The sequence below is a fragment of the Ictalurus furcatus genome, chromosome 8 (genome assembly GCF_023375685.1).
Source record: "Ictalurus furcatus strain D&B chromosome 8, Billie_1.0, whole genome shotgun sequence".
Classification (NCBI taxonomy): domain Eukaryota; kingdom Metazoa; phylum Chordata; class Actinopteri; order Siluriformes; family Ictaluridae; genus Ictalurus; species Ictalurus furcatus.
In genome coordinates, this window is record NC_071262.1 from 14,688,696 (window position 1) to 14,749,643 (window position 60,948).

The window sequence follows — 60,948 nt, forward strand, 5'->3', positions numbered from 1 at the left end:
TTTCTGTAAAGCTGCTTTGAGACAATGTCTATTGTAAAAAGCACTATACAAATAAAATCGAATTGAATTGAATTGTAGTTATTAATCCCAAGAGTAACCAAATCTGTCTAATATTTTAATAGTGCAACTATTAGACGATGATTAACAGACTTAAGTAAAAGGCTCAAAGAGGGCATTATAAGCTGGTAACAATTGTCAGTGAAGAGAAACAATGTGGTATAATTTAGAACCTGTGCAGAGATGTTGTCTTTTTTTTCCCGGCTGTTGTTAATTAATTTTCCCCTAAACAGCATTGTCTTATTCAAATGAGGCAGTTTCTTCATTAGCACACCTGTGCGCTGCTGTCTCATTAAAATTGGAATCCTGTAAATTTTTACATCCGCAGACAGTGGCTCTGTAACCAAATATTGAGCAAGGTAGCACTCTGTTAATTAATGTTATAACAAGTCTGGGACTCAAGGAGGGCTGATTTGCATAACCTGTGCAAAAAAAAAAAACACACACACACAAAACAGAGATGAATGTTCATCGTCTCCTCAAGGCAGGTCTCTCCATAGTGAGGGCTGTGTGGTGTTGCTTTCCCCCCTCTAGTGCTACAGAATTAATGGCATCCAGCGGAGGAACTTTCAGAATACTTGAAACAATGGCTGATTAAAATTCAATGTACTGTACCTGCTGTCTGCAATCAAATTTACATCTTGAAGGGTTTTAAAGAAGTTTAGATTTATTATATTTTGCTGCCATTTTGCATGCTATTCAGCAAGACCTACTGACTACTGTTAGATTAAAATTAATCTGATAATGTGTTTCATGCACTAAAGCAATAATGTAGATTACTAGCAGACTTGAGCAAAGCCATGATGGAGCATTGAGCATGGAGACTACACCAAAACATTCACCTTATTTCACTTAAATACTGACAGAGTGCCAACAGTAACATTAGTATTTAGTAAACTGTAAGGCGCCTCAGGAGAGATATCATAATTAAGCTTGATAACAACAAACACTAATGTTGACGCCACCATGATGGTAGAGAGTCTCCAAAACCTCCCATTAACTCCCATCCATCAACCCGACGGAGTGTGGTATGACATATTAATTTATCAAACACAGATGATGTCCTTTTTGTTAAGTACTATAATAAGCTTAACACTAATCACTTTGTGGTGAATACTTTCTAAATTGGCTATTTGGACATGGGTTATTTAGATGCTATTTGTTTAAAATGGATTGTGGGCATAGGCCAGGTTTCTTCCTTCCCCTAAATTGACTCTTGTGCAAAAACTCCTGGGTCTCATCTGCACTCATGCATGTTAAGTAGGAGGTGGGTCCCACATCCTGCAAATTAGCAGGCCAATTTCCATCCAAAAGTTTATACAGCAGCAGGCTGAGCGGAACACAGAGGCCTAAAGTGGATGGCCATACCTGCTGTGGCTGCGCCAGAAGCTCCTCTCCCAATTCAAAACAGCCAACTGAGTTATTATAGCCAGGGATTACCCAAATCTTTTTACCATGCTCTGTTAAGTTTGGCCCATTGCACTTCAGCAAGGGCTGGGCTCTGAGCACACTTGTTTATTTAATGCACACATTTGGCTGGTTGTAACTTCAAGATTGTTTTCACACTGCAAACTGGAGCATGACAGGTGAGTATTTCACTAGCAAAGTAATCAAATGCCCAGTGTATTTCTGATGGTGTTTGATTAGGGAAGAAAAAATGAACAGACATCATCTCAGTCATGGGGATTTAGAGTTCAAAAGATTTATTGGGTTAATCACGAATGACTCATTAAATGTTTTTTCTCTAATGAGAAAAAATAAGTCTGCGAGGCTCTTTGCCCAATAGGTTGCATTTCAGAGAACCTTGGCATGAAACTGCCAGCATGTGAGAGAGAGTTAAATAAATGTATTTAAAGTTGTAAGCATAAGCATATGCACCACAGTCTGTTGTGTTATTTTGAAGCACACTAATCATCAAGAAAAGCAAATTTAGTTGTCCTGCCTGTTAAAATTCTGGAAAGACTTCACAGTTAATAATTCATAAGCACTTGCTAATCTCACTGTAGGAGTCTAATTAACGCATCATTAAAAGCATAATTCTGATAATTATAATTTCTCACGTTTTAAATGGGAGTGCCACAGAGCTGTGCAGAGAGAGGAAGGGTGTCTGTGCAGCCAATTTACCGACTGAAACAGATTTGACAAACAGGAATTGGGAGCTGTATGAAAGATCATTGGTAAAAACAGCTAAGCTTGAGAGTAACACCCTTTGAAATGCATTTATTTCATTTAGTGATAACAGATTCAATTCAGTCATTGATTTGTGGAGGTCTACAGGCTAAACCATAATTTGTAACTTGATCATTTAATGTTAATAAGGATTAGTAAAACACTGTGAGATAGACTTGCCACATCAAATGATAATCAAATCCCAGCTGTGCCATGTGCTGCTCACGGATGGAAGTCTATTGGGAATGGGATTGGCTATGTGCCCACCAGTGTTGGATAAGTTACTCAAAAAAAGTAATCCACTACAGATTATTAATTGCTACTTTAAAATTGTAATCTGATTACATTACTGATTACTGCATGTAAAAATTTATCAGATTACGAATTACTTTACTTTCAAGATACTTTCAAAACCTATCAAACCTACAACAATACACTTCAAAATGAAACTCATAGTTTTTTCAGTAATTTTAGCACGTGTCAATGTATGACAAATCGCTCCCAGTGGAGAATTATTCAGGGCTAAAGACAAAATCTTCGGGGATATAGTACTGAAATCCAAGGCCAGGTTAGGCCCCTGGCAGCTGCACAAAACGGGATTAAAAAAAAATACATTTTACTTAATATTGTTTTCTTAACAATAAATTTGTAATGCAAGTAACATAATTTTATTGACATCATAACTGTAATCAAACTATATAAATTTAAAATGTAATGCGTTACATTACTGTGTTATCAGAAAATGTAATTAGAATGTAGTAACGTGTAATACTCAACTCAAATTGTCTTTTGGACTGGTGACACTGCCATGCAGTAAAGAAGAGAGAGAGAGAGAGAGAGAGAGAGTGAGAGAGAGAGTGTGCACGATAGTGAGAGAGTAAGAGAGAGAGAGAGTGTCCACGAGAGTGAAAGAGAGAGTGAGAGAGAGAAAGGGAGAGAGAGAGTGAGAGAGAGAGAGAGAGAGAGAGAGAGTATGTTTTAAGCAACATTGGACTTCTCATATACATTCATAAATATGTATATAACATATAAATAACAACACATTTATTCGAGTCATTTCCATTTATAGTGACAGTGGTGATGAAAAACTCCCTGAGATGACATGAGGAAGGGATTAAGCTTGAATGGAAAACTCTCAATGGAAAAGGATTCAAAACAGAACCCATCCTCTTCTGGGTGAAACCTGAGTGAGATTATAAATCAATTCTTTTCTACAACTTTATACTATAAAAGGATGTCTGGTATGAGCAAGAGTGCTGGAATGAGCACAAGACAGCCTTTATGATTATATAGCGACAGGTCTTAGGTACAAATCTGCAGTATCATGGTGAGATTGTCCACTGGGATAAGTGTGAAATAGATATAATCAGATGTAATCTTATCATTCAAAAGTCTAAACATGATAAGCAGACTACAATCATCTGTTCCTAATTTGTGGAAAGTAGATGTATTTACAGGGTAATTCGCATATAATTGACAGCCTCTCAGTGTCTCCATTCACTTATTTCATCACAAGGTGAGCTGGTGAGCACAGATGTTCCCATCATGGCAGCCATCCAAATCAATTATTCCACTCTCAGCACAAATTCAATTCTCCTGCTCTAATCAGAGGTGTGAATAGGTAAACATCACTCGCTTCTGCTTTTCCCTCAAGATGGAGCACTGCATAAAATGACACACAAAAGTGGTGAGTGAGATGAGAGTGTCTGATTGGGATTGTGGTGTTGCTGCCCTCCCAAAAGGCAAAATGGGGTTAAATACAGTGCAGATTTCCCTGGTGGAGTGACAAGTGCTCACAAACACATCACAGATGCGTACCCTTGTTGACTCTTTCTGAAAGTGAACAGTTATGTTGTTTGTGCTGCTGTTTGATGGATTAGTTTAGGTAGAAATAGAAGGACCTGTTTTGATGTGAAGTTGATCTGATGTTTGTTGAACCTGGGCACCTGGGGTGGGGTTCAGTACTGACAGGGCCTCATGTAATGCGGACCTAGAAGACTGTTTTGGAATAAAGACCTATTGTTTTTGGTTTCACACCTGGTTGTGTTCAGGAGGTGAGAGCTTTTTCACCTCAGGTGTGGAGGGGATGTCGCCTTACTTTCGTATGTGTGCATTTGTGTGTGCGTGCGTGCGTGAGTGTGTGTGTGCATGTGCGAGAGAGAGAGAGAGAGAGAGAGAGAGAGAGAGAGAGAGAGAGAGAGACTTTCTTTCCTCTTTTGCGTTGACTCTAGCCACAAAAGACAAAGTTCAAAAGACAAACAAAGCTACTGACTTCTATTCAAAATAAGATTAAATCTCACTGCACAGTTTTGCTACACAACTTTCAAATATTTAACTAATGCCTTGGGTATTCCTGATCTTCACCAATCATAAACTCTCAGACATTTTTTAAAATTAATTAATTAAAGAAAATATATGTTTAATAAAATGTTATTTATTTATTTGCTTGTTAGGTTGTTTGTATATTTGTTTATTTATTTACTGTATCTTAACATAGATTTTCTTCTTATTATTATTACTTTTATTTATTTATTTATTTATGTGATTACTTGTGACAATGAAAAATACTGAATGTCTTTCTAAATGTATTTATTTGTTATGTTGTCATGTCTTGGTTGTCTTCTTTTTGTCCTAAGGTTATATATACTTTTGCACCTAACTGTAAATAACAATACTTTCAAAACTGGCACTTCTCTTAGCCATCATTAACTAGCTAACAATCCCTTTCCCAGTTTAACTATAGGAGTAATGATCAATCATTTGCCCATAAAAGATCCTGATTTAACTGTCCTCAGCAGCTGACCCCACTTCCTCCACTACCACCCACAACACTCTGTCCACCGAGCATGAAGAGGACATTTAACACTGGCTAAAAGGATGCTTTCAGTGCCAGAGCAGTCTGAAGCAGTAAGGCTGAGTACCAGGGCTGCTGCTGACGCAGTGTGGGCTGGCTAAGGGCTCATCGCTGGCCGCCGCTACAGATGGCAGGCATTCACTCAGCCCTGGATCCACAGTACAAGATGGCTGGATTGGCTCACATCTCCCAACCACCGTCTGCACACATTAAAGATAGCCAGCCACTCAGGACATCTCGGCATGCACAAAAAACAAACTGTACCATCTTAAAGACTCTAGATTACATATTTAACACATTTATCAACACGGATTAAATCCAGTCTTCAGTTAAATTGCACTTTTGATGGACAGTCCCCATTGAAAATAATTTCAGGACAAGGTTTAAACTGTGTCTGGAAAATCTTGTCTTCGCAACAGAACTTAATTTATTATTGTACGTGATCCTCTTTCTTCTACGTTATGAAGATGGTTATCTTTTGTCAGTCATGGTTGAACTCTTAATATCAGTGGCCCAGATTCTGTGAGTGACAGGCAGAGCTGATGTCAGTGTGGGAGAGAGACTCTGACCTGAACAGAAGGAGGCTGGGGCTCGCAGCACTCCCAGCTGAGGTGCCTGCTGGTGCAGATGGACCAGGGCTGGGACTTGGGCTCCGTGTGGGAGAGAGATGAGCTGGGATCTGCACTGAGCTGGAGGGCCACTTCAATCCTCCCTCGCCTCTTCAGTTTCTTCTGAGGCTCTGAGTGCAGCACCAACCACCTACAATTAAAAAAAAAAAAGAAGAAGAAGGAAAAATATTGAAACATAAAGAATATGAAGGCAGAAGAATATGAAATATGAAGGTGGGTGATTTTAGAAGTAAGATAAAAAGAGCTTATATACTGTAGGCATATCTCACATTGCTGAAACAGCCCTTAGAGAATCTGTCTTTATAAGTCATACAAAACCGTATAGTAGTGTGGAATACAATCCATAGAAAGTGCAATATAAAGATTCTATACCAGCAGAGGGAGCACAAATGCACACCACAGACACACTATAGACTCATCTTTAATATAAGAGGCCCACAAAAATTTTACACATATATTTGTATACTTGCTTTGCTCACTTGAGGCTTAAAATCATTATTGCTTTTTGATATTAATATTGAACTCATATTGCACCATGATAATGTTTTAATATGAATATAGATGCCTTCACATAACATCATCTTGTCCAAAAACTCACTTTTTCATACCGCTGTTCATATGGACATCCTCCAGCAGGACATCTATGGGCCCTGGAACTTGATGAACAGATTCTGGCCTGTGTGTTTGTGCATAACAATCAGGGTCATAACCATATGGCTGGCCCGTGACTTGGTGATGTCCAGGGCAGTGAGAAGTTCACCACTGCAGTGAAAGTGTGTCGTGCATGACTGGGGTATAATAAACAAAATAGCTCAGCCCAATATTGGTGAGCTTTGTTAGATGGTAAATTTAGTTGGTTAATGCTAGAGATATTTGTCATACTATATCAACTGTCAGTTTGGGTGGCATACTGTGTTTATTTACTAATTTATTTATTATTTACAGATATCCATGTGTGACTGATATTTTGACTTAAATTTTAGCCTTTAAAAGATCTACTCCATGACTCAAAACTTGGAAAGGAATATAAACTCAACAAAAAAAGAAACGTCCTCTCACATTCAACTGCTTTTATTTCCAGCAAATTTCTTAACATGTGTAAATATTTGTGGTGTGGCCAGCAGCTGCTTTAAGTACTAAAATGAATCTCATCCTCATGGACTGCACCAGATTTGTCAGTTCTTGCTGTGAGATGTTATCCCACTCTTCCACCAAAGCATTTGCAAGTTCTCGATCACATCTGGGGGACTCACATGGTCACATGTAATTTTCCACTGCAAGGATGATCAGCCATCTTTTCTGTCTCCTCTCTCCTGTCTCAGGTGTCTTACATTACGGACATTGCAGTTTATTGCTCTGGCCACATCTGCAGTCTTCATGCCTCCCTGCAGCAGACCTATGGCATGTTCATGCAGGTGAGCAGGAACCCTAGGCATCTTTCTTCCGGTGTTTTTCAGAGTCAGTAGAAAGGTCTCTTTAGTGTCCCAAGTTATTGTAACTGTGACCTTAATTGCCTACTGCCTGTAAACTGTTAGTGTCTTAAGGACTGTTCCACAGGTGCATGTGCAATAATTGTGCAATAATTGTTCATGGTACATTTAACAAGCATGAAAAACATTGTTTAAACCCTTTCCAAGAAAGATCTGTAAAGCTTATTTGGATTTTACAAAATTATCTTTAAAATACAGTCCCCTGAAAAAGGGAAGTTTCTTTTTTTGCTGAGGTTAGATCAGCTATATGATATGAATTAGAAGGAAACGGTTGTTTACTACTAAAGGTCAATTCGCACAGGATTAGTTTAACCTGCAGTTATTTTTACAGGCTATTTTATAGATGGTAAAAGACTCTATAAACTTCACTGGCATGGGAACACGCAGTCCAGAAAAGGTCTGGAAAAACAACAGACATTACCAGTTTGCACAGGATTAAAATCACAGAAGCTCTGGTAATTATTACATTACCCAGCCTCCCCATATAAAACTAGTCCTGTCCAAATAGCTCTTAAGTTAAAATGACAATGAAATAAGTTTTGTTCCCAAGTGGATGAATTATTGTATGTGGATAATAAGTGGATGATTAATTGTGATAAATAATTGTAATTCTATTACTGTGAAAAAAACTTATTTTACCCATTATCATGATTGGGAAGACTTTTTTGCTTGATAATTCTGTGATATATCAGTGATTATTGATAATTCTATGACATCCATCCATCCATTTTCCATACCTCTTATCGTACACAGGGTCGCTGGAAGCCTGGAGCCAGGGAACTTGGGGCACAAGGTGGGGGACCCCCTGGATGGGGTGCCAACCCATCACAGGGCACAATCGCACACACATTCACAGACAATTTGGAAATGCCAACTGGGGAATTAAACCGGAGTACCAAGAGGAAACCCCCAAAGCATGGGGAGAACATGCAAGCTCCACACACACAGAGCGGAGGCGGGATTCGAACTCCCAACCCTGGATGTGGGCGGCAAATGTGCTAACCACTAAGTCACCATGCTTATTTTGATATTTCTATGTTCCAAAGTCCTGAAGCCTGTTGTGATATCTCATTGAGCTTTGAGCATAATTAGAATTAACTAACAGGACTAGGAATTTTTTAGTGCCCTGTGATGGATTGGCACCCCATCCAGGATGTCCCCCACTTTGCGTCCCAAGTTCCCTGTTATGTATATCAAATGAGCTCTTTAAAATCCCTTTAATCTGTTGAGGTTTTAATAATACAATATATGTTTTTAGCTTGACATAAGCTAAAGTTAAAACCTCAACAGAGTAAAGGGATTTAAAAGAGCTCATTGGACATTATCTATATGTACAAATATTTGTTTTTAATGTGGTAATATTACTCCTTTAGCTTATGTCAAGCTAAAAACATATCTTGTATTATTAAAACCTCAACAAATTAAAGGGATTTAAAAGAGCTCATTTGATATACACAAGTTATTCAAGTAAACTAAACAGTGAAAAGACATTTAACAATGAAATCCATGTGTAACTTGAAAGTGGTTACCCCTCTATGACATCACATTGTTTATGTCATCATCAAAAATGATCATTTTGTTCCACAATAATGTTTCATAATTCTGTGATGCTATACAATAATATTTTGATATTTCTATGTGCCACAGTCCTGAGCCTTGATGTCGCCTTGAGCTTTGAGCATAATTAGAATTAACTAACAGGACTAGAAATGTCCAGGTAACCAGAACATGCAAAAAGAGAACACTATCTCTAATAACTACTTTCAAGTTACGCATGGATTTCATTGAAAAAATGCCTTTTCACTGTATAGTTTACTTGGATAACTCAATCAATATATATATCAGTATATCAAATCAGCTCTTTTAAATCCCTTTACTCTGTTTTAATAGTAGAAGATATGTTTTTAGCTTGACATAAGCTAAAGGAGTCATATTACCACATTAAAAACAAATATTTGCACATGCAGATAATGCCCATAGACTATATCCCATCATAACAGATTAGTTAATACTTGTGCTTTTCAGAAGACTAGCTTTAAATGGTTACACAATCAAGTATTTTTCATGTATTTATGTAAGCGGCTCATGTATTTATTTTCATGTCACATTGATAAATGCTGCATGTTCTCTCCCTGACTGTGAGCTATATTGGCCTGCTGGACCCCTCTGCGGCCCTTCCATCTTGGAGAAAAGTCCTGACATGAGAACAACGTTGTTGTGGTGGATGATGCACAAATTTCAGACAGAAAGAAAAGCAAAATGAGCGTTTAGCTGCGAGTGTGAATTGCCTTTCGCACCAGACAGATTTTCTGATCCCATTATGGCTCCAGCTAGCGTTTTAGTGCAAATTTCTCAGCGCTTGTGTAGATTGCACATGCTCCCGGTGCCTAATGAGGGAGCATTAGCCAAGGGAGAAGCAGTAATTAGACCAAGCGTCAGAGAGGAGGACAGATGGCATGCAAAGACAAGTCTTTTTCCTTCAGACTTATTGTCCCACTCCTTCAAGGGATGTCAAGACATACAGCTTTTATTCCAGCTCATCATACTTTTTATACACTAATTACAAAACAGTTTACTTTGTGAAGCTAAATGGGTTTGAAGTATTGCCTTAAATACAATTTGTCTGATATTAGGGAGTGACTAATGTATCATTAGATTGTTTCTGATCTCAGGCTGGGGGAGATCAGCTACACACACACACACACACACACACACACACACACACACCTCAAAAGTGCAATTAAATTAAAACTGGGCTCTTTGCTTTGACAGGATTCCTGTAAGATCTTGGTTAGAGCTAGATTTGTTGTAACCAGCAATCTGAATATAGTCCCTTCACTTAAAACAATATAGCCACTGAGATGTTTCCAAACATAGCTAATCTTCCTAATTTATAGTTCTCAGCTGAAAGATATTGGTGAGAGGCTCCTGATTATGAAAAATAATTCATGCCTCTGTACAGTATTCACACAAAATGTGATAGTTAAGTTTTGACTGTACATAATTAGCTTGGGACTATGTCATAATGTAATGTGTTTTATTAGTGTATTGTTTATGGTAATTTATTGTTCATGTAGTCAAATATTGCAATGTGTTCTGCATTTGTCGATGGCACATTTGAGTCTCTAATTAGGCTGTACAGAGTCGCGACGAAAATTATGGGAACTCGATGACAGACCCATCAACATCTCGCTGTGGTTTCAGGCTAAGTCACAGCATGTAAATGAGCCTCATATGACAAACACTAAAATGATGTGCCCTATGTGTGTGTGTTTAGGGATTAGGAACATGCACGCACACACAACTTAATTACATGCAAGTGCAATACACGCACCTAGAAATATCCGAAGATGTGAAAATGCAACTGCTGAGAGATTTCAGTTGGTGTCATGCTTGAAAGACCCATATCTTTTAACTGACACCCAACATCATGTTTCTCACAGCTGCACACCAGGTCCTGATGGAGACTCTCTCTCTCTCTCTCTCTCGCTCTCTCTCTCTGTCTCTTGTATTGCTGTCAGCTCAAATTTGGAATGAAATGGTGTTGCATGGGCTCAGCAAAAACGAGGCACATTAAAGACGGAGGCCCAGCCGTGCACTGGATTTGGGGCTTTGGGGGATTCTCCCTGATTTTCACATAGCTTCACAACACACCTCCTTCATCTCTCACTCTGGCTAAATTGCCTGAATCAGCACAATGGGTGCTTAAAGGGTCCTTGTTTCTCAAAGCAGGACGGACAGCCTTAGCTTTTGTGATGTTTTAATGTCACATTCCTTCCTAGCATTTTGTTTATTTTTTCTTTCTTTATGTTGGTGCAGCCCCAGCTCTGTCTGCCTCTCTCACACACACCTGCAGTGCCCGAGGGGGAAGGCCATGGCCCAGACCTTGCACCCCCACGTTCTGCTTCTCCCGACACAGAGGAAATGAGGAACACTTAGACTTGAATGGCTTAGCTGAAAGTCACCAAGTGTTGAGTTATTAGTGAACCAAAACAAAACTCTGTCACCTGGAGAAGGTGCATCCACCTCCATCCAGGAAGGATTTGTGCAAAGAGATTTTCCAGTCCAGCCTACACTCAAGAATAAAAAGAAAGGAACATGGTTTTGACTCTCTGCCATAAAGTTTTTGCTTCACACGTTATGTTTCTAGATAAACAATATTGCAGCTTAAGCAGCCCATCCCACAAACACACCTCACTGTCTACAATAACAAGAAGCTACACAATGTACTATAACCACAAGCATGTTTTTGTGTGGATGAGGTGTTTTATGTGAAAGTGTGACTCTCTGTGTACATGGGTGATCAGTAGCACCTGGGACAGCAGGGACCGTGGGGCGAGTACCAGCTTCCAGAGTGCTGTGTGGCAGCGCCCGCCTGGCTTTGGCACCTCAGCTGTCAGCCCATGCTGCTGATGACGCCGAGGTGTGGGGCGAGAGAGCTGATAATGAAGGTACCCATCTTGTTTTCACGACAGATTGTTTGCTCTGGGCCTTCCGCGGTGGTGGTGAGCTCCATGCAACTCCACGCCCCCTTCTGCCTTAGGGCTTGGCACCTTTGCCAGGAAGAGGAAGGTATTTTTACCCTGCACGTATCCATCAAGGCTGCTGTCGAGATCCACCATGTTGAGTGCAAATGATAATATTTTGCCTGACGACTGACTCTATTTGGTGTGTTTGTGCGGTTGTGTTTTTTTTTGTCTTCCTCTTCACTTTCAATCATAAACAGTAAACAAGATGCATCAAACAACAAGCAGGTTAACTTTCACCTGCTCTTTAGTTCCCTACTTCTGGGAAAAAAAAAACTTTTTGTATGCAAAACATTCAAGGACATTTGAAAGGACACAAGTTTTTATTTCTAGATTTTGAATTTTAGAAGTCATTATGCAATTCAGAAAAATAGAACTCCATAGTGTTTCTCGATCCTTCTCAAGAGCGGCAGAACTTGAGAGCATGAATAGCAGGGGACTGGGTCTCAGTAAGCCAAGACTACAAAAGGTTGCTTTGTGAAATCTGTCACAGACTGGCCCCTAATGAGTGTTCGGCAGCGATGAGAGACACCCACTTCCCGCTCACTAATTGCTTTATTAATGGCCTGCCTGTTTTTGATATCGCCATCCGCTTAAGCACTAGTTGTCCTCCACTCTATCTGGCTCTCCAAATCAAAGATACCTGACCCTATAGCCCCATACCACAGGCTGGGAGCCTCGTAGGAGGCTGGGATGAAGGCAAGCAATGAGAGAGAGAGAGGGAAAAAAACTTTTAAGGCTTTCAACCCACTGATGAAGAGGATCATTTGAAGAAAACCATATGCACAGGCATCTGCTTCTCCTGACTCTTAGCTTACTGACAACTATCTCTAGAGTCTCTCGAAGCACACCAAACACTGTTTTTAAAAGGAAGGGCCATCTGTCTTCCACTCTTCCCTTGCGAGGGCTTTTCTTGGCATGCTGAGATGCCTTACCTCTTCCGCCGACACTCTGAAAGAAGTGTGTCTCCCTAGATAAGTCAGTGGCGAGCGTTCATCCAACTCCCAAAAGAAGAGAGCGAGATGGGCTGTGTAATCATCGGAGGTTCTTATGTGTGTGAATCTGTTACAAGTGCTAAGAAGAGAAGAGCGGCTCTCACACTAAATGTCACACAAAGTGAACTGCCAACATATGACATAAAGTAAATATTTTCTTAGCCATAATTCCTGCGACCAATTAACTTCCAATCTGTTTTAACTTTGAAGCAGAAGTTCCAATGCAACCTTTTTTTTTTAAAAAAAAAAAAGATTTATACTTCCTCATTCCCCAACCTGTTATGAAACTGAGTAGCTGTATGATGTGCTTAATATTTTGTGATCAAATAATCAAAGGTAATTCAAGGTAATATTTAGTGGCTACAATTCAGGGTAACTGTAACAAATACATAAACATAATAGTTATATTATGATGTTTATATCATTTATAAAAAGCTTTGTGTAATCATATAGGACTACATTTGATAGGAAATGTACTGTATATAAGATATGTTGGTGCTGGCCTGTTCTATTAGGCTAAATGTAACTGTATTCCAGCTCTACATTATTATAGATGCCTTTCAGGCTACTGTATTCCTTAAGCGTGATGGCCAACTGAAAGAAAAATGGCATTGATTCTGGAATGCATACACAGAGTAAAGAGGAAGTCATCAGCATGTGCTGGACTAATTACTGCTACTAATACAGTGAGGCCCAGCACTGCCGTTCATAATGAGGCAGTTGTTTTGGGAACCTGGTCAGACAGAGATGCCTGCAGGTGTCTATTGTGCTCACTCCACATGAGGGGTTCAGGAGTGGGAGGAGTGGTGGCTAGTTTGAAAACGGCTGCTCGAAAAGGACCGGGCCTGGATTAGCATGTTCCCAGCAGTATGGGGCTATTCTGAGGGTAACGTCATTAGATGGCATTAAAGCGATTCACTTTTTCCCCATTCTTCTGGAGATGTTCCACAGTGAGCACAGGATTAGGGGTAAAAAGCAGCTTTAATTGACAGGACTACATCATCTTTGATTCCTCGCTTTAAAAATAATGTCCTACCTTACTTTGAAATTGGATTGATCCAGATTAGTAATACCTCATATTGTTGTGTGGGATCTAACTGTTAATACATTTTCAAAGGAAGCAGAGCAAAACTTTTATGTGTTCCAGTTTGTTATAGTTTCACTGTTTAAATCAATATCAAATCTCTCAAATCTCCAAGTGTGCTCAGCAAATAAGTATGTTTGAATAACCAGACCAACGTCATTGTGCAATTTTAAAGCATTATTTTTGAAGAAAAAAAAAACTAAACTAAACTATAGACTCTGGTACCTAATTGTGCATAATTACAAGTATATTGCCAGCCTGAACATTAAGCTCCTTAAATTAAGACCTTAAAATTAGGCCTATTTTTTTTGTCTCAGCTCTTGCTTGCTAGTTCCCTCCCTCATTTAACTTCTGCTGTTCTGTGTGTAGCAGGAACCAGGAGCCCCAGCACTAACGCAGCCTTCCATCCCTCTAGATCCGTGGTGTAATTAAAGCATGATTAAGAGGCAGGGCCTGATGAATGTGTTTCTAAATGCCCCATGCTGTGCTGTTGTTGAGCCCAGCATGGTGGTTTTAATTGATTCGGGCTAATCAGTGAGTGGAATTAAAACAGTCACAGTTGTTTGGGAGAACAAGAGTGCAGGACTGGGCATCAGGACGGGACCAGGCAGCATAAGGCCTGAGCCTTGCTGGATCAGTTATCAGCCTTGCATAATTTGCAGCATGAAGACTCACCATGTGTCCAGTAGGTTGGTAAGACAAACGTTAGCTGCTATTTTTTTTTTTACAATACTGGAAGAAATTCTATGTTAAAATTGGTTTTTGGTTTCTGTTACTGCTATTTTGTATTCCTTTTGCAATAAGCAGTGTGCACTTGCACCTGCTTACTGAGCTGCAAATATGAGTAATGAAGCAGAAACATCATGAAAGTAAATGATACAGTTGAGTGCCAGTCTATGGCTTTGAATCACACTTTGTGTAATAAGTAGGAAGATTTCTGTTTTGGTTGCATATCTTCAAGCAGAAAGTTTTGTATCTATAGCTCAAATCTGACTTGTCTCTAGAGAGTTGTTTGTTGGTCTTACCCTCCTGTTGAGGCTCCGAGGGGAAGGCAGGGGGTCCTGCTGCTTAGGCCCCCGAGCAAAGGAAGTAAGTGACAGCAGTCCTCAGGAGCTGGACAGAAGCCAGCTAAACAATGGGATGGGCAAACGACATCAAAGTGCAACAGCCCACATAAGCTGTGGTTACTTAATGTAGGTGTGGTCATGCAGGGATGCTGTTGTTGGAAAGCCTCTGTTTGTTGCAGTACCAAACATGTATTCGGTAGTTTCTGGTTGGGACGTTAGGACTTTTTTTTCCTGGAGGTTGATGGAATATAAGGATGGATGTTCATTCCATGTAAGACCATAAATAGGTATATAAATAGCCAAGAAGGGACATCTTGGCTGAAAGCAAAAACATTCAGCAATATTTCCATTCCACCTGTTGCTGTTGAAATCCCTTGATAAAAAACTATTAAGAGATTTATCCATTTGCTAAAAGAAAAAAAAAAAAAAAACACGTTATAACCCCCCTTGATGTAGACTGCATTAAGGTACATACATAAAGACAGATGTTTTGGCTATGGACATTCTCATCTGTCATAGATAATAGCAGCCTAATGAGGAAAATCAAGCTGGCTGTGCAGATGGTAGTCATGAGGCAGCTGTAACATACAGTTGGACAGATGACATCTGCCTTTATGCTCTCCATTAGTATAATCACACAATTAAGCACCAGCAAACCGTTGTGGAGAAGCCCTGTGGTATTTGTACGTCAACAGATGAGTTAATGCATGTAGTAACATAATCAGTACATCTAACTGATGTGCTGAGCATAAACTGTAGAAATAACTGCTTGTTTGTTATGTTTAATTAAACCAGCTTTTGACAAAATGCTAAATATTTTTACATCATTAAACATGTTTAGCCATCTATGCACACGCGCAAAGGTATGTTGAATTTCTTGGAAAACCCAGAGGAAGAGGGCCTCTAATTTAATCATATTAAACAGGTACTCACCTATAAAAGGCTTCTTCAAAAGAAGATATTGTCATAATTTTTTATTTTAACTTGACAACTTGATGTATCAGGATAGTTGTGGTTGAGAATTACAAATTGCATTCATGTTAAAAAATTTACTTTGTTTAAGTTTTTCTTGAGCCAGTGATTAATTGTACACAAGTGTCCCTTGACAGACAGACAGACAGACAGACGGACACAGACACAGACACATAGACACACACACACATACACGCACCCTCCACCTCTCCAGTAGGTCTGTTGTGCACTGTAACAGGCACACCTGGAGATGCTCGAGCGTTCCTTGTGTGAAGCCGGTATTATGCTAATTGTGACCCACGGGCACTGTGCGAAGGCTTGGTATAATTATCCGTGTAATTGTCTCGTATTTTGTAAAGTGCCAGATCGTTTAATTCCGGATTAACATTTCTCACCTCCAACAGCCGAAGGCTTTGCATTAGCTCACCCCTGCTCCCCTGTGGGGAACTTGACATTATTCATATGCCACATTCTCTCTCTCTCTCTCCCTCTCACTTTCTCTCACCTCATCAATTTTTTGTTCTCTAAGAAAGGGGGAGAAACTCAGACCTTCCAGCAGTCCTGCAGTTCACAGTCCTGTCCACATTCCCTGCCATTACACACCACAGTGTGTAACTATCATGGTTTTACTGTGTTTGTAGAGGGGGATGACAGAACGGCTTTCATTTATGTCAGTGTCAGTTTTCACATGCTTGATGCCTTAATCCCTTCTCTGTTTGCCCAGGACTGCTTGGGATGATTTCCTCAGCGTGCACTGAATGGGCCTGCTGTCTGCGGCACGTCCAGCTCTGTAACCACAAATTAAGGCTTTATGAAGCCTCCCTAATCATCACAGCTAACTGTCTGTTACTAAGGTCAGGCAAGGCTCCTACTAGCTCTGGCAGATAACTAAAGCATGCTGCGAGCTTGTAACCTGCATATTCAACAGACTTAAAAATAGATCTAGCATCTGTAGATTACAAACATTTCTCACTTGTTTCATGCCCTGAATAGTACTGTATGTCTATGTATTAGACATTAATTAGTCATGTTTATTATACAACTCTTATTACAGTGACAAGTATTAACTTCAAGTTGCTTGCCAACAGTATAGAGGCCCTAAAGGGCAACACTTCCTAAGCTTGTTTCCATTAATGTCATCCAATCGGTCTGCAGTGTGTAGTGCCAAAATGATATAGAACACCCATAATGTACAAATGCCATTGGACATGACATGTAGCCTGTGCTACACATATGGAAACAAAACATCAGACCCATCTATGGCCAGAGGCATATCTCCGTGCAGTTCTTGCCTGGTTTCCCAGTTAAGCTAAGCAGGGTTGAGCCTGGATGGGAGACCTCCTCGGGAAAACTAAGGTTGCTGCTGGAAGTAGTATTAGGGAGGCCAGCAGAGGGTGCCCACCCAGTGGTCTGTGTGGGTCCTACTGCCCCACTATAGTGACGGGGACAATACACTGTAAAAACAGCACTGTCTTTCGGATGAGACGTTAAACTGAGGCCCTGACTCTCTGTGGTCATTAAAAATCCCAGGACACTTATTGTAAAAGAGTAGTGTTCTGGTGAAATTCCCCCATTGGTCCTTCTCTATTTTGGCCCCCTAATAATCCCCATCTCTGAATTGGCTACATCACTCTCTCCTCTCCACTACGTGTGTGGTGGGCATTCTGGCGCACTATGGCTGCTGTCGCATCATCCACACATCATGCTACACACTAGTGGTTCTTTAGGAGATCAACACGACCCCCCCATACTATGAAAAGCGCTTTGACTGTCTAGAAAAGAAATAAATGTAACTGTAACTATCTATTTTTTACAATCAAGTCAATATGTGTTTGTTAACCATTAGTATGAGCAATATGTTTCTTTGAAAACATGTTGCACTGGTTTGAAGCGTTGTATTTACTGTACAATATCGCATGTGTGCAACCTGTGTAGTCTTTAGGTACATTGACAATTTTTAAATGGTTTACAAACTCCTAATTTAACACATTTCATTTAATCAAGCCTTCTGGAACATTTGAATGTGTAAATCTGGTGTATATAAATAGAGTTGCAATACTATGTTCAGTTTCTTCATTAAGAAGCAAAAACATTTCTAGTTCAATCCTTTTATTCTATAATAACAAACCTTTACTCTCTGCCAAAGTTATATTATACATCATAGTCAGGGTCATTATGGTGATTGGATAACACAATTAATTAAGGTACATAGCTAGCCTTTCTGTATTTTTCTGAATGTATACAGTATGTAATAAGGGAATCTCATTGTGATTGACGTCACTTTCTGACATGGCTGGAGAAAGATCTTTTAATATTTACTATCTACTTTATTTATTACATAAAGATTTTAATAACCCACACAACCTTGTATATTTACCTTCAGCAGGGATAAAATCTTAATTGGGAGATCAGACCCCTATAAACTGTACTCTGCTCCTATTACATCCGGACAACAAAACATTTCATGTTCAAAAAGGGCATATACATGTACAACAAAGTGTTGCTTCAAAATATTTAGTCTGTAGTGTTTGTGGTGTATAGATTACTTTGGGCTAATGCCAAGATTGTGAGATCATGTCTATGTGATGGAATGTGAACATACCTTTGCAGAATGATGACAAATATGTGTAGTAAGAAATTACAACTCACGCAAATTCATTTATATTACAGCATTACTAGGGGATATTGAGTAGGGTGTGATTTTGAACACAGCTGTGTATAATAATTTAGCAAAGAAATCACCTTCCTTCTTTTACTTTTGTACTCAAACTTATACAAAGAAACAAACACAATCTCAAAAGTAGCACAATAGCCAATAGCCAAAGCTAGAGAATAATAATAATTAATATAATCCTAATGTTTGTGAAAATCATTTTTGGCTACAGTTCACACGTTGAAATGGGACCTCATTGAGCCCAAATCCTCCATGCCACATTATTATGTGAACTTAACTTAAACAAGCAGAGCAGTGCAGGGAAACAGCGATTAGGCTATCAGCAAGACAAATGGAGACAGAGGTGTTTCAGGTGACGCTAATCTTAGAGATGCTAAACCTCCTGTCATTGAAGTGCTTTTTTATTTCATTTCAACACATCCCAGTAAATAGTCTATGCATTGCTGATGCGAGGGTAAATAATACAAGTCTAAACGTGGTTTGAATGTTTGCCATGCCACCTGAGGCGTTTGCAGTACAACTGTATTTACATTGCTCTTTCAGTGAGTCAGCTCCCCCTGGCACATGGATAGCTTCATGCTTCCCAGAAATCCATTGCAGCATTTCTGTATCAGTCATCTGGAGCTGCAATTTAGAGATTTAAGATCTTAACTGACATTTGATCTAGTCATTTCCGGGCCTGACAAACAGAAATGCTGTCTGTCCTTCAAATATTTGACATGATGACAAGCCCTGGTTGCCAAATAACAGACAGTAATTTTTTTAATTTATTTATTCAGAATGACTAATGGACAAATATCTAAAGTAAACTGACATCAAAACTTGACAGGGAGACTGAGTTAATTTGAAACGTAACATAACTAAAATACCATCTTTAAGAGTTGTTTGTACATTGGCACAAAGTTTGCATTAATGCGCTATTGTAATTAGAGTAATTACAAGCACAAAGGAACAGCCTGTCACAGAGTCATACCACACGACAAACTCAGATCATTAAATGATTCTTGAGTTGTGACATGTCAGAAACGCAAATGACAATAAAGCAACAACTGATTGCAGTCAACAGCAAAATGTGCTACATTAAGCAATGAGCAATTACTCCTTGAGAATTGTATCTGCTTCATTTGCATGTATAAAAATCAATGTGTTATTAATGTGTTACATTTAAGTAATTACCTTATTATTTATCATAATTATGTGAATATCATTTTAACATGCTCTTCAGTGTAAGCTAGCTCACAGACTACTTTTGTGTTAGTGTAAAAATAGTTGATTGCTTAGGTAATATTAAACACAACATCTGCCTTTGCTATTTATACAGTAGTTTATTTTTATTAACTTCAGATGAACACACATCATGTCACAGTTATAAACTTCTGCGGGTAGGAAAGAAGGAAATGTGTGAGGAGCACTTAAAGGCACCATCATTCCATGTCAGATGGATTGATTCAGTAATTACTTTAGTTTACATTGGAAGGAAGCCAACACCAAAACTGCCAAATCAGCTATTATCATTACATGGACTGTTTTTGTTTCTAACGTGCAGATAACTCACTGACATACAAGGTGTTATCATCAACTATACTTGGTTTTCAAAGCAGAAGTGTTACAGGCCTTGTCAACCTAGACACAATAAAAGTTGTGACGACGCATTACACAAATGTTGCAAAACCAGTAGCCCAAACACCTGTTTCTCACCAGACTAAAAGCTCATTGAGCACTTGCTCAATCACAGTGTTTGAAGTCATTATCTAGGCTAAATGTCAGTGATCATGATGAGGAAATTTCACCCTGTATTTTAAGTGTGACTAATAGAACAATTAAGGCCATGTCGAGACTAGACATGGTTAGTTAGTGATAGCTGAACACTTTTGTTGTGTTTATCTACCTAATAGCTATCTAACTTCAAGGGTCCTATCATCACACTGAGGGACCATTAAGGACCCCTATAAATTATTGTTCCATCTTAGCATTTGACTAGCTTTTAACTTACTTTTATTTTTTACTGGAAGGTTACTTTGCATTACCTTTTCCATTGCTTTGATATTATTTTAGTTATTGTACTTTTACTCTCTTAAACACACTTTTAAATTATGTAATTCCTATATTTTATATTATTTTTATTATATTGTTTTTTTTTTTCTTCTCAGTGTTTTACTTCACACTGTAGAGCACTTTGAGCTGCATTGTACATATGAAAGATCAAAGGTGCTATATCAATTTTATATATTCAACTGTGGGTGGCACAGTGGTTGGGGGTTTGATTAACACCTCCGTGTGCACAGAGTTTGCATGTTCTCCCTGTGCATCAGGGGTTTCCTCCCCGAGTTGAAAGACATGCATTGTAGGCTGATACGCATCTTTAAATTGTCTGTAGTGTGTGAATGGGTGTATGTTTGAGTGTGTGTGCAATTGTGCACTGTGATGGCTTTGGCACCCCGTCCTTGTGCCCTGGATAGACTCCATGCTCCACACGACCCTCTGTATGATAAACGGTACAGAAAATGGATGGATATTCAACTGTTCAATTTTTGGTAAGACTGTGCTCACTGTAGCCTCAAATTTGTGTTCTTGGTTGACAGGCATGCAACCCAATGTGGTCTTCTGTTGTTCTAGCCCATCTGCCCCAGGGTTTGAAGTGCTGTGTATGCTGAGATGTGTTTCACAGATGTAAAAATTGGTTATTTGAGTCAACCTCTTGTCAGCTAAAATCAGTCTGGCCATCCTCCTCTGAGCTCTCACATCAACAAGGCATGTTTTTTGTTACAGGATGTTTTTTGTGTTTTGCACCATACGGTGTAAACTGTAGAGTGTTGCATGTAAAAATCACAGGAGATCAGCAGATTCTGAAAAACCTCAAATATCTGGCACCAACAACCATGCCACAGTCAGTGTCATCACATTTCTCTCTATTCTAATGTTTGATATGAATGAAAATGTATTTTACAATTTCTTCCTTTAGGGTATATCAGTGCTGTACAGGTCTGAAGCCAAGGTGGGCAAACATCAGACACACCTTATCTGATCCAGACCAACTTAGGAAGACACTTGTGGAATTCAGAATGATAAACTGCCACTTAAGACTCATAAAAAAAGAAGATTTATCACCATACCATGGCAACCGTGACAACTGGAAGCATCACTGCTGGTTCCTTGCACTAATAAAATACGAGTTACAATGTAATGAGGGTCACTCTTTAACTGTTTTCTACAACAAAACTTGTCAGGTGGGTAGTAAGTTACAGTAAAACAGATCAACAGTTGAAAATACTCAATGGATTTTGTTCGATCCCCTAGTGAGCCCAACAGGTATACTCATTCACACAGATTTGAGGGAATGGATGACACAAGTTGCTAATTGTCATGGTGAGGCAGGGACATAAAGCTGTGTTGTCAAGTGCAGGATTTCAGTTACCTGCTGGTCCAGGTTGAAAGCCAGCTTACTTGACACCTAATGTGTTGACAGGTGTCAAGGCAGGGTGCCTCTTCTTTTGTCTAGAGGAGAGGAGCTGGAAGGAGGGGAGGCTGCCCAGCCCCTGGGGTCTTCCTGTGGTAGCGTATGTTTCCAGTGCAGTCCCTCAAGGTGAGGAGCCCTTAAATAGATGCTTTAACTAGCCCAAACGACTCCCTCGTGTGCACAATTAAGTGTCTTAAACACCTTTGTGCACCTCTGTGTTTGTTTTCCTCTTTTGATAGTGACACGTTGTTTGTTTTTGGTCATGCATCCAATTTGATGCTCATGCCTTGTGTCAGCAGAATTAACAAAATGAACCAAAAACTGTTGTTGTTTTTTTCTTTCAAATTACAATAAATTGCACACAGGTTTTTAACAACTTTAAGTAAAAGTACAACAGAATATTTTCCACTTTTAAGCAAATGTGTGATCAAATCCAAATAGTATCTGAATCATACGTTAATCAGAATTTAATTAACATATTTGTACAAACATGCAAATACACATTTGGAGACTTTAACTGCTGAAATAAATCCCTGAGCTCGGCTGGAAGATGAGTAATAGAAAGCGCTAACAGTTTGATGGATCTTGGCAGGAAGCTTTTGCTAAGGGTTCTTCCAGGGGAGGGGGATGGGGGATCATGCACAATCTTTATCGATGGCTGACTTCTAATTTGTTTTATTTCAGGGAGATGACATGAGCGGACAGGCTGAGAGAAACTGGCGAGTGGAAAGGAGAGAGAGAGAACTGGGCTGTGAGTGGAACTTGCTAATGTTTGGCACAATGGTTGAGTTGCAGCTCAACTCATTAACTGTCTTTTCTCACAAGGCCGCAACATCATGAGCCACTCCATGCCCAGTCCATGTGTGCCAAATTCACAGTAACGTTCAGGATTAGAAAGCAGACTTGTGTACACATACTGTACATATGAATGTCAACATGAAGCTACTAGATCTTCTCTGTACAGTTAATTCCTCAGTAAATTTTGGATATCTTCACTTTTCTACTGTAAGCCTCTTTGTTGTCATTTCTGGTCACTTCAAATGCTGCAACCTGGTGTGTTCAGTGTTAGACTCTGTATAGAGCTTAGAATGAAGATCCCAGGTGGCAGTTTTATAAGTCACACAGAGTTCCTGATCCATGTAATTAGTTTGCCTGTGGAGGATTTCAGCACAGTATGCATAGACTCACTCACTGGGGAAGGGATTTTAAATCATCTCAGTGCCCTCATACCCAGAAGGCTAAAACAGCAATCTGAAGCTTTTAATATGACATGAATACAAGTTGTTTAGTGAGCACAAGCAAGTTTATAATTGAAGATACATGTAAACAAAACAAGTACAATGACCTTCAGCCTAACATAAAATTCAGCTTTTGTTAGAGCTTGCCAAAAGAGTTTCTGGTAGACTTTTCTAATAAGAATGCATGTTACTGAAGGACAAAATCCTGCAGGCATTATACCATTAACTAATGTCTTTCCTCCACATGTTTTCACCTGTATGGAAACTATGCAAAAAATGTCATAGCTCACCATATCCCTCAGGCAACCGGAGACATATCAAGCATATGGAGGAGTGTGAGGAGAGCTTACAGCACCTCCATCAAATGGAGTGAAATGACTCATTCACTAACAAATGTACCATGCCATTCCATCATAGCCATATTTATGGCATCAACTGACAATTTCATCACTGCTGACAAACAAATGACAGACATGTTGACACATCGACAGGCAAAAATTTCCCACCGCAGCTGCAATGTATTCCTTTGAAAGATTGGATATGACAATAGTTTGCAGCCTATAGGAAAATAGAGATTCATAACTTTATTCACCAGATTTGCTACAGCAGCGTCACAGCATGTTCCAGGCTCTTGATTTATTGAATGGAGGGTTGAGCACTGCTATTATTCCTGACAAATTTGACTGCGTGGCTCTTCCATAGAAGTTTAGAGTGTTATCTGTTTGAAAGCAACCACAGGAACCGGTCCAACTGCTAACATATGTTCAACTGTAACAGAGAGACCTCTTGTGGTTTCTTATGGCAGTTCCTGAAAATGGCATATGATCCTTGGATATATGACTACGGTAGAGAGATATGATATAGCTGTTGCAGTTTTCAAGCATATAGTTTTTCACTATTCACACAATATTAGCAATTAGTGAAGAAGCATCCAGCTGGCTTGTATATGGGTTGGAGTTAGTGTATGTGTGAGGCAGGCCATCTGTAGGCCTATACAGAGTGTTGCTGTTATCGGGCTGGTTTACGCCTACATTTGGTTATAGCCTATATGTTCAGGTACTTTAAATAAAATAAAATAAAAAAGCAAACAGTAGCCTAAATAATATCTAAACATTTGGCTAGTTTTAGTCTAATCCGTGAGTCAAATTAACCATTTTAGAACAGGCTAAAATGGACTATATATAAAAATCAAAAGTTGATCTTACTTACTCACTCTATCTGTGAATGGGTTTTGGTAGAGTATGTTAAAAAATCTTGCAGATAAAAAGGGAGGACCATGCTGTTGAAATGAAATTAAGATCAGACTTACACGGAGCACAACATGGCGGGTAAATAAGGGGTTGAGGGGTGCGGTGGGGGAGGGGGTAGTTAACCACACCTTTTAATCAAAGCTGTTTTCCCCAGGGTGCAATTTTCACCTTTTTTGTTCTAAGCCTAAGTGGCATGAAACACCTCACAAGTCTCAAATAGCACATGGAAATAGGTTGGGTTTCTGAATAGATTCGTTAAAAAAATCCCTGAACATTGATTTGACAATGAAATGGAATTTGAAATAAATAAGAAGCGCATTTCACACATAACCCGGCCGGGCTGGGAGCATATGTAATGGCAACACGTTATTTTCCAGCGCCTTTAATGAACATGCCTTCCATTACAGAGCAGTGCACTGATAGAGGACTGGAGCGTCCTAATAATGCACTGAGGGACTGAGAGAAATTCAGGTGAGTAGAGAAAACCCCGCTCATTCCCGCCATCTGAATATTTGCCTCCAAACCAACACTGTAAATCCATTAGCAGATGTTATGAAGCGTTTGTGACCCATTAGGAGGATCCTAATTCACAAGACTGCTTATTTATTTATTGTAAAGTCACAATACTTATTTATTCGTTGCTTTTATTATTGTGTATTTCTAGATGTTTCCTAAAGGGGCTATTAGGCTCATGATCTAAAATCATGTTGTTTTGTAAATATACTAGGAAACAGTCCACATTTAATTGTCAGCCGACCAAATAAACCGTCCTAAATTCAACAACAAAGCATACAGTTTCAGATTTTGTTAAGCTGTATGCACAAAAAAAAAAGAAAAGAAAATGAAGACAACGTTTTCATTCAGTTGATAGTCCAACTGTAAGGCCTTTACAAACCTGCTGAATCGTGTTTTCCTAGTTGGATAAACAAACGCCCATGTATACAAAATAATACGTAGCCTATACACAGATTAATTGACGAACGATCATTCAAACAAGATGAGCACATCATTTGGAAAAAACGATGCACAACTAGGTCACCTGATCACTGTTACAATTTTCCACTTTAAAAAATTTAACAAAGCGATTTTATGTATGCAAAGGCAAGTTCAGGTAAAAAAAAATACGTTTGCGTTAGATGAAAGTTGATTTATTATAACATGCAACACATTCTTGCACACATTTCTAACTGTACTCCCCTCAAACTAAAAACATTAGTTATGACAAAAACCTAGGCCTGCTCTCTCATGTGTCTATCTGTAGTTCTGTCTGTCTGATAGTTCTGTCGGACTGGAAAGGCGACTAGACTGCGTGAATTATTATTATTATTATTATTATTATTATTATTAATGATAATATCACCCCATCAGTATTAGTATTAGCATTATAGTGATTATTATTGTTCTGGCTCTCTATCATTTTCCTCACTGCAATAGGTGTTCTCCTTTCACTTGTTAGATGTTGGATGGGGAAGTCTGTTTAAAAAATAATAATGAACATAACTTTCAACTTTTTTTGTCTAAATATTTAGTTATAAATAAATATTTAGTTATAAATATTTACTTAATAGTTATCAAGTTATTTAATAGTTAAAAAAATACATCAGCAACACTGCCAATCAGCAATGTCGCACCGTATTACTATTTTTTTTAACCGAGAGCATAATTGTTATTTTTATCAGTTATTTTTTTATTTAAAATGTGCTGTTTTGCTACTTAATTTAACTGTAGCCCATTTTTATGAACGACACGCTCACCAACGCGCATCTCTCTCTCTCTCTCTCTCTCTCTCGCACACACACAAAGTGTGTGTGTCTGTGTGTGTGTATTTTTCTGTTAAGTTTGAAAATGAGGTTGATGTTATCTAACGATATCTTAGGGTTATCCCCAGTATCACGTTCATATTTAATTTCTAATAATCTTTACAGATTTTTTTTTCAGAATGACAAAATGATTAAAAAGTGAAAAAAATGGTTAATTAAGGCTATAACAAGTTCCAGAAATAAGGCTGTTTTAGTAAATAAAGGAATAGCAGTTTATTATAAAACACAACCCTGCTATGCAAGTTAAAAGATTATACATTTTTAAAAAAAACGAAAAAAACCCCCCCCACACAACCACGTAATTGCTTGAAAAGCTCAGAGAATCCAAGACCTCCTGGAAAGATTTCAAAGAAGCTGGGACACTTAATTCATCCACCTTTTCTTGTTGGAAGACTATTGGCATGAACTGTTAAGTGCAGGTGGGTCAGCACCTCTATTTGCAGGAAAGGGGCTGTAACAGGACTCTGTGTTGACTACAGGTCTGCAAGCGTGTTGTGCTGCTTTCGTATCCCTTTCAAATGCTTCCTCTCGGGCCACGGAGATCCTCCCAGGTGGCTGCTAAATGCTCTGGGAACCGTGTGACATCACTGCAGGGGACTGACCTGCACTTATCCCAGTGCCTGGCCAGGTATTGTCCCAACATGTCAAACAGCCATAGAGCAAGTGATCCTCTTACATCCGCTCAGCCGTTCCACAAGGCCGCAGATTGAGGGAAGAGACAGCGTGTTCCCCAACCCAAAGTGAGCAGAGAGGCTGAGGAGGAAAAAAAGGGGCCACAACAGGACACACATCACCAATCAGGATGTCAATCACGTAGCCTCTCTCTGCTGCTCTTATTTGGCAAGAACAGAGCCGCACTAATCATTCTCTCTGCATGGGCCACAGTGAAAGTGCACGTCTGGGTAACTTGACTCAGCGCTAAAAGGGTCACTTGTTAACCATCAACATGAGCTCATGGGACCTCTAGGGTGAGAGACCATGTAGCCAAAATAAAGACTTTAATCCCCCTGGGATTCAGTATAGTATTCTTATATAAATACAGGTACACTTCAGAAGAACGGAAATATTACGATCTGCCTATGCACTTGGTGTCTGATTCTAATCAGTCTAAAACGTGGCATAAACACACGTTATCATTGACGAGCTCATCTGATAGGCTAATCATATATTTTTGTAACGCTAAAACGCTATTATGTGCCATTTCACACAATCCACAAGTAGAGAAAATGAATCTTCACCTTTTGTTATGTGCGTCAGTTTCATCGTCACTGCTCTGCCCCCTACTGGTCACATAGCATTATCGTGGCGCTGTAGTTCCCGACACGCAAATCTACTCAGGTCCTTTTCAATAGACTTAAGTTCGATCGACACGAGTTCTTTCCATCAGCTCTGGAAGAACAAAAACACAGTCCACTCCAATGCACCTGTTTATGTGTACCACTGTGCACTAATAATCCAAAACATTTAACAAATAACTCGGATGCAGCTTTTATTGAGCCGTTCTTTGTGAAGCCCTAGCAAAAAAGGCACTTGTTCAGAGGTAAACATACAACAGAACATGAAAATGGGCCACAAAGAAGAAAACGAGTGAACAATATACACACCTTCATTCTGAGCAAGATCTAAATGCGAATCTAAAAGGCAGTGGTCCTGTAGCATCTGCCCAACACCGCTCTGCACATGTTGTAAAGTTAGATTTTCTCCTAGCTGACAGTCTAATCGCTAAAAGACTCAAAACAACAGTGACTTGCTAGTTCAATTAATAAAAGATCAATGCGCTCAGAATTTACAGTAATGAACTTCCAAGTCTAAGCATGCAAACAAACTGGTCTTATATGTGCCAACAACTTATAAAAAAGCCCACAGTTGTCCTTAAACAAATACATACATATACATGAATACTGTTGCAAAAGTGCCAGTGCATCTAAAAAGCAGAAAAAAATCCTATTGCTTTAAAATACACTTACAAGTGCTTTGGCTTTTGTAAGGCATAAAAGAACCACTGGGGGAGAAAAAAACCCCCAGAAAACATCATCTGATGTCAGTTTCCTGGAATAACCGGTACATTATGCTAAGTATAACCATAACACTGTGGTATATATTTTCCAGTAACATATCAACAAAGCATAGGTTCTCACTCCAGTGCCTCATAATCCTCTGCCTTGCTCAATGGAGTTTTTACTACCAACACACCTCATCCAACTAATCATTACCAAACCCTTCATGGGTTGAATCAGGTGTGTTGGGGAAAATGGAATATTTGAAATTTCCTCAGAAAACTGCAGATGTACAATAACAACACATATGCAGTATAAATGTAGATTGATCCACTGTTATTCCAAAATGAAACATATTACTGGTACTAAGATAAAAAATATATATATATATAAAACAAACTAAAATACAAAGAAAAATCTGTCAGACTGATTTCAACTGTAACATGTTGGTTGAGTATATGCAAAACTCACGTAATAAGTCACTTTCAGTATGGCATAAAAACCACAGTTTCCTTAAAACAGTTATTTGGAAAGAAACCAGCAGCAAGCTAAAACTGAGAGGCACGGGTTGCTTAACTCTGGAGTTTAAACACAGAAGGCTGTGGTGAGTGGAGTCCAGTGTGTGAGATGGCGGAGCTGAGACCAGGTCAGCTTGGGGAAACTTCAGCAGGCACTACGGCAGGTATGTGAAAAGATGAACAGGAGTCCCGTCTATGGAGGAGTTTAAAGAGCAACTCCTCTTTCTCCTGAACAAGTTTTTGCCTCTGCAATGTTTGCTTCTCCAGCGCCTCCTGCAGCTCATTCTGCTCCGTTGAAAGTTGGCTGAAAAAAGGGAAAATACAAGAGTTAAGAAGAATAAGAAAGGTGAAAAGGTTATGGGGAAGTACAAGATCATTTTCTAGCATTCTCCATGTTAACAAAATGAGTGTCCCATCACATCTTAAAAAGTACCAATTTCTATGAAAATAAAGAAATGTATTACATAAAAGTTACAACACAATAATTTCTCTTTCACTTTCTCTAGCAGTGTCATAGTAATAGTCGTAAAAACTCATTTTACATCATGACATTTGGCTACCTGTATATTTAGAGAAGTTATGCATCTTACAGCATTTGTTGGAAGTGTTTAAATAATTGGAATATTAGAATGAGGGTAAAAGAGTACACTGGAGCATGATTTTCTTCATTATTTTACACAAATGGCTGATGGGAGTTTGAGAGGCTTAAAACTGCTTACTGTATTAGTGTTTGATAGTTGTCTATCCGAACTCTGAGATCCTCATTCTGCTGTAGAACCTGAAGGACCTGGTCTTCCAATGCCAGATTCTTTTCAACCTGAGAAAACAACATAGGCATGATCAAGGAGTATTTGTTGAACAAACAACTTGACAGAGATAGAGATGTAGATTTAAAACCCCAAACTAGATGATGAATGTCCAATCATCATGGAGTTTCTTCCCACAAACAGGTGGATGTCACTCTAAATTGCACCTAAAGTACGTGTGTGTGTGTATAATGTGCAATGAACTCAGTTGTCCTAGGTTAGGGTCCACTGTAAGCCTGACCATGATAAAGCAGTTAATAAATGAATGAATGATCATTCTAGAGTAGGGATGCCCAATTTCACATCTGGAATACCTTGAAACTGTACTGGGCTGTGCGAGTCTGCAAGCCTATTATTAAGAAACACAGTTCAGGAGTATTACTTTGTCCAACCCATCACAATACAGATTTGGTGAATTATACATTATAAAACCCCCCAAAACAAGGCCATTTATTGATGCTAAATGTACTGGCATACTAAAGTATTAATTCGATCACCTCTTTAACCTGGTCAGGGTTGCAATGAGCATACAGAGAATATTCCAGGAATACTTGGCATGAGGAGGGAAAACATCCTGAATGGGCGTCCCAGTCAATCACAGATCAGCATACTAAACATAATGGCATTTTTATCTGCTCCATCTTGAGACCACTGTAAATGTTGAAGATACATAATTACTAGTCAGTCTGTTTAGAGCTTTGCTCACTTGGTCAGTCACCTTCCACCTCATCGATTAATGGAAAAGGACAACCACAGGGCCACTGACTATCATATATATCGTTTAGGTAGAAGACCATTCTCAGCACAGCAGTAACACTGACATGACAGTGGCATGGTATTTCATGTGTGAAATTGAAACTGTCCACTGGTTGTCAGTGGTCCAATGGCAGTCCCTTTTCACAGATGAATAAGGTAGAGGGTAGGAAACAGGACAATAGAAAAGCTACAGTCAGTAATTCAAAATAACTAAAAAGGGCACCTATATGGTTTGGGTATCTGACAAAATGGCCAGAGTGTAGAGACAAGGTAGATGTGCCTAATAAACTGATCAGAGTCCATATCCATTTTCTGTACCATTTATTCTACACAGGGTCACGGGGAGCCTATCCCAGGGGACTCGGAGCACAAGGCGGGGATGCCAACCCATCAGAGGGCACACACACATTCATAGTTTACAGACAATTTGTAAATGCCAATCAGCCTATAACACACGTCTTTGGACTGGGGGAGGAAACTGGAGTACCCAGAAGAACCCCTTGAAGCACAGGAAGAACATGCAAACTCCGCACACACACGGTGGCGGCAGGAGTCGAACCCCCATCCCAGGAGGTGTGAGGCAAACATGCCCCCCCCCCCCACTGAGTCCATATAAGTAATATAATATAATATTATAAAATAATGCAATGTTTCTACGGTTGTAATATTTTTTATCAAAACTCCCCAAAATACTGTTCTCTCATTTCTTTGCATTTGCAAGTCTAGCGTTTGAAGAGTTAAACATAAAAGAAGCTTAATTTAGCCTAAACAGGGAGCTTCAGCGCTGTTGTTTTGAAACTGCATTTTGGTGAACTGGAACTTTAAATCCAGTCTGAGTGTGTAAGAGGAAGAGGTCATCTGTTTCCATTCTGACCAAAAATGGTGAGTGGGAGTTTATACCAGGGCCTCCATCTGCCGCAGCTTGTTTCCCTGCTCCTGTAAACGCTCGCTCTTCATCTCTATGACAATTAGCAGACTCTCCTGTTCCTGCTCCCAGAATTCACCCGGGCTGCCATGAGTCTAACACAGAAAGGGCAAGATACAAAGCAAAATGTTGCATTCTTACTGAATACATTGTACAATCATATGAAATTTATTGGGAAAAACAAAATTTCTGTCCCATTTATAAATCATGAAATTTACTTGTATGTTTCTTTGAAGGTCTCTTTTCAGCATGGACTCTTTTACTCGCTGCTTTATCTCTGTGAACAGCTTCAGGTCTGTGGTCAGTTGCTCAATCTGCTCCTGTTCAGAGTTCACACAGAGTGCAGACCAAAACAGCACTCAAACATCACACTGGTATGTGCAACACTTCATACTAAGACACAGTTTCTAAATTACTTTCCATGTACAATTCATAAAGAGCAAACAGAAACAACCAGGAGCACAGTGTTTTATTTTACAACTGAGGTACCTTTAGAGCACTTTCAACTGTTATGTGTGTTTCCTGCAAAGCATTCTTCTCTTCACTGTGGAGGTTTTTCATCTCTGTGGGGGAAAAAACCATGTACCTTATTTTATACTGGGTACATAAGTAGAAAAGTGCATGCTTGCTGATTAGTTACCTTCCACTTCTCTCTGGTGCTGTTCTGTAGAACTCTTCATCTGGTTCTCATGAACAGCACCGAGTTCAGCAGCTGTCTCAGACTTCACCTGTTGGCATGATAATGTGTAAACCATATGGTAAAAAATACACAATGCTTTCAAGCCTCACATATGTCAAGCAGAGACGTTTACTTCAGTTTTTGTTTTTTTTAGAAGCTGGAAAACAAATATGGCTTTCAGCTCATGTCTCACTGCTCTTGGGGAAGATGTGGCTTTGACCAGTGATAAATGAACTCAGCTGCACCGAAAGAAAAGCCTTCAAACCACTGGCCCACTACATATTACAGAAAGATACATAAACTATGCATCTTAAATGTATTTTTTTAAATGACAGTGCTCCCTGGATTTCTTATTATAATGAATAATTGAACACACCTCATGCATTTCTGTACACTTCTTGTAAAACACCAGAAGGTTTCCTGCTCTACATAAATCAAGATTGTATCTGACAAAACATGCAACGGATTAGACACTGAATCCAGCTCTGCGGACAAAACATACAGTAAATGTCAAGGTTATGTAACAGATATTTACATTTAGTCATTCAGCAGACACTCTTATCCAGTTTGTACAAGTGCTAGAGTGGTCTAGTTGGTGGTAAAAAAAACAACAACTTCAAACCGAAGTGCACAGACATTACAAAGACAGTCACTAAAAGAACAAGAAATAATAAAAAAAAAATAATAATAATATAAAAAGACATTTATGCAATGCATTTGCAGAAAAAAAATGAAGTGTTCTGCATGCTGTTTTAAGGGGAAGATATTTACACCTTCACAGAAAGGAATAAAAACACTGTTCTGAATAAAAAGGCTGTTCAGACTTGAGGGTGAAGCCACTGAGGAGGCCAGGGCATTGAAGAAATGGGATCTTATAGTACAAGCGTACATGACAGAAACGGACATACCAAGCGTATGCCTGCAGTTGAAGACTTGCGCTGATGTCCAGGCGCATAATTCTGAACCAGGGTGTGTATACAATGCCGTACAGAAGCCTTCGATTTTTAAAAAAAAATAGACTCTCTTAAAAACTTTTTGCTCAATCATTGCAGAGGTATGGCATATGAAGCGGCGGCAGCAAGAAAAGAGCTGCAGGAGTCTAGAAGGCATGCACAAGAAGTTGAACAGAATCTGTAGTTAGAAGACGACATCTGCAGGATTTGCAGGGGCTTATGTTAATGTGATCAGCGGAGTTAATTACATCAGCGGTGACTGGTCATAAGGATGACTGATAGCTCCAGCAGAGAGGAGGTCTTGTAAGTATAGTTTTGCCAGTAAGTATATAATATTGCCAGTAAGTACAATAGTTCAGTTCTGTCAAGATTTCAGATAATGGGTCTTTATCCAGGAAGAGGATGTCAGAAAGGCAGCCATCCTCTGAGCAACATGGGAGGTGGATGAAGGAAAAGATAAGTTGTGCCTTATTTATGCAGTGATCAGAAAAACTCAGACACGCACACTCAACCCAGAGATTAATTATAAAGGAAGAAGACTGGACCACTGATGGTCTCCAGTATTAAACATGTGAAGTGATGAAGCTTCAGTGACTGAAGATGAATGCTGGCATCCAGGAGGTGATTTTGTAGAAGACATGATGATAGCTGGCAGAGAACTGCACAAAGAACAAATGAACTTGATTCATGCATTGGTAATTAGTAATTTGTATATGCAAGCACTTTTCTCCAGAGTATGAGCAAGCAGACAGCCAGCTTTGCAAGACCACAGAGGCTCAATGAACAGGTCTGGCTTTGTTGGTCAGAAGATAGACAGATGTGGCAAAGCTCCCTGCCCCAAACAGGATGGAGTGGTAACAAATACACAGAAAATGGGAACTATTCCCAATTACTTTTTACCCCTCTCTGTGTAATGGAAAGGGCATGTCTTGCTTCATAATATATAACTGGCTGACATCTCCTGTCCTGTTTGTTCTTTTCTGTGTCTGAATTGCTTGCAACTTGAAGCAACTTGTCTGTGAAAGATCGGGTTTATATTCAGGGGCAAGCAGTAACTTTGTACTACAATACCCTAAACCCTGAGCATAAATAACCACTATTTATATAAAACTTTAATCGTATTATGTTGTCAAGAGCAAAGCATGTCCTTTCAAAGCCAAATAATATGATAAAGACTAGCAATCATAATGGCTGGTTAAATTATTAGTCATTGCAATGTTTCTGTTCTTCTGCTGACAGCAACTCATAAGTCACACTTGGACAAAAACGGCCTTGATTAACACCATGTTTGTGTCACTGGCAGGTTTTGAGCAAAATGGCACATGCAGCCATGACTCACATGACATTCATTTATTTCATATATTTAGTCATCACTTATTTAGTAATTGGGAATTCAGTGTATAATATTAAACATTTGTTTAGGATAAAACTGTTCTTCACTACAGGTGGGTGCATGGGGCATTTAAAAATTATCTTACAGCTTAGCTGCCCTACACTGTTTCTCCCTTTTTTGTGCAGCCCTCGTCTATACCAACAATCAGTTTATCACTTGAGACATTTCATACACACACATTCCTTCTGAAACACTGCTTGTACAGAGCTATACATAATTTCTGCAGTGCACAAAATCTTAAAAAATGATTAATGATTTTTTTTTCAAACTAATGTTATTTTCATTTTCTTCACTTTTGCTTGACAGTTTTCACATGGGTTATGTTAACTGTTTCCAAATACGTCTAGAAAAACAATTCAGCATTAGACTTATTCATTTGCATGAGTTCTTCCCTCCATATATAAAGAAGACATTCAGGGTTCTCTGCAGACTGCGACCAGAGACAACAGCAGGGATCCTAAACGGCTTTTCCACTCAACCAATAAATTCAATGTAGGCACATGTATATAAACTAGAAGACTAAACATTTCAAAGCGCTTTACCATCTCAGTGATCGTGTGCACTAGCACACAGAGGTCCCCGTGCTGATGAGCCTTCAGAAGTTGGTCTCGCTCTTCGCTTCCTGAAGCTGCTAGGACCTCATCCAAGATTTTCAGCTGCCACTCATACTTTTCCAGCTGTGACTCTGGACCAGAGTCCTTCTCCTCAGATGGGGATTTTCCTGGTAAGCAACAAGAGTGTAGTGACCTACAGCAGGTCTTAACAATCTGCACCACAAAAGAATAAACTGGTCTCTGCATTACTCAATTCTGTTTTTAGAACATTGTAGTGCAGAGTTTCACATGTTTCATTAGTCCCATGAAGAACTACATAATATACAGAGAGTTACTTTGAGGTATTAAGGAAGAGTTGGAGTTGCTCCAGAACACAAAGGAGACATCTATACACAGAGGCAACAGGTTTTTCTTTTTTCTATCCAGGGTTGTTTCTTAACTGTGTAAAGCACTTAATGGTGAAAGGGACCTCGTGCCCTGCAGAGTTTCCTATTTATATTCTTCTGTCTTTAGTCATGTGCAGATGCTCAGAAGTCTCAGTCTCTCCTCTCTCTGATGGATCGGGTGTGTTGCGAGTTTGAACCTCTGTAGGGCAGTGATTCCCCAGGAGTTGGTGAAACCATGATCTAGTTTGCTTTTTGTCCTGTTAAATGTTGTGCTGTACTTTAAATCCTTACCATGACCACATGTCTTTACTACAATCCTTACACTAATCCCTATGTCAGGCAGTCTCATGTACAAGTCATAATGTTAAAACTTTGAAACTCACTTCAGACCACTGAGGGTCTGATCACGTCAGAGCTTCGACTGCCAAGTCCTTATAGATTTAAAATGTTAGTTTGGCACCAAGCTACTGGTAGTGTAACCTACCCTCCTTCATGCCCAAAACCCCCACATCTATATGACATATCCTTGGTTATGGTAAACAATCTAAACTAACTTTATAAGAAGCGTAACTTTGTGCTAATTTGCCATTATGGTATCACTATTTTTCCAGCAGCATCCCTAAAGGACTGAAAATTTTGTTAACACTAATACAACAAGTATAGCATCTACATGCTTAAAGGGTGAAAACATGTTTTTGTCCTCAATCAATCAAAGGACCATTAGCATGCTAATATGATGTGAGTTCAGGGACAGGAAACCACTCACCACTTCCATCATGTGCGCTGCTGATTTCCTTCAGAGGGGTTTCATTCTTTGCTTGTTTTTTCTTGAGTGAGGAGACAAAGAAAAGACTGACTTTACAACAATGAAGCTTGCTTACAGTGATAGTAATTTAATGGAGGGGTGCAATGAACATTTGACAAATTATATAGTAAAAAGATGTGCCTTGTGTCATTAGAAAGGTTTTTCTATTCACTGCTCAGTTTATTATACATAGCAAGCTCGCTATAGATATGGAATCAAATATTGAGGGACAGCAGGACCACATACAAAACTTAGACATTAGGAAGTGCCCTAAAGTAAATTCACCAACATAAATGTTAATTTCTTGTGTTAAGTGTCTGTTTTAGAATACTCATTTGAGGCATCAATATTGGTCTTTGGTCATCTATTGGCCCCTTGTGCATCTAAACATGTTACCTACAGCTCGTAACTGCCTGAACTTGACCTAGTTGTCCAGATCAGTAGGAAACTTATTCAGCTGGTACCCGACTTCAAAATCGATACTACAGACTTTAACCATTCCAAAAAATGTAAAGGTGTTTGACAGAATTGAACAATATTCAGAAATTATTTAAGCAAATACCTGAAAACGAAAGTTGAATAATTAGCCATACAGTAGTTACATCCAACACACAGCAAACCTAATTTGATTAGTTTACTTTGCATGTATTCAAGACCGCACATGAACACCTTCGTCCACTAATTCTTTGAAGACCTGAAAATACCATCTGGTTACCTAACCACCCTCCCAGCTTACTGCAGTATAAACACTATGACCGCCTATCTGCAAATAAGTGTCTTTATATGAAAAATACAAGGCTTAGCCTGTAGCACTCATCAATTAATTGATTTTTTTTTAGTTTCATTTTTAATTAAGCTTCAAGTGCAGTTAATTATTTGTCATGCTATACGTGCAAATAGATGACTGCTTGAAGCGTCCGAAACCGCGTACTTACCTATTATATAGCAGCCGACATACATGCATTTTGCCTGCTATATGGTAGGTAAGTATGCCGTTTTGGACGCAGCCGTGCCCTCTCGATTGCCGTTAAACAGTTGAGCACTGCCGTGTGTGTATATGTCCTGTCTGAAAAAAATGCAATGAAAACTCCCACATGATGTTAACAGTGTGATTAAGGTATGTACATGTCTATAACGTACTTCGATAATGCGACTAAACTAGGAATACTCCACATGTCTTAATTCGATTTGTGTTTACTTCGAGAATGACTTTCGCCAGATTAAGGTAATCAATAATCGCTGTTTACATGGTAATTTCTTCGAGTATTGTCTTAATTGGGTTAATATCAGATTATCCATGTAAACCTAGTGAATATAGACATATGATTGCAAGTATTACTGCTTGTGCATCAGTCAAAAATTGGTCAGGCATACAGTTATAATGCATGCAATTTCTGTGTTACATCATTTATTGAAGACGTAAAGCATCAAAAATGTGCTTGCAGCTGTGCAAGTAACCCTAATCCTAGAGATTTTAGGCTGGGTGTTACAATGCACGGTTAAAATTTACGGTGGCTTAAAAACCAGTGTTTCACAAATACACAGAAATACTTATAAGCGAGAGTTATCAAGTCGTAACAAGAATTGCAATCCAGGTGGAGACCAATCATTAATTTATTAACCAACTCACAGCAAGTCCTTAGTCAGTGTTTCGGCTATTAACTGTAATATCTGCCACTTCTTCATTTGCTCTTGATATATTTAAATAGGTGGTGACTGTTGTGCTAGTGGGAAATTTATAGTTTTGCATTGCACTTTATTTAACCTGGTTTGGTCAGTGCTTCCACACCCCTTGTTTTCCTGATTTGCCTACCATCTATGCAAACTAAAAAAATCTGTCTAATAAAAACAGTTCCTACCACCAGCCAGACTAAGACAATGAATGTAGTGCAGCAGACAACCGGCTTCAAAATTAGTAGTGCACACTAGTCCGCACGTGTCACACCAACGCAAAGCACATTATAAAGAGACGCAGCTACTGGTTTGTTTTTGGAATAGCAAAGCTTAAGGTTTTTTCTGTCTCTGGTTGTTGGATAAGAGAACAAAAATGCTGGTGACCACTTTCTCAGCAGCCTACTGAACCTATTCGTCTGCTAGGCTGCTATAAATAAAAACCTAATAGCCCTGATAAATAACCTGCTTGTCGCAGACAGGCTGCACTGTTCATTTGTCTACCATGCAATTGTTAACTCCACCCTTGAGCTTAACCTAAGAAGCCAGCTATTTTGAAACTCAAATTCTAAGCAAATACAGCTTCTCATTTCAGTTCTCCCTACAAAACCAAGCCCTAACATGCAAGTATGCTGTCTGAGTGCAAGGGTAAGGGGTAGAGCGTCATATATTCAAATACATATCCCAGGTTGTTAGGAAACAGGGGTCAGACCCAGAGTTTCCCCATACATAGGTGATACTCTGGCGTTGCACTTACTGATGGATACTTAAGGTTTGTGGACACGTGATAATCATACCAATGTGTGCTTGTTGAGCATCCCATTCCAGATGTAGTAATGCTCTTTAATCTCATGTTACAGGTATGGTCTCCTAACATTCATATATTCTCATTTTCTGTACACTTTATTGGTGATGGTTTGATATCATGTGCTCCCCTACTGCCACAAAGAGGAAAGTCTGCTGGAACAAAGTCATGTTGCTTATAAAACAGGAACATGGACTGAACTACTGATGAGTTAAACAAAATAGTTGCTGACTATTTTCCCCCAAACTAGTTTGCATTTATTGAGGGAAAATATGTAATGCTCCCCGACTCGATCACTTGGAGTAATCATGTAGTCAGGCAACACATTTTTAAAATCGATTTTTTTTTTCAAATAATGCGTCGATACTTTGAACACTTTTTCAGACGTCTCACACATGCAACTCATTCTCCTTTTAATGGGAAAATGAAATAAAACTGCAAATATCAGTACATTTCTACACATATCAGCAGCTGTCACTCTTGCTTGAGAGCCATGATTTCTTAAAGTAACATCTCAATAGTTAACATTTCATCTAGACTCAGACTGGATCACAGTGGAGGCCTATATATTTTCTTCTCGCCCCCATAATCTAGATGCACAGTTCTGTATTTGCAGTCAATAGACTAAATCAAAAAGCTTTCTAAAAATACTATGAGGGAATATGTATTTGATGCAGATCTTTGATTACAGTATTCTGCAGTCCATACAGGATTTCAATGAGTTTTTTGTGATTACTGCGGCCAAAAATGCTTGACTTTGCTGCAGGTTTAAAAAATAAATAAGATAATTGTAAAGATTTTTTGTGCCTTTTTTTGAGGAACGGTCTTTGTTTTGCATGGTCTTTCGCAGTGATGTTTGTTGGTAAATGAGACCATTTAGCTGTACTTATGTTCGATGCATGAGAATCGAAGAGGGGTTTGGCTGAATGCGTGTTGTGATGACGTTACATGACGTGTCTTGGCCCAAATCTGCGGAAAATCTGGGGTACTTTTGAAAAATCCTGGAGGGACGGATTCTGGATTAGTCATGCGCAACAAAATTTTGAAGCTTTAATAAAGCTAAAACATCTTGAAGTAACAAATATTTCACAAAAAAAGCTACACAAATGACTTGATAAGGAAGCAAATGTAGAAATAACTCCAATACAAATTTTATGTTAAATTACTGCAAAGATTCAACTTCAGGAATCCAACACACAGGGGAGTTAGAAAGAGCCGAGAGGCCTGAGATATTTCTAATATACCTCATATCTATTGGTTGTTAATATTTATATAACTATTTTCCGGCTACTAGGACATGACGGCCTCTGGAATGAGGACTTGAACTCACTGCATTCCTGATCAAAATCTTAATCACTGCACTGCCACTGACCCTGTCTGTACTGACAGGGAATATCACTGAAAGGAAAGGTATATCAAGACTTGAAACGATAATAGATGAGTCAGCAATTAGGTAATAATAATAATAATAATAATAATAATAATAATAATAATAATAAGCCCTCTTTTTCCTTGCACATAAGATTTTGCTGGAAATCACACCATGTCTCACAGGCCCTTCATAACACTTTAATGTTAAAATGTCTATCAATAGACATAAATCCATAGCACAGACATATGAACTGGCCCTAAACTATAATCTTGTTCAAATCATGGGCATGTTTCCTTTAAACAAGCGCATAAATTAAGCAACCTATGAGAATTCTTAATATGAGGATTAACTTGTCATGCGCATGATAAAACTGCTTTTTCGAAATGCGCAATTCATTCTTGTTTAAGTTGAATAAGCCTGCTCCTGAGCCTGTCTGAGCTGACAGATCTCTATCTTGGTAACCAGTCCGACAACAACCCAGTCCAGCTAATGCAATAATCTGTGTATGAAGAATGGGACTCAGAGTATTTCCTCCAAGTAGATAAGTTATTGACAGTTTCTAGAAGGTGAGGGGAGTTTTTAAATCAAATATTCAAAAAGTGATGCGACATAAAAGTGGATTTTTTCATGGGAAGAGACTTCTACAAGAGTCTTGCTTTCTTAGATCTACTCAAAATGGGCATGAACAGATGGGACAAAATGGAACTTACAATATAATACAATGGTTTTCAGTGCAGAATTCTTAAAATATGATTACCACAACATATAGATACTATATGTTATAGTACTCTACTGGACAGATCTGACACAAAAAGGTCTTCATTTTACTACCATGCAATATTTTAAATATTTTTTTCAAATGTATTATACTTTACACACTGAAATACAGCGGCTCTTTTATAACACTCCCACAGTCATCTGCGAGAATGTGTGGTCCAACTGTGAATGTTTAAGACTTCTCAAGGCCATTGCTGTGCGTAAGTGATTTAAGGTTTTGAAGATTTTGTGGCAATGCTTTAAAAAAAAAAAAGATATGCATGGATAAGATCCAAAATGTTCTTGCACCATGCAAGATGTCTCACATACAGAAAACTTTGCACAGTTCGGTGAGGAAAACTTGAGCTCCCATTTCTCAGTTTTTACACTGTACAGCTTTTAAACGTACACTTGGACTCACATTACTTTCTATACCAGAATTCCTGCTTACAGACTAGTTCATGTGGAATTCAAACTCTGATGCGGAGCATTCATTAAGCAATCGTTTAATGAAGTAAACCCACAGAGGAACCCTTGATAAGGCTGTCAGCAGATTCAAGTGTTCCATGAAGCCATCTGTCAGAAACAAGTCAAGCATGTAAAAGCTAAAACCACAACCTAGATTATGTCATTACATCCAGAAAACTTCAACTGCATTGCTTACTACATTAAACATAGTTTGCAGAATATACCAAAAGGACCTTATGCGTGGGATTTTTACTGCTTGAACCAGTTCAAAACAACAGACCATGCCACATTTGTTGACCGGCTGGAGTGACAAACCCTTGGTGTGGCTTTATTACTTCTTGTTTTTGGGGTGTTCTGAACGAAGCTGCCAGAGGGCTTCTCTAATGCTTCCTTGCTTGGGCTATGGAGACTTTCACACTTCTCCAGTTGGCCATGTCAACCACATACACCCGCCTTGTAAATATTTCAAAGCATGGCCTGTTTGGTGAGTTTGTCTTTAAGTTTGGATTTCTGGACAGATTAAACCTCATCCATGACGTGTTATGCTTCATGGGCAAGTGCTATTTGTCTTAATCAAGTCAGCGCTTAAATACTAGGAGGAATCTTTACATCAACCACACACACCACAATACACAGAGCTGGTTTTCTGGGCTTAGATTAAAACTAGCCCAATTTGTGTCAGACAAATGAATAAACCCTTAAAGGACAGAGAGAATGAAGACTCTGTAACGCACACAAACATGATGAACTCTTCAGGTTGGTTTGTTTGCAGATCACGTTAGAACTTGTACAGATTTGGAAACAGAGAGCAGATCTTACACAAATCCCAGATCAATCTTGGATATCATCATCAATCAAGCCCTTCCTGAACCTTTGATGAAGGATGGCAGGGATGAGTAAATGCAACATAACGCTTAAGAACATTCACCTCTGGTTTTCATTAAGAAAGTTTGTGCAGGATGTAGATTGTAAGAGCACCAACATGATTTCTGCTCAAAAGAAAACACAAAAGGGCAAGTGTGGAAAAACTGGGGTTAGTATTTCTGGGCCAGCACTTGTAGTTGTGCTGTTACAATTTTTTTTTATAAACTGCAAGATGTTTAAATAGCCTCGTAAATGGTGCACCAAGCAAAAGTATATTGTTATGCAGCTTTGAGCGGAAATTATTTAGCCCAGCATCAAAACCTAATTTCTGTGCTTAAGCACAAAGCCGATTATTAGACACCAGACAAAAACATTCCGTCGTCTAACTCCGAGTCTGTACCCACAGCATGTGTTTCTAATTATAAAAGATCCACAATTCGAGGTCGCTTGAAAATTTGAAACCGGAAATTTCCACACAAACTGTCAAACCCGACATCTTTTCTTTTGAGAGAGGAAGCAAATCAGCAGCTTGAGGAGTAACAAGAAGTCATTTCCAGGTTCGCGTGCTCTTCTCTGTGAGCGCGCACTCAACTCAGATCTTCATTCAAACTTTTACTCTGAAACCAAACTGAAAACGTTGGAAAGGTTATCTTTTTGAAACGTACCTTTTTACGGCGGACGTGGACACACACTTTGCTATTGTGACAGCCCATGCCTTTCTTGCCGCCTCTGTGCTTTGAGTGAGGCGAGAGAGAGAGACAGAAAGCCGCCCGACTGATTAACCTCGCGATCAAAATAATGCAACAGCACGAGCTCACCTCCTCACTCAGCAGTGCACGCGCGGGGCGGCGACGCGTCACGCTTTAAACACCAGCATTAGTCTAATAAAGCAGCAACACAACCGGAAGTAGCCTAACAAACTACCGTATGGCTATTGGAACAAAACAACCAACCTAGTAAGATACAGAAACTTTATTTCAAAAAGTTATTTGAAAACGCCGAAAGCGCTTGTGAGATTTGAATTTTACCGTAATTACCGTTATAGTTGGTCATAACAAAAATTTAACATGAAGCTGTATCAGGGTTGGTTCACTTTAAGTTGAACGTTATTTACTAATGTTTCCGCACACAAGCATACTTACTTGATATTACCTTAGAATACTAAAACTAAGAACTTACAAAAGCACAGATTTCTGAATATAAATCAATTAAAATATTAGCCACGTATAATCACGTATAAACCACAATACATATAATAATATGTATCATATATATATATATATATATATATATATATATATATATATATATATATATATATATATATATATAATTTCGGTTTATTTCCACACAGAAATGTATCATATAAACGTTATATAATTTCATTAAAATTGCAGTTTGGTTCACGTTGAATTTAATTGTAAGTGGGAATGTGAATCCTTCTATAAAAATATACTTTAACAAAATAAATAAAGCATGGACCGCACTTTGAAATCCATTGGCGGTGCATATACACATTTATTGAAGAATTTACAAACATAGGGTTTTCATTTATTAAATGTGATCAATACATTAAACTGCATAAATGGCCATCTTTTTTTATGAGTTTTAACTCTACCATATGAGAATGATCACACTATGCTGGAATAAGTTACAGTATGATAGGTCACAGTACTTCTGCCTGATCATACCATGATCTATTTCTGGCCTCTTGGCCTGCTTATTTGGTTTATATTAAGGATCAGTGTGATAGCCTACCTCTGCTCGGGGCCATCTAGGGAATCTGAAGCACTTTCATTTTTGTCAAAACGCAGTCTATTTATAGTGGACAGCTCTAATCTGACATAAAAACGCAGTTGTTGCTGTGTGTGAGCAGAGGAACTTTCCAAGGCCTAGCAGCTGTAGAGTCTCATTTAGCAGCAGACCCTGCATCCATTGGAAGAAATAACAAAGTGACAAGCCATCAGATAGATCATGTTTTACACTGCTGTGTGCAGGAATAACCCCATTGCAATGACATAAAGCAGTTTGTTTTCACACTCTGATAAGCCAGAGATACAAGCTAATTACATATGAGGTCAGTGACTGTTGACATGAGAAGCTCAAACGTATTTTTTACGCTTATCAGGGCACACATCATTCATGTTAGGACCAATGCGGTGTAGAAGCAAAAACAGAGACATTATGACCTATCAAATGGAATCAGGCACAAGGAGATTAAATAGTACAAGTTATAATTGTAGATTTCATTGAGTGAAGTAATTAAACAACATTCATCATATATAACCATCCAATGATGCAATACAATATTAATGGCAACATAATATTATTCATTTATCAATAGTTAGGCAAGCATATAGTGTATACAGACTGCTGTGAAATTGAAGGAGAAGATGTTGGCTCTGTTATGTGGTAGGATTTTGCTAGAATGGATAGGGTCCACTTGAGGGAAGTGTCACTGCAAATGAATAATGCAGAACTCATTCTGATAGATCACTTCTATCCCATAATGAAAACTCTCTGTCCTAATGGGAGTGGTGTCTTTCAGGACGACAATGTCACAGGGTATGAGGGCTCACTGAATGGTTTGATGAGTATTAAAATGACATAAATCTTATGTCATGGCCTTCACAATCAAAAGATCTCAACACAACCTTTCTGGAATCCAGAGATTTTGCACTGATGTGTTAGACAGCATTCTCCACCACCATCATCAACACACCACTTGAGAGAATACAGTGCCCTCCACTAATATCGGCACCCTTGGTAAATATGAGCAAAGAAGGCTGTGAAAAATTGTCTTTATTGTTTAACTTTTTGATCTTTTGTTTAAAAAATTCATAAAAAATACTCTGATCTCATGGATAGCAAATAACTGCAAACAAAACACAGGTTTTTTAAAAAAATGTTTGTTAAATATACATGTGCAACAATTATTGGCACCCTTGTAGTCAATACTTTGTGCTACCTCCCTTTGCCAAGATAAGAGCTCTGAGTCTTCTCTTATAATGCCTGATGAGATTGGAGAATACATGTCAAAGGGATCAGAGACCATTTCTCCATATAGACTCTCTCCAGATCTTTCCAATTTCGAGGTCCACACTGGTGGACCCTCCTCCTCTTCAGTTCACCCCACAGGTTTGCTATGGGGTTTCAAGTCTGTGATGGGGATTCTGATGGCCATGGCAGGACCCTGATGTTGTGCTCAGTAAACCATTTTTGTATTGACTTTGATGTATGTTTTGGATCATTGTCCTGCTGTAAGATCCAACCACGGCCCATTTTAAGCTTTCTGGCAGAGGCAGTCAGGTTTTCATTTAATATCTGTTGATATTTGATAGAGTCCATGATGCCATGTATTCTAACAAAACATCCAGGTCCTCTGGCAGAAAAATAGCCCCCAAAGATTAAAGAGACACCACATTATTTAACCGTGAGCATGAGATACTTTTCCATATGGCTACCTCTCTGTGTGCGTCAAAACCACCTCTGGTGTTTAATGCCAAAAAGCTCTATTTTGGTTTCATCTGATCATAGATCCCATTTGAAGTTCCAGTAGTGTCTGGCAAACTGAAGATGCTTGAGTTTGTTTTTGGATGAGAGTAGAGGCTTTTTCTTGAAGCCCTTCCAAAAAACTTGTGGTGATGTAGTTGACTTCGGACTGTAGTTTGGGAGAATGTCTGACCCCAAGATGCAACTAACTTCTGCAATTCTCCTGCTGTGATCCTGCAAGATTCTTTGGCCACTCGAACCATTCTTTTCACAGTGCGTTGAGACAATATAGGCACACGTCCAATTCCAGGTTGATTCATAACATTTCCAGTTGACTGGAACTTCTTAATTATTGCCCTGATGGTGGAAATGGGCATTTTCAATGCTTGTGCTATTTTCTTAACAACTTTTTGCCGCACATCACAGATATATTCCTTGGTCTTACCCATTGTTATGAATGACTAAGGGAATTTGGCCTATGTATTACCTCATATTTATACCCCTGTGAAACAGGAAGTCATGGTTGAACAATGTCCTGTTCCTAGTCACCCAGGTGTACTAAAAATAATGTAAAATATAAATGGGAATATACTTCAAGTATATTTTTCTCATATGAATTCAAAGGGGTGCCAATAATAGTTCACACCCATATTTAATAAAGATTTTTTTTTGGATAAACCTGTGTTTTGTTTGCAATTGTTTGATATCCATGAGAGCAGAGTATTTTTGTGAATTTTTTAAACAAAAGATCAAAAGGTTAAACTATAAAGACAATTTTTCAAAGCCTTCTTTGATCATATTTACCAAGGGTTAGGGTTAGCAAGCATTTACCAAAAATGGTATTTATCCCCCTGTAGAGTTCCAGAGACTTGTAAAATCTATGCCATGGCCCATTGAAACTCTTCTGCCAGCTTGAGATAACATTCTTTCCACTGCCTCCCAGTCCAAGGCCATGTGTGAGCTTGCTCTCTTTCTCTCTCTCTCATGCATATATACGGTAGGTATCGTCTATAAGTGGTTTCAGCAACATGAACTTGAATGAATGTCTACCACTTAGTATAACTGTAGGTGTCAAAATAATGAAATTGATTCATTTAAAAATTAATTAATATACTATATCAGTTTACAATTTTATTATAGTTTACATACATATTCTAGTAATCAAAATTGCGATGTGTAACTGCTGACAAATATCCATGAGAACTGGCAATCCATGATCACTCTGTGTAGTTTTGATTCCAGTCATCTTTTGGTTCTGGATTGAGCATAGACTTCTCTACCTGGACTGCATTGAATGACATTTTTTGGCAGTATTCAGAATCCTGCATGAAAAATCCCACCATGTATTTTGTTTTGCTCCAAGAAAATATCTGGAATCTGGCTGGTATCTGAAACACACTCTCCTTGAAACTGACTGGTGTGATCTAATCTATGTGAATATCTAATCTATATTCGGTTCACTTGGGCCTCTGCTTCTTGCAGACTGGCAGAAATCATGAGACAGAAATACTGAAATGAAGTGACAGCATTATAATTTAGAATATGTAGGGAGTGCATTATGTCTTAGTCAACTAATAAGCACACATACCAAACACCAATCATTGTAGATGCTGATAATTTAGTACAAGATTCAATATTATCTAATATTTCTATTCAGTTCAAATGGAGAAGATAACTGGATGATATGTAGTGATAGAAAAGAATAAAATGTGTGTTTTTTGTTGATGGGGAGGACTTCTGTGGGCAGAGATCCACTTGGCCATCTGGAATAATGCTGGTGATGAATGACTTGGTATGTTTTTTGCAGAATCAGGAATGTCAGGAATGATTATAACAAGTGAAGAGGCCAGGCTCAGGTTTTACGATGTAGCCTCCTGCACACTGCACTATAGAGACTTCAGCCCTCAGTACATTATTATTACAGCTGTATGGCTGTTTCACTAAAAAAAAACCCAAAAAACCCCAACTTTTTCACAACTCTGTAAAAGGTGTTCTACAAATAATAATTTACCTCAGGCAATGCTTTAAAGGAATGGTTCAGCTACACAGAAAATTACAGTTTCTCCTTTACCCCTCTGTAGTCAATCAGCCAGTATATGTTCGGTGTCTTAAATTTCCTTCAGTTTTGCACTGTAGCTACAAGGATAACAAGTAAGGAAAGCTTATAGCCAGCAGTTTAGTAGGATGCAAATTGCATGCCCAAATCATTGCACATTTTCCTCAAACCTATTTATTTTTACTTGCTGCTTGCTTGTTTTCAGACAGTGCATGTCACACTGTATGTTACAAAAACTATAGTATTACCCATCTTTAAGCTGGAATCACTTTCTTCAGAGAAGATTTTGGTAAACGCACACTTAGGGAGAAGAAGCCCACATTATGACAGCGGAAGTGTAAGAAATGATTTTGATGATGATATAGTTTCAGTTAGATTTTTTATATTAATTAAAATGCAGTTTTCACAATGTTGGTAGCTACACTGATCAGCCATAACATTAAATCCATCTGCCTAATATCGTGTAGGTCCCCCTTGTGCCACCAAAACCGCTCTGACCTGTCGAAGCATGGACTCCACAAGACCTCTGAAGGTGTGCTGTGGTATCTGGCACCAAGACGTTAGCAGCAGATCTTTTACGTCCTGTGGGTCCTCAATGGATCGGACATATTTGTCCAGCACATCCCATAGATGCTCAATTGGATTGAGATCTGGGGAATTTGGAGGCCAAGTCAACACCTTGAATTATTTGTCATGTTCCTCAAACCATTCCTGAACAATTTGCAGTGTGGCAGGGAGCATTATCCTGCTGAAAATGGTCACTGCCACGGAATACCGAGGCCACGAAGGGATGTACTTGGTCTGCAACAATGTTTAGGTAGGTGGTACGTGTCAAAGTAACATCCATATGAATGACAGGACCCAAGGATTCCCAGCAGAACATCACCCAGAGCATCACACAGCCTCTGCCAGCTTCCCTTCTTCCCACGATTAAATCCCCAGTTCCAGCTGAAGAAAAACAGCCCCAAAGTATGATGCTGCCACCACCATGCTTCCCCATAGGGATGATGTTCTTTTGTGGTGATTTTTTTTGTGCCAAACAGCTCTTTTAGTATTATGGCCAAAAAGTTCAACTTTGGTCTCATCAGACTATAACACATTATTCCACATGGTTCGGGAAGATTGGATGTATTTATTTATTTATTTATTTGGTTAAAAAAGGCTACCGTCCTGCCACCATACTCCATAGCTCAGAGATATGAAGAATTATGGAGATTTTTGTCACATGTAGGGAGCAACCAGTACTTACTAGAAATTGGTGCAATCAGTTGCTGTAGGTCCCTCTTGGCAGCCTCCCTGACCAGATTTCTCCTGATCTTTTCATCAATTTTAGAGGGACCGCCTAGTAATGTGACTGTCATGCCATATTTTCTCCACTTCTTGATTATTGTCTTTACAGTGTTCCTTGGTATATCCTGCTTTGTAAGCTCTTTGGGGCCCATGGCTTTTCCAGTTGGATGTTACCAACAAGATGTCAGGAAAATCCTATAGAAACAGCTGTACTTTATTTGTGGGTAATCAGACACTTTAATTGATGGCAGGTGTATATTAATTCGTATTTAACATGGGTTTGAATGTGATTGGTTGATTCTGAACACTGCCACATTCCCAGTTATAAAAGGGTGTGCACAGTTATGCAAGCTAGCTGGGAATTGAAAGGTTTTTTTTTTTCCCTTTTCTTTTTTTCTCTTAACATTTCTGGGCATTTGTCGCTTGATATTTATATGTTGCAATGTCATTATAAAGGTGAAAAAGGCTCTGACATGATTGAACTTAGTTTCTTTTTTTTTACATCACAAAAACCAGCCATTTTAACAGGGGTGTGTAGACTTTTATATCCACTGTACAATTTTCATTTTTAAATTAATGTCTATTAAGGAGCTCATACTACTGGTTCTTTTCCTACACTTGGTCCTCTTTTATCATAACGCATGTAAATGGTTGTAGCTCACTAAGTGAAGAAACGTAATTTAAAAGTGTTAAGCCTTGTTAGCGAATAACAGAAAACAATGCGTTTTATACATTATTGTGGTTTTTGATGTAGGAACATTATTATGAATCCTATAGTGAGCTAAAATAAATGACATTCCATTCATTAAAATAAAACTTACAACTGAAAGAGTTAGCTCAGTAGCTCCTATACACCAAATGTAGTATACTATACTGTATGCTTACATACTGAAACACAATGCTTGCATATATGATAAAACAGTGTTTTTGTCACCACCAAGTGTTCTAAGTGTAGAATACTAGCATCTCGGTGTAGTTGCTTATAATGAAAGCATCTCAATTTGGAACAATGTCCTCATTTTCAGTAACACTTTCAGGTACAATCAGACAGACAAGTTGTAAAAAAACAACTAAAATCTTTTTGTATATTATTGCATACATAATACATATATGCAGAACCCAATTGACTTTCACAAATCAATTCACAAATCAGTTCCTAATGCCATCATAGCAAGATTGGAGAAGCACAGCCAAGGGATCTGTGATTTTTAAAATATTGCTACTGTGGTGGAAGTTACAATCCACAGTTATCAAAATAATTATCTTTCATTTAGTTCTTCCAGTTTGTTTATAGCTTGTTTGACTGGCCATTTGAATTGAATGGGTCCAATCCAAACCCCAGTAACACAAAACAAATTACACCTACAGTATAAATATATTTATATATTTAAATATTATTAAACATGTTTAAATAAGCTGCCTAATATCTGAACAGTTGGATAATGTTAATAAAATAACTATTTGTTCCATGGAATTCCTTTTATAGTTAAACAGGTTCTTGGATGAAAATATTTGAAAAGCCCTTGCCTAAAGGAAGGAAAGCAGAAGAGACAACACTTTTAAATGTAACATTAACAAAATTTCAATGAAGCTCTATGACAAATCTCTGTTTATTGATAAAACATTTCATTTAAAAGTTCTTTTGCTTAAAGCATTTTTAGGCAAAAGCCCAGAGTTGAACAACACTGATAATATCAGGATGTTCCTCATCACAAGATTTACACCATGCAAGGAAAAACCTTCAGGCAACTGTTCTTTGTTTATTTTTTCCCCATGGTTACACTAAACAGTAAACATTCACAATGTAAACCAGTAATCCTAATTAAAAATAATTAAAAACATATGAGATGGCATTTTCCCCTAAAAGACACAATAACAGACTAAAAACGATTGTTTCTTTGATTACATTAAAATGAAAACTTAAATCATGTAAACTTCTAAATCATTGTTAGTGCATGAGCTTTTCACTGGTCCATTTATGTAGCAAATAATAAGCGCATAATCATTTTAGATTAAAAACAGGCTCAGAACTACACTCATAAAACCAGATTAGACATGATAATTCTACTCATCACAAATCAAAGGAAAACAGGGATATTTACATTAGTAAGTACCCAATTCAGCAAGTTTCTAAATTGCACCACTATTGAACAGAATGCATGCACTGAGTGATAAAGGGTCCCACACCACCTCTCTGTTCTGCTAGTTAATCTGAGTGTAGAGTGAGGGTAACTTTAAGGCATCCAAGCTCTTTGCCTATGATTCCCAGCACCCCCTGGACACGGTACTGGCCATTGGTTAGCCAGAAAGGCAGCTCCATTTTTGGCAGGGAGAAAATAGACTGAGGTAGAGAGTAGTCACCCTTGAAAAAAAAAAAACAGCACAGTGTTGGAGTTATAAACATGGATAAAATATATCAACAGTGAATAAAAAAGCTAAATTATACTACCAACCTCAACTACTATTATCAACTTTAAGAAACCATAACTAAATTTAAAAAAGATGTGGACATGCATTTTTTTACATTCTAACCTTTCCTAGACTTCCTTCCTGTCAGTCCCTTCAGGATTTTGCAATCATAGAAATTAATGCAAATTCAAGCAAACTCTGCAATATTCCGAGGAAGTATCAATTTTTCAAAATTACAGAAGATTTTCCACACATTTGGGCCAAGACATGTCATGTGACATCAACACAATAAGCATTCAGCCTAAGCCCTCTTAGATTCATGTGTGTAGGACATGAGTACAGCTAAAAAGATCTCATTTATCAACAAACATCACTGCGAAAGACCATGCAAAACAATTTAGTGCAATTGCAATTTCACCAATTCAAGCAGTTTCCCGTTAAAAAAAAGGCACAAAAAAAAACCCTCCGCAAATTTTAAAAAAAGCCGCAGCAAAATCAAGCATTTTTGGCCGCAACAATCACAAAAAAACCTCTGCGATGTATGGACTGTCCTGTAAACATCATGCTGGTTAAAGAGCCAGTTTAATAAATGTGGTGGTAAAAACAGTCCGGCCTTGCTAGCTCATTGTGATTTCCACACACAGAGAACGTCACACTTTGATCAAGTTGTTGGATAGTTATGTGCTGTAGAAAAATGGACATAAGCCTAATCAACTGAGTTTGTAGTCAGATACTGGCTGTCAAAATGTTCCTGTGGCACAGTTGGAATGAAATCTTGTCTAAGATAACTTTACTTTATATACACACACTTTACCTTAAGTGCAAAAGAAAAACATCATTCAGTTCAGGAAAGTCTGTAGTTTTTAGAACTATATACAGCAGAAAGTCTGACTATGTGAAAAGTTTTACAAGGCTCCCATTCCTATGCAATAATAGGTTTCATTCTAAGCTGAAGAGGGATTTGTGAAATTCCCCTTCAGTTGACTAGAAGTGTGCTTAAAGTCTGTGGAAGTGTCGACACTCACTGCTTTGAAGGGGCAGTGGCAGGGAAGGCCGTACGTGTGCAGAGGCTCAGGACAGTCCTGACCTGGAGGAATGAGCTGGTCCAGTATATCACAGATATCCTGATAGTGGCAGCTCCCTAGCTCGTCCACACATGGGACCTTGACCCAGAAACCAGCCACCTCCTTCTCCAGAGTGACATTTACCTGAGATAACATTTATCACAGACACATCATGTGTTAGAAAAATCACACAGTCCCACTCAGGGCTCAGTCAGATGAATCTGCAGTTTGGCCTCAAAAAGCCTTATATCTAGTTAATGGAAAAACTCTTGTCTGTTCTATCAGTTATGCAGACCCATGTGATAGTCACAAGTGAGAAAAACAAACAGGGCAATAAACATAAGAAAGAACAGACAATCTACTCCCACACTGGCTTAGGCTTAAAGTCACACAGATGATTTTACAGCTTAGTCAGTAAAAAGTCTGTAATGGAATGAAAGATCATGTTGCTTAATAACATACTGGTTCATAATTTAAACTCTTACGCTTGCATTTTGACAGAGTTCTGCAACGGTTTCACATATTTATTTATCTGCTGGTTGATTTTCAAGGCAGAAAATAGTTGTACTACAAAACAGCAGTCCTTTTTACTCATCATACACTTTATTATTCAGTCCCTACAGCAATAAGCTATGCACCACCAGTTTGAGTGTGCCGTCAAACGATCTGTTCTGACAAAAAAAAGAAAGAAAAAGAACATATAATGCATATATCTATTTGAAATGCTGGCGTTTCTATTTACTGGAAAGCCTAGGTATAAAAAAAAACAAAAAAACAGGCAAAAATAGTTATAGACATCTGAGGATTAAGGTGCTAGGCTATATCATCAGAGTTAGGGTTGTAGCAAAAACATAAAACTAAAGTCTAATTCAGACAAAAACTAACAGCCATATGTGGTTGACTCATAAAGCAGAAGTGTGCAATCTACTTTGCTCAATTTCCAGTATTCATTGCGATTTGAGACAGGTGACTAACAATGCAGCAACGAGATGTGATACAACAGAGATATGAAGTAAATAACTCCACTTATAAGTGATGTTAAATGAATGGTGTATCAAATTTATGCAAAATGCCCAAATTTGGCCAAAATTTTGCACTGGATCTACACGGCTATTACAAATATAACGAAACATATCACAAGCCCGTGAGCACTAATTCGGATCCCATCCTGCAGAAACACCCCAGCTTGTCCCCCTGGTTTCAATGTGAAGGTGCTTACAGAGAGAGGAGACACCAGAGCTACTGAGGTTGTCCCAGATGCACTTGCTGTCAAATCGCCTGGAATGTTAATGGGGTCTGGAGAGAAATCAAGACTCTTCATAACAGCTGGATCATCAACCTTTCCGCAGTTCGCCCAGGAAAAGCCTACAATCTGACAGGCAAACAACATGTTACAGTAATGCTTCAAATGTTAGCTTCCATGCTATACAAATGCTCCACTCTCACCTTGGCTAATCTCAGCGGTCTGCTGATCTGCACAGCACATGTTCCTTGCTTTAAAAAAACACCAGCGGTCCATAACGTAATAAACAGAGGAATGGAGATCATTGTTTTACTATTTAGAATGTAGTCTATATCTATTTAATGTGTACACTGTCATGTAAAAACACAGCTGCACTCTGCCCCTTACAGTGGTCACGCGCAATGCCGTGCACTCACACTGAATACAAATCCTCCTAATATGGCAAAATATTTACTCCACCAGTTACCCTTTAGCTTCTTCCGCGTTGTGCTGTGTGGTGTTAATGCAGAGCCCTCTGCAGGCCGGTGGAGACCTCAACAAGCAAAATTGCTGTACAGCCAATTCAACCTAGCTGAAATGAACCGTTGTGTTTGTTCTGCTTCTGTTCCACAAGACGGCAGCCTTGCACTGATACTCGCTTTCTTGCCTCAGTGAGGAGAATGAACCGAGTTCAAGAACTGAAAATGATTCCAAAGTGGAAATCAAATGTACTGTAAGAATTAAAACACACGATAGAATTGTTTATTTCACTAGGAAGACTTTTACAGAACTGTCTGTTGGAATATCATTCCAAAAAGAGGTTTAATCAAGAAAATACCACCGTGCTGGAAAAACAACAACAATAGAAACCATCAGAGAAATTCTAATGAGTTCAACTTCAAACACCACTACAAATCATTAGTTAACCATTAAAACTATTACCATTGTCATTGTTGGTCTGTCTTTAATGGTATCCACTGGACATATCATGCCACCAATAGAAGGCAACAAATTTCCAGTAGAGACGGACAGGGACCATTACAGTTTAAACCATTTTCTATACTGCTTACCCTACAGGATCACGGGGAACCTGGAGCCTATCCCAGGAAGCATGGGGCACAAGGCAGGGTACACCCTGGATGGGGTGCCAATCACATACACATTCATACAACCGATCATACACTATGGACACTTTGGCTATGCCAATCAGCCTACCATGCATGTCTTTGGACAGGGGGAGGAAACCGGAGTACCCGGAGGAAACCACCATAGCACGGGGAGAACATGCAAACTCCGCACACACAGGGCCATGGTGGGAATCAAACTCCTAACCCTAACCATAAGCCACAGTGGACGCTCATTAAAACCAATTCCCATTAGAACCATTAAAACCATTAAAACCATTACAAATTCTACGAGGGCTTCTATTGTTTTTTTTTTTGTTCTTCAGCAAGGCATGCTTTTTATTATTATTATGAAATTGTTTTTCAGTATAAAATCGAACAAAAATCCATTAATGATTAACATGTTAAGAAATTCCTCTGTAATTTCCCTCTTATTAAAAAATGTATTAAATTAAATGCAAACATTGTTTCTGAATAAGTAAATAAGATTTCTTTAGGAAAACAAGTGTTAAACATGTGATTCTGTTTTCCCCACCTAGCAAGTTCACAAGGTTTATAAAAGAAATTGAAATGTACTGTGGGGTCCAGAGGTCTTGAGAGCATTAGTGAACAATTCTTCTCTTTTCTAATTTAATACAACAAATTTCATTACAAATTATGTTATTCAGAACAGGTTGAGTGAAAAGTAGAATCTTTGAAACATTTACATAAATTTCAGACTATCTAAGTATTTGGTACAAGCATCCCCCCCCGCCTTTGTTTTTCTTTAATGACAGTGGGCACTGGAGCTGGCATGGGCTCCACAAACCCTTATGATCCATTTTAGATCGAAGCAATCGGAGTGTCTTCTGAACACATGCGTTCAGTAGAAGAGATTAGTCACGAGGAAAATCTGACCTTTTGTACAAAGCAGTTAACATGGTCAATATCACAGATTTGCTTACATTGAAATAGGGACCTAGAAATAGTACAGAATATTGAATATTAAATATTCAAGGTATGAACGTTTACTTTGAAATATTTAAAAATTCTAAAAAAAAATAAAATTAAAAAAAAACCCCAAACAAAAATAAACAAACAACAAAATAAACACCCAACAACCCAAATTTTTTATGTGTTCTTAAACTTTTAGACCCCACTGTATATCATAATGACACATGATATCTGGATTATGGGATATATAACATGCAGTGATTGTTCCAGGTGAGTGGAGCTTAAAGAATTCCTTGAAATTGCTAACTTTCACATAATGTAGTGGACAAAAAAACTAAACAAAATAAATAACAACGTGAAATATACATATGCATATTTCAGTTTAGTTTTGACAATTTGGTTTTTATTACTGTGGTTTGAATGGCGTGTTAAGGATGTAATAATTTATTATTTTTTTTAAAATCTGAAAAAGTATTGACATGACCAAAACTGTTGTTTCTACCATATTCTAAGTTCAAATATCCATTATACAGTAGCTCCTGCTTCTCAAAAACAGCAACGCCACCAGCTAAACGACAAAAACTGCAGAGAAAAAGATCTAGGCTAATTCATTTACGAATCCTGTGCTGCAAGTTTTGTCTTAGGGCGGTATAACGGCCATATGATGGCACTGCACGTGCGCATGAGTCACCTTTAATCTCTCCGCGTGAGAGCGCACAGGTAAATGCCAGCCCATATGGGCACAATAACCTCCTCACGTCTATTTTAAAGAGGAGCAGGTTACAAGCCACAGAAGGACATCGACAGATACTTTCAAAATGTAGAGCGACGTTAGAGCGACGTTAACAAAACTGGGGCATCAGGTTCTGATAAGATGTCGCTTCCTTTATGTGGGCTATGAGGAAGAAATGGTGGAACAGGGGTTCTATATTTGAATATCTACATTAGATAGAACACATTCAAAAGTCGTGGCCAGGGTTGAATCTGAAGAAGAGATTAGAATGAGAATACAACCCACAACATAGTACCCTGTAGTTCTGTTCTCTACTGCATCCCACCAAAGAATTTTATATTCAAACTATTATTGCTCAATATTTCTCATGGCCTTTTGGAAGATTAACTATAATCTAATTTCTGGTAAAGCAGGAATGACAAGGAAGAGGGTTTTTCCTTCTTTTTCTGATGAGGTTACACAGGAATATGGATTGGGTAATGCTGATAGCTAACAATCGAATAAGATGCAGTTTGTAAGGTTATAGTCTGAACCTTCTTTTTAATGCCAATTAACATGTTTTAGGCTATTACTTTTCCAGAAGGCCTACCTTTACAAAAAATATTCATCAGAAGTCGAAAAAATAGTACAAAAGCTACAAAAAGGCTAGGTTTTGTTCTACTTTTCTCTTGACCTAAAAAACCCAAACCAAATGCAGAAAATCTGACTATTGGTCTGGAATGCAGAAAAATCTAGCTATCCAAAATGAAACAGAAAAAAACCCCAAAACAAATAAAAGTTTAAACAGTGATGCACTGCATTGTCATTACCAGGTGAGTCTGTCAGAAGCTTAAAACCCCTATATAAAACAGATTTTATGAGAGTAACACCCAAACTGAGATATGAACTTTCAGTGGTACTGTAAAAACATATAGACCCCTACAGACATGGGGTTTAAACATAACACCCATTTTCATGACATTATTTTACTTAATACATGCACTTTATATGATAGTTAATTGCGCACATAATGGGCCTCATTCATCAAGCTGGATATGATTTATTTGTAAGTCGTTCATATGCGCAATTGTACAAGAAATTTGGTATTCATGTAAAATCCAACAAATTTGGAAAAATGTTCAGATCCTACTTGTGCTCCTGAGTGTGAGTACATCTACGCATAAGAAGAATAATTAGTGTAAAACCTCAAGTGATCAGCTTCAAATATCATAATTTGCAAAGGAGGTTTAATAGACATTGTAATATACAGATTATGCTGTCAAGTTTAAATTGCTTATTTATTTCAATTACACACAAATTTATACACAAATTTTATATTTTTAAAATCTATCATTACATATTAATGGTATGAAAAAAGAATAAATATAAAAATAAAGACAAGCCAACCCAAATCCATTTTAAGATAAAATAAGACTAGTTGTTCAATTAAAAAGAAACACTGCTGTATAAAAGGAGGGCTGGTCTGTGCTTATAGTAGCTGTAAACTGATACAGTACGAACAGGCAGAACTGATATACCTGGAAGAGTTAGCACGTGCTGCAGAGGAACCAGATATTTAGAGACAGGTATAATTTATTTATTTATTTATTTATCATTTTTTTGAGGATGAAAGCTGGCTCATAAAATCAGTTCTGTTTACCACAACATCTTCATTTAATGTAATGTTTCCCATTTTAGGTTTCTGGTGTTGGTCTACTATACCATTATTGGCCCAGAGTAAAGAGCTCTGTAGTGTATTTGAGAACACTATACCTGTGCTATCGGACAGATTTCTTTTGTCCTCATGGAAAAAAGCACATAAATGAGAAAAGAGCAAAATTCACACAGCAGCACGTTAAACTGGAGTGTAGGCATAGCACAAAATAATTGTGATCACACCTTAAAGTATCGTGCTCTTGCTTTTCCATAGTAAATTATTATAGTTTGCTGGTGGTCCTTAAACCAGATTGGCTTTTACAGAGAGCAGATGTTGTGGCACCCAGAATCTTCTTTAATAATCTCTTCTTTGCCCTCATTCAAAATCCAAATGAAAACATGCCTCTTCTCTCTACACTCTCACTCTACCTTAAATGTGACAAAGGCGCTTTATGAATAGAGCAACTTCTTCCTCCTCCTCTTCTTCTTGTTATTATTAATATACCACCATCACTACTACTACTACTACTATCACATTATTCTTGTTGCAGTACTGCTCATGACTTATTACATTTGTAGCCACATAAATGTCACTAGGATCAATTCCCCTAAAGTAGCATGCTAACGCTTCAATGGAACCTCAGGGATGTTTAAAAAATTTGACAGTTATTATTCACTGACAAGCCAAGTGCAACTCATTTTCAAAATGAGACCTTTTCTTATAAATTAATTTTCACTTACAGTTGATTTCTCAGTAGATCTACCCATGCATACAAATAAGCACTAATTTGTTACTTGCCATTATAAGCTCCCTGTAGTCTACCTCTATTGCTTGTGCTCATTGTTATGAGTTAAAACGCGAACAGCATGCTAGATGCTAACCTCACAGTTTTCTGTGATAAATCCATCCATTGTGGTTGAGCAATAGCAAGAAATGTACAATATGTGCCCTCACAAGGATCCTGCAAATGGCTGGGGCCTTCAGAGGGAACAGATAAACTGATAGCTCATGTTCTCCATGTGAAAAATGGGTGAAGGAAGCCCTCACTTAAAGACACAGATCTATGCTTACATTCCATATTCCCCTAAATCAGGGCACTCATATATCACTTCTCATGTTAGCTCTTGTTTATACAGTACATTTCCATCACAGGAATCTGCACTATTATGATGTTATCACAGAGCAAAGAGTGTACAAAATGAATGAATGTATTGTACCGTGGTGACACTGATATCTCTGTAATTTGATGTGTGCATTCAAAAGTGCACTGTAGGTGTCTGAATCCTTGAAAACCTACAAGCAAAGAGAGGACAGCTAGACAAAAATTCTATTTTCATATGAGCTAATGTCATTAAAGAATAAAATTGCAAACTGCACTTTGTATGCAAACTGCACTTTCTGTATAACTGTAGAAATGTGTTGATATGAGTCAACATGCCACTGCTTTATCTTTTTCACAGAGGTTACTGCTGTTCCCTGCCTAGAGGGTATTGAGTCTTTACTGCCAGCCCTTTATCCTGGATGTGTGTGTGTGTGTGTGTGTGTGCACGCTCGTGTGTGTGTGTTTGTGTGTGTAGGTAGATTATGTATGAATGGTGATGCTAGACTAATTCATCACCACAGGCTTCTCCAAAGACATCTGCACTGCTGTGTGCATTCCTCCTTATCTGACTGTTTGACCCCCAAGCAGTTTCTTTTTGCCATTATCAGGAAACAGACATAGCTTCAACACAGAGCCTCTTTATTTTAAATGCTAACAGTAACACTTAATCTTATCCAAACCTTACACAAATCACACTCTGACCACCTGCCCCTCTGCTACATTGTCATTGCCAGGCAAAACCGATATCTAGAACCAAGGTTGTTCATGAGCAGTGCTTTTCAGAAAACAATGACGGCTGTATTTAACACAAATTGAGCATTTCCATGTTCCTAACACTGAGATTGATAAATTTGTGGAAGGAACACTGTATTCTGAAAATGAACAAAAGATGACAGGGAATATCAGTCCTGTACTCGTGCTCCTGAGTGTGAGTAAATTTATGCATAAGAAGACAAACTAATGTAAATATCGACTTGATTGACTTATAATTTAATTATAATTATAATTTCTCTGATAACTTATAATTAGCATGGATTACTGTACTTCATATATGGAATACAGCCTAGTGTCAAGTTTAAACTGCTTATTTTATTACATTTAAAGCATTTAGCAGATCTCATTTCCAGAGTAAGTTAGAGAAGTGCTATTGATTCTCTATCAAAAAAACATCTTCATGCCAGTTCTCTAGGATTGGGGCTTAGAATACCATTGAGGACAATTTGTGGGCATCACTACAGTCATGTGAAAAAATAAGTACACCCCATGGAAATGGTTGGCTTTTTTATATTATTATTATTATTATTATTATTATTATTATTATTATTATTATTTACATATTGGACAAGCAAACATTTGATCCTCTTTGAAACAGTGCCTATTAATAAAGTTGATACACTCTATCAAATGACACAATAAGTAATTTTCACAATTTAAATGAACAAAAAACAGATCAGTCAAAGAGAAAAAAATTAGAATCAGGTGTTCAAGATTGGGTGCCAGTGATTAGAACCTGCTTAGGGAGTGCAGGTGGAACCCGTCTTATTTATACCCCTCTCATATCTAGTGACTGGTGTTCCCTTTGTTATTGAGGTGTGTGATGTCATCATGCCAAGATCTAAAGAGTTCTGTAAGGCCTTCAGAAAAAAGGTTGTGGATGCCTAGGCGTCTGGCAAGGGATTTAAAAAGATCTCCAAATTATTTGAAATACATCATTCCTCTGTAAGGAAAATCATCTACAAATGGTGCAGATTTCACTGCCAATTTGCCAACTACTGCCAATCTGTCCAGCACTGTCCGTCCCAGCAAATTCAGCCAAAGAGCAGACCGTCTGATGCAAAAAGAAATCTCCAAGAACCCCAAAATTTCATCACAGGATCTGCTAGTAAGTCTTGCAACT

At 38.4% G+C, this 60,948-nt stretch overlaps 2 protein-coding genes across 2 annotated transcripts; both read right to left on the reverse strand.

Annotated features, from left to right (window-relative positions):
• Positions 1-27,528: 27,528 nt before the first annotated feature.
• Positions 27,529-43,030, reverse strand: ccdc69 (coiled-coil domain containing 69). The gene is made up of 9 exons (XM_053631022.1): positions 42,656-43,030; positions 36,016-36,076; positions 34,852-35,030; positions 31,925-32,012; positions 31,774-31,847; positions 31,503-31,604; positions 31,260-31,379; positions 29,517-29,614; positions 27,529-29,101 (listed from the first exon to the last, which is right to left on the reverse strand). The coding sequence occupies exons 1-9, from the start codon at positions 42,701-42,703 to the stop codon at positions 28,927-28,929; spliced, it is 945 nt and encodes a 314-aa protein (XP_053486997.1). The 5' UTR covers positions 42,704-43,030; the 3' UTR covers positions 27,529-28,926.
• Positions 43,031-50,247: 7,217 nt separating this feature from the next.
• Positions 50,248-54,042, reverse strand: gm2a (ganglioside GM2 activator). The gene is made up of 4 exons (XM_053631654.1): positions 53,748-54,042; positions 53,521-53,673; positions 52,263-52,445; positions 50,248-51,190 (listed from the first exon to the last, which is right to left on the reverse strand). Exons 1-4 carry the CDS (start codon positions 53,847-53,849, stop codon positions 51,035-51,037), a joined length of 594 nt encoding a protein of 197 aa, XP_053487629.1. The 5' UTR covers positions 53,850-54,042; the 3' UTR covers positions 50,248-51,034.
• Positions 54,043-60,948: the final 6,906 nt, after the last annotated feature.

What these genes read in the sequence shown, in the direction of transcription:
- ccdc69 (XM_053631022.1), bottom strand. Translation starts at nt 42,703, where the DNA reads ATGGGCTGTCACAATAGCAAAGTGTGTGTCCACGTCCGCCGTAAAAAG. An exon ending in GCACCAGAGAGAAGTGGAAG is followed by an intron (nt 31,848 to 31,924) that starts GTAACTAATCAG and finishes TTTCCCCCACAG; the next exon opens with AGATGAAAAACCTCCACAGT. An exon ending in ACCTTCAAAGAAACATACAA is followed by an intron (nt 31,380 to 31,502) that starts GTAAATTTCATG and finishes TTTCTGTGTTAG; the next exon opens with ACTCATGGCAGCCCGGGTGA.
- gm2a (XM_053631654.1), bottom strand. Translation starts at nt 53,849, where the DNA reads ATGATCTCCATTCCTCTGTTTATTACGTTATGGACCGCTGGTGTTTTT. An exon ending in GACCGCTGAGATTAGCCAAG is followed by an intron (nt 53,674 to 53,747) that starts GTGAGAGTGGAG and finishes TTTGCCTGTCAG; the next exon opens with ATTGTAGGCTTTTCCTGGGC. An exon ending in GCCACTGCCCCTTCAAAGCA is followed by an intron (nt 51,191 to 52,262) that starts GTGAGTGTCGAC and finishes TTTTTTTTCAAG; the next exon opens with GGTGACTACTCTCTACCTCA.